Genomic DNA, 72,089 nt, shown 5'->3' with positions numbered 1-72,089 from the left:
TCTCTGGGTAAGGGGAATGAATTATCATGAAATCATTAGCAGCAAAAATATTCAGCTAATACTTAAAGGGACACTGTAGGCACCCAGACCATTTCAACTCATTGAAGTGGTCTGGGTGCCAACTACCATCACCCTTAACATCTAAAAACAGCCAGTAAAAGTTGAAGAGCAAAAAATAGCAATACTGAGTCAATAAGAATGACTTACACGGTCAAAATCAATTATTTATATAGCACATACAGTTAATGTAAACAAAGCTCCAGAGGGATGTTGATAAATTGGGGGACTGGGCAGGAAAGTGGCAGATGAGATTCAAATAATACAGATAAATGTAAAGTCCAGCAATTTGGAGTAAGTAACAAACAAGCCACTTGTACACTAAATGGAGTTGAGTTAGAGATAGCATGGGAACAATTAGAGATAACAAACTACAACGAACAAACCAGTCTGCCATTGCAAAAACTAGTAAGATGCTTTTGTGTATAAAAAGGACAATAATTCACATGATCAAACTATAAATTTGCCTTGTTATAAATCAATGGTAAGACCCCGCCTTAATTATGCGGTTTAATTTTGGGCACTGGTTTAAACATTTTAAATTGTATATCACAACTGTTTCTTGTCCTCTCCCACTCCTCCCCCATGTTGCCACTCCTAGCTGTAAATTCCTTGACATAACTGTTTATCTCTACTCCTCCCCAGGCCCAATCCCCATGCCATCTTTTCAGCAAGCCTCTTCAATTGAACACTACAGCTTTAAGGCCCAATCCCCATACCATCTTTGCAGCAAGCCTCTTCAATTGAATACTACAGCTTTAAAGCCCAATCCCCATACCTCTTCAATTCTACTCGGCTCAAGCTATGCACTTTGTATTAAATAGCTTAGATGGCTAGATCTCAGCTTATGGGCAGGGCCCTCTATACCTTTTGTATTTGTCTGTGTATATTGTATGTTCTCCACTAATTGTACAGCGCTGAGGAATCTGATGGTGCTTTACAAATACCAGTAATAATAATAATTAAGCATATTGTAGAACTAGAAAAAGTGCAGAGGCGAGCTACAAAGTTATAGAAATAGAGAGAAAACCTCGACCCAAGAGCCTTCACTCAAAGCTCATAGGTCGGTGTTTAAGGAAAATGCCCCAGTAACTCTTCCCAACGGGGAATAACCCACAAATTAAATAGTAGAAAAGTATGGAACCAAAGGTCCCTAGTGGAAGAGTTAGTCAGAAATCCCTAACTTTAATAGTCCTAATAATATAGACGATAAAAATAGACAGGAAAAAGGAGACCAGGATGGAGAGGGTGAATGTGGCTGGATACACATAGACCCTAGTATTCCTTTAACAGTACGGTATGTGTGAGCCTAAAAATTAGGTAACATACAAAAACTGTAAGGAGATAAATTAGGTAAAGAGACCTGTAAGTAAATAGGGGAGAACTGAGAAGAGGACCTCTAAACTAGAGGTATATACACACACCTCCCTCCAAAAAACCTTAATCCCCTAAGGGTCCACTCGCTAGGAGAGGATCCTATAACTTAATACCTCGGCACTGTGACTGTCACAAGTACCTACCTATTACCCTGCTCCCTGCCTGTCTAAGTAGCAAAATAATTAAATAAATCAAATTCAATCCATAACGTGCTACCTAATTGTGCAACCAAAATTAAATAAAATAAGATAAAACTCGACGCGCGTTTCGGCGTGCTAACACGCCGTCGTCAGGAGTAATGTACTGCAATGTAACCTTGTTCCTTTTTATACCCGTTGTGATAATGATAGTTAACAGCTGTAAAACCCACGTGTGTGTGCTTCATCACTTTCCCGTCCGCTGATTGGTTCAGGGAGTACCATTGTGCCCTGATTGGTGTCCTTCCCGGACCATGTGACCAGGGGGCGTGGTAATGGGTGAAGTGGAGCCCACGTGGGGAAACCGTCAGCTAAATACGTCAGTTAGTGACGATACTGTCAATCTTCAAAGCCGGCCCACTAGATAGCGCCTGCGTAGAGGAGTTTTACATGTTGAAAGGGAGAGAGAGGGATTTGTTATGATCCGGTTGCCTTGGTGACTGGGAGATCAACCCCCTATACTCTCCCATATTTTCAAGAGCAACATAGATGCTCTGTCTCCTCTAAATTGGTCTAGTGCTGTTCCGATGGTGTTACCATCCGAAGAGTATTATATCCTAATGGGTCATTGAAGATGTACCAAACGTAAAGTCTATGGTATTTTGAAGGAAAAAGGAAAACAAATAAAGGGAAAATTACCAAATTATAAAGTGAGGCTAATGGACCAGTCAGACTAGAGGTATTGGTCCATATCCTTTTAACCTTTGTTATTAATTCTAGAAATATGGACAAAGGGTCTGTCTGTCTGTCCTGCCTTACTGGAATCTTGATACTTAAAGTAACAGGATAAGAGGAAAAACCTCCCTGCAGTGATTAAATAACTATATACAGTGGTGCCTATTAATTATATACAAGAATACAGTGGGGATAACTATATATAACATCAAAAAAGAGAGAATAATCATAAAAATGCGGTAAATGAGAAACCCTCATTGAGACCAGCCGGCGAGAGAGTCTTTAACCTGTAAATCCAGTAAGACTCTCGTTGCCTTAATTTCAAATCCCAGTCACCCTTCCTTTGGGTCTGTGGGATGTGTTCAATACCCATAAATCTCAATTTTTTGGAGGAATTTGAGTGGAATATTTTTAGATGGCGTGATATTGGGGTTTCCAAAGGGCGCCTTACAGAATTCACATGTTCTCTGATCCTCAGTTTGAGGGGTCTGAACGTTTTTCCCACATATTTTAAACCGCACGAACAGGTGAGTAAATAGATTACCCCTTCTGTTCTGCAGTTAAAAAACGATCGGACTGGGAAGGTATCGATATTGTGGCTATCCGTAAATTCCTTGGAGTGTCTCTCCATGAATTCACATGCGGTACAGTGCCCACATTTGTATGAACCCTTTGGTAGGTAATGATTAAGGCTCCTTTTACTAGGTGCCAGATGGCTCTGTACCAAGGTATCACGAAAATTGTTTCCCCTCCTAGTGGCCTCCTAATAGGCACCACTGTATATAGTTATTTAATCACTGCAGGGAGGTTTTTCCTCTTATCCTGTTACTTTAAGTATCAAGATTCCAGTAAGGCAGGACAGACAGACAGACCCTTTGTCCATATTTCTAGAATTAATAACAAAGGTTAAAAGGATATGGACCAATACCTCTAGTCTGACTGGTCCATTAGCCTCACTTTATAATTTGGTAATTTTCCCTTTATCTGTTTTCCTTTTTCCTTCAAAATACCATAGACTTTACGTTTGGTACATCTTCAATGACCCATTAGGATATAATACTCTTCGGATGGTAACACCATCGGAACAGCACTAGACCAATTTAGAGGAGACAGAGCATCTATGTTGCTCTTGAAAATATGGGAGAGTATAGGGGGTTGATCTCCCGGTCACCAAGACAACCGGATCATAACAAATCCCTCTCTCTCCCTTTCAACATGTAAAACTCCTCTACGCAGGCGCTATCTAGTGGGCCGGCTTTGAAGATTGACAGTATCGTCACTAACTGACGTATTTAGCTGACGGTTTCCCCACGTGGGCTCCACTTCACCCATTACCACGCCCCCTGGTCACATGGTCCGGGAAGGACACCAATCAGGGCACAATGGTACTCCCTGAACCAATCAGCGGACGGGAAAGTGATGAAGCACACACACGTGGGTTTTACAGCTGTTAACTATCATTATCACAACGGGTATAAAAAGGAACAAGGTTACATTGCAGTACATTACTCCTGACGACGGCGTGTTAGCACGCCGAAACGTGCGTCGAGTTTTATCTTATTTTATTTAATTTTGGTTGCACAATTAGGTAGCACGTTATGGATTGAATTTGATTTATTTAATTATTTTGCTACTTAGACAGGCAGGGAGCAGGGTAATAGGTAGGTACTTGTGACAGTCACAGTGCCGAGGTATTAAGTTATAGGATCCTCTCCTAGCGAGTGGACCCTTAGGGGATTAAGGTTTTTTGGAGGGAGGTGTGTGTATATACCTCTAGTTTAGAGGTCCTCTTCTCAGTTCTCCCCTATTTACTTACAGGTCTCTTTACCTAATTTATCTCCTTACAGTTTTTGTATGTTACCTAATTTTTAGGCTCACACATACCGTACTGTTAAAGGAATACTAGGAGCTACAAAGTTAGTAAGCGGAATGGAAAACATTAGTTATGATGAAAGGCTTGAAAAACTAAATTTATGTTTGAAAACAAGGTGCCTCAGAGGGGATAAAATAGCACTATAGAAGTATATACGGGTTCAGTACAAACTGCTATGTGCTAACCTGTTCATTAGCTGGAATATGCAACAGACAAGAGATTACCCATTGAGACTGGAAGAAAGGTAATTTTACTTACAGCACAGGAAATGGTTCTTTGCAGTAAGAACAATAAAGATGTAGAATGCTCTGCCTAACGAGGTTGTCATCAGATTCTGTAGATATTTTATTAAAAAGGCTTGAATGTTTTTGTTTTTTTTGCATAATCGATATGTATGTAAACAGATTGTTGATGCAAGGTGAAATCTGATTATAATGGAGTCAAGAAGGATTTTTGCCCTTTTTGTGGCATATTTGGAAAATGGCTCCAGCTGTTTTTTTTTTTTTGCCTTCTTTTGGATCAACAGCATAAAATAATTTTAAAGGTGAATATGATGGGCTTTACTCTTTTTTTTTTACCAGCATTTTCAGTGGATTTGGGGAAAACATTTAAATCATTTGTTATGTTGCGCTATTTCAATTGCTTATGTTTGATTTGTTCGTTGTAAACAGCTGAAGGTCTGTACATTGTGACAATAAACCTGATTTTCAACAGGGGTTGAATAATGTTGATTACAACTGTATATATCAATCACTCTTATATGAGCAAGGACATTCAAATGCTCATTATTTATTGATATAATGGAAGGATGCATTCATATCGCATTGCATCATATGTGTTTTATAAAGTAAATACGTTAGTTCTGACCTTTGACTTGTGAGCATTTTCTACATTCATTTTTGTAACATTCAAGTTTAGTTGATGCGTAAGCTGAACAAATGTGTGACTCTAGCTGCTTTGACCAAAGGTAAAGAACATAATGTAACATTCACATCTTATATATAGATATATAAATATTTTGCTTTTAGAAACAAAGCCAGACTAAGGTAGACTAGATAGCTGCATTTTTCGGATAATAAGATAAGGGATTCTGATTTGGCATCTATTAGTAGGATATGTTTCAATAAAACTACTGAGTGGAAGCAATAAGGCAGTGGTTGCTTTGGTGAAGGTATATAGATCATGACGCATGCAATGTCACTGCTCAAATCTTTGCCATTTAGGAGTTAAATCACTTTGATTATGCACCCTAGTCACCCCTCCCTGCAAGTGACCTACCCATTTCCTGTAAAGAAAGATCTAATGTTTAATCTCCTTGTATTACACGGTCTGCCTAATTTAGAATTTCTTATCTTCTGCTCTGCTAATAGCCTTCTAGACCCTGCAGGAGCATCCTATGTTTGATCAAAGTTCAATTTACAAAAATTAAAGACCGTCAGCGCCTGACCAGCCCCTGATCAGAGAACTGCATCAGGTGGCCCCCAAGTATGAAGACCACCTGTTTGGCCCCTCCAGCTTGCAGGCCCAAGTGTGCCTGCAATGACTGCACCGGTGGTATTTCCACCGCTGTCGCACAGCTCAGCAGAACTGTTCGTTTAAAAAAACTGAGCTATTTATGAATCATTCCATGTGATTATACAAGAACACGTGCTATATAAATCAATATTTGCGGGGAAAAAAAACTGATATGTAGTTTTTATATCTTAATGAATTACCTCGTCTGGTTTTTATTTTCTTTGTCTAGAAAATGCTCAGTTACAAACATTTTCTTTCTTTTTTTGTTAACACTTCTTTAGCCATCTCCTTTTTTAAAAAAACTTTTTTTTATTATATCTTTCTCTTTATTAATAATTTTATACAGGGGCGGACTGACAACTTATAGGGCCCTCGGTCAATAGGAGATCAAGGGCCCCCCTCCCGGTGCAAGGTCTTTGTGCAGCTGTCATACAGATATGTGCGCGCTACCCAGCATGGCTGTGTGAGTCATGGCGTCCCCCAAACAGGGCCAGATATACTTTAAAGCAGATACAAAAAAAAGAGAAGTCCTGCGCTTAAGCTGCAAGGACTACAACACACATCAGCCCCAATATATAGTAAAAACCAAAGAAAAGAAAATGACCTCCATTTGTCTAAATATACATAGGGATTAAGGAAAAAGCGCAGGTAACATTTTCTTTTCTTTGGTTTTTACTATATATTGGGGCTGATGTGTGTTGTAGTCCTTGCAGCTTAAGCGCAGGACTTCTCTTTTTTTTGTATTTGTATTTACTTTGTATCACACAGCCTGGTTACAATGCTGCTATCCATCCCATGTGTTCCCTATTAAGGGTTAATAAGTAAAGGGGTGTATATAAAAAATGCCCCTTTCTGTCTCATTAGAGATATCTTTGCCAGAAGCTCAAGGAAGCAGGCTGAAGGGTCAGTGTTAGGACCCGCTTAGGGGGGGTCTGCCTTGACGTTGGCAGGCGGGCATCCCTCCAATGGCCATTGGAGCAACTAAATGACCTCCATTTGTCTAAATATACATAGGGATTAAGGAAAAAGCGCAGGTAACATTTTCTTTTCTTTGGTTTTTACTATACTTTAAAGCAGAGCTGTCCAACCTGCGGCCCCCCAGATGTTGCTGAACTACAACTCCCAGTATTCTACCAATTAAAAAGATAGCCAGGGAATCACGGGAGTTGTAGTTCAGCAACATCTGGGGGGCCGCAGGTTGGACAGCTCTGCTTTAAGGGTTAATCCAACCAAAAACAGTGTTTTAATAAAACATTGTTTTTGAGTGGAGTACCCCTTAATAACTTGCCTTACGCTCCCCCCCCCCATTAAAATAGACATAAAGCAAATTTAATTAAACACTTCCTCTGTGTTTGTTGGTGACATCACAAGCAGCATCCCCCACATGTTCAACCATACAAGCAACCTCCAAACACGTGTTTGGAGGCTACTTGTGGTTGCATGTGTGAGATGCTGCTTGTGTTCCTGTATGTCAACATGTTGAATTAGAATTAATTGTTTGACTTGTTTTACCTATTGTACTGCGCTGCGCAGAATATGTTGGTGCTATATAAGTAATTGTAATAATTGTGTTTGTATGTATGAGGAGGCTGTATGCAGTATTGCCATGCTGGGGATGCCTCTTGTGATGTTTGTGTAGGGAGGCTGCATGTGGTATTGAATGTGTGGGAATGCTGTTTGTGAGATTACGTGCATACAATGAGGTTCCTTGTGCATTTGTGTGTGTGTATGGAGCTGTTTGCAGTGTTGTATGTTAGTGGAGAGGGCTGGTTGTGTTGCAGAGAGTGTGTGGCTAGGGGCTGTTGTGTGTGGGGGGGGATAGGGGCTATAGTAGGCAGCTGGGGGATACTGGGACTGTAGTGTATGTTTGTATGATACTAGAGGCTCTACTGTGTGGGGGAGATACAGAGGCTACAGTATGTGTGTGGATAGTGACTGCAGTGCATGAAGGGGAATAGGGGCTATAGTAGGTGCAGGGGGCATACGGACGGTGGAGGGGATAGCGGCTGCAGTGCGAGCAGTGAGGGATAGGGGCTGTAGTGAGTGCAGGGAGGGATAGGGATGAGAGTGATGAGGACTGTAGTGGGTGCAGGAAGGCATAGGGGTGAGATGGGTACAGGGAGAGAGAGGCTGAGGAGTGTACAAGAAGGCACAGAGGCTGTGGTGGGTACAGGGAAGGATAGGAATGAGAGTGATAGGGCTGTAGTGCGTGAAGGTGGAGTGGGATCTGGGATGGTAAAGGGGCATAGGGGCTCAGATGGATAAAAAGGGCAGAGGGGCTATGAAAGGGGGCTCAGATGGATAAAGGGGCATAGAGACTGGAATGGGTGAAGGGGGCACAGGTGGTTTTATGGGTGAAGGGGGCACAGGGCCTGGATTGGGTAAAGGGGGCACAGGGCCTGGGATAGGAAAAGGGGGCACAGGGCCTGGGATAGGAAAAGGTGGGCACAGGGGCTGGGATAGGAAAATGTGGGCACAGGGGCTGGGATAAGAAAAGGTGGGTACAGGGGCTGGGATAGGAAAAGGTGGGTACAGGGGCTGGGATGGATAAAGGGGTACATGGGCTGGGATGGGTGAAGGGGGCACAGGGGCTGGGATGGGTAAAGGGGCACAGGGGCTGGGATGGGTGAAGGGGTACAGGGGCTGGGATAGGAAAAGGGGGGCACAGGGCCTGGGATGGGTGAAGGGGTACAGGGGCTGGGATAGGTAAAGGTGGGTACAGGGGCTGAGATGGATAAAGGGGTACAGGGGCTGGGATGGATAAAGGGGTACATGGGCTGGGATGGGTGAAGGGGGCACAGGGGCTGGGATGGGTGAAGGGGGCACAGGGGCTGGGATGGGTAAAGCGGCACAGGGGCTGGGATGGGTGAAGGGGTACAGGGGCTGGGATAGGAAAAGGGGGGCACAGGGCCTGGGATGGGTGAAGGGGTACAGGGGCTGGGATAGGTAAAGGAAGCACAGGTACAGGGCTGGGTGAAGGGGCACATGTACTGGGCTGGGTGAAGGGGCACATGTAATGGGATGGGTGAAGCGGCACAGGTACTGGGATGCATGAAAGGGGCACTGGAGCTGAGATGGGTTAAGGCGGGCACTGAGATGGGTAAAGGGGCACTGGGGTTGGGATGGGTGAAAGGGGCACAGGGACTGGGATGGGTAAAGGGAGCACAAGGGCTGGTATGGATGAAGGGGGCACAGGTGCTGGGCTGGGTGGGAAGGGCACTGGGGCTGGGATGGGTAAAGGGGCACATGGGCTGGGATGGGTAAAGGGGCACATGGGCTGGGATGGGTAAAGGGGCACAGGGACTGGGATGGGTGAAAGGGGCACAGGGGCTGGGATGGGTGAAGGGGCACTGGAGCTGAGATGGGTGGAAGAGGGCACAGGGTCTGGGATGGGTGAAAGGGGGCACAGGGTCTGGGATGGGTGAAATGGGGTACAGGTGCTGGAATGGGTGAAGGGGGTACAGGGGCTGAGATAGGTGAAGGGGTACAGGGGCTGAGATGGGTGAAGGGGCACTGGAGCTGAGATGGGTGAAGGCGGCACTGGAGCTGGGATGGGTGAAAGGGGGCACTGGGGCTAAAATGGGTGAAAGGGGGCACAAGGTCTGGGATGGGTGAAGGGGGAACTAGGGTGGGTTAAGGGGGTACAGGTGCTGAGATGGGTGAAGGGGGCACAGGGCTGGAATGGATGAAGGGGGCACAGGGGATGGGATGGGTGAAAGGGGGCACTGGTGCTGAGATGGGTGAAGGGGGCACTGGTGCTGAGATGGGTGAAGGGGGCACTGGTGCTGAGATGGTGAAGGGGGCACTGGAATGGGTTAAGGGGTACAGGTGCTGGGATGGGTGAAGGGGGCACAGGGCTGGGATGGGTGAAGGGGCACAGGGCTGGGATGGGTGAAGGGGGCACAGGGGATCAGATGGGTGAAGGGGGCACGGGTCTGGGGTGGGTGAAGGGGGCACAGGGTCTGGGATGGGTGAAGGGGCACTGGGGCTGGGATGGGTGAAGGGGGGCACTGGGGCTGGGATGGGTGAAGGAGGGTACAGGGTGTGGGATGGGTGAAAGGGGGCACTGGGGCTGAGATGGGTGAAGGGGGGCACAGGGCTGGGATGGGTGAAGGGGGCACAGGGCTGGGATGGGTGAAGGGGGCACAGGGCTGGGATGGGTGAAGGGGGCACAGGGCTAGGTGAAGGGGGCACAGGGCTAGGTGAAGGGGGCACAGGGTCTAGGATGGGTGAAGGGGGACACAGGGCTGGGATGGGTGAAGGGGCACAGGGGCTGAGATGGGTGAAGGGGCTGGGCAAGGGGGGTATTAGCTTAAAAACATATTTACTTACCTGCTGTTTGCCAGGGTTCAGCAGATTCTGCAGTAGAGGGCAGGACAGGAAGTGAGGTAACTTCACCTCTTTCGCCCCGCCTCTTCCCCTCACACTGAGCTCCGCAGCCATTACATGGAGGAGACCTGGCAGGAGCAGCAGGAGCACTACCAGGTCTCAGAAGGTGGGGGTGGAGGGGGGCAACAGAAAGAGATAGGTTGCGGGAGCAACCTATCCCTAGAATATGTTTGATTCTGGCTGGGGAGAATCTGTGATCTGATCTCCCAGCCAGAGCATGGCTGTGCGTCCGGGCCCCTGACTGCCTCGGGCCCTCGGTCCATGACCGATCTGCCCGAGTGGTCAGTCCGCCCCTGATTTTATATATACAAAACAAAAGCAATACATGTAAGATCAGATAAACAATAATATGTGGTAAGCAAACAGTTCCATAATTAATTGCATTTATATAGAGTATACGAAACACATAACATAATTTTCCTCTCTATCTCTATATTCTATTGATTTAATCTTTTTTCCCAGGTGTAAATTATGACACAATATAAATATTATAGGATTTTACACTTTAGATCTGGGACGAGAAAAGGAAAGAGAGGAAAACAAAAAGGGAAAAAATATACATTAATTCCATAACTTATAATTATTATTATGTGATTCACTGGTGTCTCAGATCGTAGTGTGCTCCGATTATTCTGTTTTTAGAGGTTTCTGGAGTATTTGCATTTTTATGAGATATTGTTTCGCACGGAAGGAAGTTTTAATTTACTTTATATTAAAGACCATTTTGACCAAATCTTATCAAATACACCTTTTGTCGAAGCATCCTTATTATATAAGTATTTCTCTGCAGATGCCTGAAATTTTATTTGAGTTTCAATCTCAAGCCATAATGGAACAATTTGTGTTCTCCAATATCTTGCTGAGCATATCTTGAAGGCCAATAATATATTTATTATGAGAAATATATAGCATGTTTGTGTGAAACAGGGAAATCCAAACGCAGAAGAAAAATCTGAGGAGTTATTGTATAGGGAAACATTTTCAAATTACCCAGATAAAAACACTCCCACCAAATATGGAATTGTGATCCCCTATTTTGTTGTCAACTCCAACATATATCATCGGAGTTTGTTTGAAATGTAGCTAAGCGAGTTGGGACCAAATACCATCTGTCAGCCAGCTTATAAAACTGTGTAGATTAATATAATGAACTGCTTTTCTGGTCCTGTTCCAAACTTGATATCAATTCTTTATCGAAAATGACAAATTTAAATCAGTTTCCCATTTTTGGAAAGTTTTGGGTTTGTCAATTATTTTTGAGTTAGCAAGAACATTTGACATTTTTTAAGTTAAATTTTTGAGGGATATCATGTCAATAATATCGTCTCATATATTTAAGGAAAAAATGTTTGATCCCGATATAGTTAAGTAATTATTATTTAGGTAAACTGAATATTCTCACAACATCAGGAAATAACATCATTTGATCCACGATGAATAAATCTCACAGTCTGTTATAACCTACTGCTTTCCATGTTCCTAGATCTAAATCTGTAATATATAGGGATAAAAGTTTGATAGGAGTATGTTTAGTAAAGATATTATTACAGTTATATCTCTTTCTAATTTTATAAGTTGCTGATATAATGTTCTTTATTAAATGACCCTCAATTTGCATTTTTTTTAATAGATTAGATGAGGACCAGAATAATAAGTATGGCTCACAAATTCCTACTCTAAATTTTTCAATATTGTACCAGCCTAAATTAGTCTCCTTCCTTCTCTTCCAGGCTAACATAAGTTGGAATGAGTCATAATAATGATATGTATATATCCGGATATCCCAAACCATCTTGTAAACTACTTCTCTTAAGGATTCTACTGGGAATCCTAGATTTTTGGGATGCCCAGACAAACCTTGAAAACATCAGATAAAAATTTTTTAGAATAGAATTTGAAACTTGATATGGCATAATTCTAAACAAATAAAGAAGTTTTAGGAGTACATATGATTTCAAAACCCCAAGCCGCCCCAACCATGAGATTTCTAATCTCTTCCATTGAATCAATAATATATCAAGTTCCCCCCACAGGGTTTCATAATTCACTACAAAATAGATATCTACAAAGGGGGAAAATAAAGACAACTCATAGGGTAATAAATTCTAAATAAGTGAATACCTATGGTTCAAGGTTGCACTCACACACATTAGTTGATTGTAGGCATATCAATACCTTATACAAGAATACAAGAATTAAGATCTATTAGTTGGCAAGAGAATTTTATGTGGGTAACCCTAGATGTGACTTCGCTCTACACGGTTATCGAGCATTCCAAGGGAATTGAAGCTGTTAGATTAAATCTTATTCAAGATGAGGAGATTGACCCTAATTTTGGAGAATTTTTATTACAATCTATTGAATTCATTTTAACTCACAACTTTTTTAGTTTTAATGAAAAAACATTTCTCCAACTCAATGGAACCGCCATGGGCACCAAGTTATGCCAATATCTTTATGGATAATTGGGAAAAAAACAACTATATGGGATAACAACCCCTTTGGCGCGAACTTGGTGCTATGGAGAAGGTACATTGACGATATTTTAATTATTTGGCAAGGGTCGGATTCCTTGTTGACAAGTTTTATGGATTTTATTAACACTAACAATATGGCCCTCAAATTCACCCCTAATTTTGGGAAAGAAGCTATTTTGAAGTTTTTAAAATGAATGGCCAGCTGTCTTGTTCCTCCTCACATGTTGTGTACCTAATATCCTGTGGTTGTGGGGCACAATATGTGGGGAGGACGGGCAGAAAAGCGAAAGTTAGATGTCTAGAACACTATAACAATGTACGTAGGAAAATCTCATTCAGTCCCCACACACTGTAATTCTTGTCCATTTTTCGCCAATAGCCTTAATTTTATAGCTATAGAACAGGTAGCTTTAGATGAGAGAGGGGGTGACATTATGCTAAAACTCAGAAAAAGAGAGGGGTTCTGGATCCATAGATTGAAAACTTTGCAACCAAGAGGCCTAAATGTCTAATTCAATTTAATATGTTTTTTAATATAGCTTTTAGTATGGTTTTAAGATTACTCATCAATTCATATAATCATTTTTAAGATCACTCATCAATTTATGGAATCACTTTTTAATATATATGAGATTATATTATATTTTTCATATATATTTTTTATTTTCTTTATATTTTTTATTTTTTATTTTTTATATATTCTTCACATTTTTTAAATATCCTTCTTTATCAAATTAAAATTTAATTTTTATATGGATCATTGTTGGGTTTTTGGAGTTACATGGATTGGTCATTCATCATTCATTATTTATTACCATTCACTATTTTACATGGTATTCTTATTCTTATCTTATTACCGTATATACTCGAGTATAAGCCGAGTTTTTTAGCACATTTTTTGTGCTAAAAAACCCCAACTCGGCTTATACTCGAGTCAATAGTCTGTATTATGGCAATTTGCATTGCCATAATACAGACTGGGGGAGAGGGGGGCTGGCAGAGCTGTAACTTACCTCTCCTGCAGCTCCTGTCAGCTCTCTCCTCCTCCGCGCCGTCCGTTCAGCACCTCTGTCAGCTCCCAGTGTAAGTCTCTCCTTACACTGGGGCTCTCGCGGCTCTCGCGAGACTTACACTGGGAGCTGACAGAGGGAGCTGCACGGACGGCGCGGAGGAGGAGAGAGCTGACAGGAGCTGCAGGAGAGGTAAGTTACATCTCTGCCAGCCCCCCTCTCCCCCCACTGAACTGCCAATGCCACTGGACCACCAGGGAAGGAGAGCCCCCCTCCCTGCCATGTATCAAGCAGGGAGGGGGGACGAAAAAAAAAAATAATTAGTAATAATAATAAAAAAATAATTAAATAATAAATAATAATACAAAAATAATAATAATTACATTAAATAAATAAAAATAATAAATAATAATAATAATAATAATAAAAAAAATAATACAAAAAATTAAATAAAAAATTGCCCACCCCCCACCAAGGCTCTGCAACACACACACCTCATACACACACACTGCACTCATACACACACGCTGCACTCATACACTCACGCTGCACTCATACACTCACGCTGCACTCATACACTCACACTGCACTCATACACTCACACTGCATTCATACACTCACACTGCATTCATACACTCACACTGCATTCATACACACACTGCACTCATACACACACTGCACTCATACACACACTACACTCATACACACGCTGCACTCATACACACACACTGCATTCATACACTCACACTGCATTCATACACACACACTGCATTCATACACACACACTGCATTCATTATACACACACTGTAAATAAATATTCAATTAATATATTTTTTTTAGGATCTAATTTTATTTAGAAATTTACCAGTAGCTGCTGCATTTCTCACCCTAGTCTTATACTCGAGTCAATACGTTTTCCCAGTTTTTTGGGGTAAAATTAGGGGCCTTGGCTTATATTCGGGTCGGCTTATACTCGAGTATATACGGTAATTTGTGTGACATATCACTTTAAGGACTTTATATGTTAAAAATAAACTTTAAAAGGTTAATGCTGAACACATTTTAGAATGTGCTTTTTCTTTTTTCTTTTTCCTTTAATACATTTTTTTTTCTTTTAATAAGTGAAAAGTAGTGCATGTTCCAAAAGAATGTATCAAATATACAGTAACATTCTCTTATGTGTCTAATTTTTTGTTACATTGTTCGTAATCATGAACGTTTGGGAGATGTAAAAACGAAGTTAATATCTGTACGTGCTGTCAGTCCTTTCGTAAATGGAACGGACGATTGGAACGCTCAGGTGGAACGCACACGTTTACGCACTGACGCACACGTGACGTTACCGGAACTTGAAGTAATTATCCACAGCTGCTGTCTATGATGCTGGATTAGTTTGCGGTGGAAAAAGGGCGGCAAGTGAGATTTAAAAGACAGGAACTGCTCAGAAGACATCAGATTGACTCCACTTTGAGACGATACCCTGAGGAAGTCCGGATCACCGGACGAAACGCGTAGGGTTGGGCCCCTGTGGGACTTCTATCATTATTTATTTATGTTTTATTTATTTAATTTATTTTTTTTGTTATACTTAATAAATTTATTTTTACTACCAAAAAGTCATCTTCCATTCTTGGAGCAACTATGTGCCTGAACTACACCTTCAGTGTGTAAGTGTTATCTATACCAGAGCTATTACTGGTCTTTTAAGTCTGCACTTATTGTTGTATTTATTTTTTGTTTCCACATGCCCTTTGGTTTGAAGTCTGAGGATTCCACACTGTTCCATTATCAGCATTATACCTTTTTGATATGCCTACAATCAACTAATGTGTGTGAGTGCAACCTTGAACCATAGATATTCACTTATTTAGAATGTATTACCCTATGAGTTGTCTTTATTTCCCCCCTTTGTAGATATCTATTTTGCATGCATTTTTTGTGAGGACTGGGAGGAGTCCTTTATTTTCTACATTGTGGGAATTACATATAGGTAAAACTATCCTATATATTTTATTCACCAAGCGGTGTATAGAGCTTTCCATTATAAAGGGTATACCTATTTGTTTTTCATAATTCACTGTAATAGTTTCTAATATCTTAGGTCTGATCACAATCCCTAAAAAATCTATAGATTTTTGGTATATATCAAATTAACCAATATCGCCAATATTCTGCTTTTGATTATCGGTCAAATAGAATGTCAATATTTGAGTTTTAGAGAGATTTAATTCGTAATTAGATAGTGTGGAGAATAAATCTATTGCCTCCAAAAGGGCTGGTATTGAGGATTCTGGGGCAGAGAGAGAGAGAAGAACATCATCCGCATATAACGTGGTGGCATGCTCTTGATAGACAATCTTTATACTCTTAATTTAAAGGACCACTATAATGCCAGGAAAACATACTCGTTTTCCTGGCACTATAGTGCCCTGAGGGTGCCCCCACCCTCAGGGACCCCCTCCCGTCGGGCTCTGGGATGAGGAAAGGGTTAAAACTTACCTTTTTTTTCCAGCGTCGGGCGGGGAGCTATCCTCCTCCTCTCTGCCTCCGATCCTCCCTTTCGGCTTAATGCGCATGCGAGGCAAGCTGCGCGCGCATTCAGCCGGTCTTATAGGAAAGCATTATCAATGCTTTCCTATGGACGCTTGCGTGCTCTCACTGTGATTTTCACAGTGAGAATCACGCAAGCGCCTCTAGCGGCTGTCAGTGAGACAGCCACTAGAGGATTTGGAGGCTGGATTAACCCTATTATAAACATAGCAGTTTATTTAAAAAAGGGTTAATCCTAGAGGGACCTGGCACCCAGACCACTTCATTATGCTGAAGTGGTCTCGGTGCCTAGAGTGGTCCTTTAATTATTTTTTCGTATATGCCAACTGTTCGATTGATACGGCATAAATTAGAGGTTCCAAAGGGCAACCCTGCTGAGTGCCATTTTGAATGTTTAATGCGCAATAATCAATATATGGACCTCTGATGTTCGCTGTTAGATTAATATATATAGCCCTAACTTGCTCTAAGAACATACCATCTATACCAAACACCCGCAGAGTCTCAAACATAAACCTCCAATTTACTCTATCAAATGCCTTTTCAGCATCAAGAGCCATTAAAATAGAGGGAGTTTGTTTAAAATGCATCTCCTCTAGAATGTTGAAGACTCTGCGGGTGTTCTCCTCTCCCGATCTACCGGGCATGAATCCAGCCTGGTCAGGATTGATAAGGTCATGAATCACTCATCTAAGTCTTTGGGCTAAAATCTTAGAAAAAAAGCTTTATGTCCAAATTAATGAGTGAAATAGGCATATAGTTGGTAACTTGTGTTGGATCCTTCCCTGGTTTTAAGATAGGAGAGATAGTGGACTCTATCATTTGTAAAGGGAAACCAGTATTTCCTCTTACTGAATTAAACATTCTACTAGAAAGAGGGTTAATAACTGGATCCAGAATTTGAAAAAAATAAAGCGGAGAAACCATCCGGACCCGGAGACTTCCCCTTTTTCATTTCCTTTATTGCTGATGAAATTTCTGATGTTCTAAAAGGATAATTGAAGCTATCTAATTTTTCCAGGGATAAAGAGGGGATATTCACATACTGTATTTATTCGAGTATAACGCGCCAAATTTTTTACCGATTTTTAATCTAAAATTAGGGGTGCGCGTTATACTCGAATAAATATTAGCCCAGCAGAAGAGGGAGGGAGTGGGTGCTCCGATAATACCTCCCAGGACCGCCGGGCTCATTACAAGCCCGGCGGTCCTGGGGTGGCGGGCAGCAAGCGTTTACTCACCTCCCTGCAGCTCCTCCAGCTCCCCAGTGTAAATCTCGCGAGACCCGCGGCCAGCTCTGACGGCCGCGGGTCTTGCGAGATTTACACTGGGGAGCTGGAGGAGCTGCAGGGAGGTGAGTAAACGCTTGCTGCCCGGCGGTCCTGGGAGGTATTATCGGAGCACCCCCTCCCTCTTCTGCTGGGCTAATATTTATTCGAGTATAACGAGCAACCCTAATTTTAGATTAAAAATTGGTACAAAATTTGGCGCGTTATACTCGAATAAATACGGTATGTGAATATCCCCTCTTTATCCCTGGAAAAATTAGATAGCTTCAATTATCCTTTTAGAACATCAGAAATTTCATCAGCAATAAAGGAAATGAAAAAGGGGAAGTCTCCGGGTCCGGATGGTTTCTCCGCTTTATTTTTTTCAAATTCTGGATCCAGTTATTAACCCTCTTTCTAGTAGAATGTTTAATTCAGTAAGAGGAAATATATACTCGAATAAATACGGTACTTCAGGAATTATCTAATTTCAGTGTTTTTAGCCACCGAGTCGGGAAGATTATAAAGTAATTTATAATATTGGCTAAAAGTCTTTCCTATCTCACCTGGTGAGATACAGGTATTACCGTCAAAAATAATTTGTTTTATTCTAGGTTGCTGATTGTATATTTTTAATTTCCTGGTCAATTCATTTCCAGGTCTGTTGTTATTATAATACCAGTTCTGTTTTAGATGGGATAATGATTTCTCTGCATTTTCTTGTCATTTTTTTGTTATTTTACCCTGGATAATCAGAATCTGATCTGCCACCTCCTTAGTGGGGTTGACTTTATTCTGTCTTTCCAGTTTTGCCAAAGAAATATGTAATTCTGCAATATCTCTAGAAACATAGGAACATAGAATGTGACCGCAGATAATAACCATTCGGCCCATCTAAACTGCCCAATTTTCTATCCCCTCCTCTCTTCATCCAAGATCTCTTTTTTATCAGATATCTTCTTAAAAAGCATTTCAAGGTACACTATCGTGAACTATCTTTAACTTCCCCATTATCATTAAACTCTAAGTAATCGTTAAATATTTTCATAGTGTAACATTTTACCTGTATCATATTTGTACTTTGTACCGTGATTGGCATCTTCTAATCTTATCCAGTATACCTTGCTTGAAATGATCATTGTAAAATTTACAGATTGTGAATATACAAGCTATAAAATATGAATTTCATATAAAGGCGCAACTGTAGAAGAAACCTCCAGATTGTGTCCTGTTATACTACATTACAACTGCATACCTGTTTTGTCTTTAACTGATGAAGAATAACTTTGTTTAACTATTTGTATCATGTGCACACATAACGCATGTTTTCTGTTTCTGGGACAATGTCTTGTAGTAACCTCTTGACACCAACTATAAGACCTCAATTTACAGCTTAATGTAGTTGTTCTGGTGAGGATAGTCAGTACCTTCAGGCCTTTTGCTGTAAACACTGTATTTTCAGAATAAAGGCATTGTTTACATTACAACCTAGGAACATCTCTAGTGGCCACTCCTCAGACAGCCACTAGAGGATGGAGACACTTACCTTTCCCCATAGAGGAGGAGATGCTATGAAAAAGCATCATTATTGGCTGAGATCATCAATTCTGATGATGTCAACCAAGGAGGCGGATATATCTTTTGATATTTTGAAATAATTTTAAACATTTATACAAAAATATTCAATTATTTGGAAAGCTGATAATATGAAATTGATTTCACGGGGGGAGGTTTCTAGTGCTAGTTTACAGTATGAGGTAGGCAAGCCAGAGGGGAGCAGCGCCTTGGGGGTGTCCTCCAATCCAAATTCAGTCTAAATATGTAAAAGAAAGTAGGATAATGTGCAAAATATAGTGTAGTATGTAATAGTTCAGGGGGATTAAAGAAAGATCTGCTAAAGTATTTTAAAAGGGTTCTTTAATAGTAAAACGAGAGGTAAGTAAAAAAAAAAAAAAAAAAACACTGTATACCTAAGGGCGTAGACTACCTCATAACATGCGCATCACTGAGAGCCAATAGTGGGCTCATTACATTGTGAGTGTACAACCACATAAAAAAAATTCTGGTGTATTGAAATACTACACTATATTGGTTCTTTATCTCTATGTTCTATGACATCTGGAGTTCACCCACTGGATCAAGACATCAAATAAATCAACAGATGGGGATTGTACCGCCTAGCTGCATACATTTGGAACTAATTATCAGCTCCAGAAAACTGTAAGTGCATTAATTTTATTTAATCCACCTGAAATACTACATACAACCAGTGGTGTATTTTGGTTTTGTGCTGCTCTAGGCATGACAAAACTTGAGAAACCTCCCCCCATCTAAATGTATCTTCCTTTTTAAAACCAACACACTCTTTTCCTGACTGACAGACACACACACTCACATTCACTGACAGACACACATACACTCGCTCACAGACACACATGCACACTTACTAAGGTTCAGAAACACACCAAATAAGAATCAGAAACACCAAATGAGTGTCAGACACACACCCACTCAGTCAAGAAATACAATATGTGTGGGATTCAGCTGATGAATCTAAAATAAAATAAAATAAAACATAGCATAATACAGTTTTAGAAATGCAGTATTTCCTGCTATAGATTGCACTCATTTTGAGAGTATATGCAACCTATTGGTGCCTCCCCCGATGTTTTGGGGGGCTAGTGTCTCTCTCTTAGGATCAAATATCACCCAGTATCAGGAACCATGCAGGACTCCGACAGGTAGATAGGTAAAAGGAGGTTTATTGGTATAAAAATTGTATAAAAAGGATTAGTCTTACGCGTTTCGTCCACCAGAGGACTTCCTCAGAGACCAGTATACAATAAAACACGAGTATAGTAAATAATGCTCCCAAACAAACACACCCACTCAGTGTCAGACACATACGCACTCAGTGTCAGAGACACACACACTGACAGACACACACACACTGACAGACATACAAATTCACTAACGAATATACACAGTCATTGGCAGACACATATACACACTTACTGGCAGACATAATCTCAGTGACAGACACACACACTGACAAACACACATACACTCTTACTGACAAACACACACACTCTTACTGACAAACACATACAAACTCACTAACAGACACACATACAATTCATAATTTTTTTAAAATTTTACTCCACCCAGCCTCCCTACCTTTGGGAGTGGTGGCATGCAGTCTCTAAATCCCTGTGGTCCAGTTGAGCTGCTTGGCTGAGCGGCTTGGCGTGTGGTCCCTGGGATCCAATGGGGCTGCTGAGTGGCTGGGCATGTAGTCAATGCATGAGCGTGAGGGAGCTCTGATCTCCCTGCTCAGCTCCCTCATGCGCCTCTTAGTGATGCCGGGGCCGGAGTGATGTCATATTCTGGCTCCGGCATCACTGTGATGTGTGTGAGGGAGCTGAACAGGGGGGAGCTCAGGGGAGAGTGTTCCCTCGCCGCCCACCTCCATCACAATCAGATGCCAGTCTCAAGGGGCCCTAAGTAGCCAGCCAGCCAGCTCCTGGGCCCCCAGGACAAGAGGCTGACAAGGCATCTGCCAGGGGGGGGGGCTTTTTTTGACGCCCCCCGAAAGTGCAGCCGAAGGTAAATGCCTTGTCAGCCTCGCGCTAAAAACAGCGCTGCATACAACACTATATTTGCATATATACACCCACAAGACTTGTCATTTTGGAGATGCTCTGACCAAGTCATCTAGCCATCACTTAAGTGAAACAAAGTGATCGTAATGTTGTGGCTGATAACTGTATACAACCACTACAAATAACCTCATTGAAAGTGCAGACGTTAACTGCCTTGTTAATAACTGAACAACTTAGCATGCATTTTAAAATAAACAAAACAAATCTCCCCCCCCCCCTCCTTGAGTATAGAGAGCTGGTAGAATTTCAGTTAAGCTACTTGCTACCTTTTCAGCACTCCTAAAATCTGGAGCAAGTGCCAGGTGTATATTATGTAAATCCAGGACCCTGTTCCTTTGTTACTCAGATGAACTCACTCGTAACCTGTAGTCAGGATTTCTGGGTTTGAATGCCCTCACAGTAAACAGAGACTGACAATCAAAGGCCGCTTTTTGGCACAGGTTTTCTACAAACATTTGCAGTCACGCATATCACCTGCACTGAGCACTCCTTTATTTCGCCTTTGACCCAGTAGCTGCTGAGTCAAAATGTACAAAGGTTTCTACAGTCCGCAGATAACAGTAATATAAGTTCATATTTACAAGAGAGGGAACAACCTATAATTGTATCTACACCACTCATGCATCAAATTCATCGTTACAGCTATATGCAAAAAACAAACAAAACATAATCCCCTAAATACACAATAATTCATTTTTTAAGTAGATTTATTGACGTTGAAAACTATGAGTTCTTATGTGGGTAGTTTTATTTTAAAAGATATTACAAGAAGTGGAGCGACATTTAGGTGATCAACCCCGTCCCACATGCAGCAAAGATTTAGGAAATTAAGGAATGGGTATACTTATACTCTTCAATGGATAGTAGTCACACGTTCAGATTCATATGTTTGCATATGTAAAAGAGAAAATGAAAAATAGTAATAGTGCAGATCTGTATATATGATGTATAAATTGCACCTTTCATACACTGTTACACAACACATTTATACACTTAATAATTTTAATCATAAAACAAATAAATCTACACATAAATCATTAAAAGATATAAGGTGCACAACAATCAAATAAGACAAAATTGGTAAACAGATGACTGCTTACTAGATATGGTGGTGAGTGCAACGGTATATATACCCGTGACTCACAAACACGCTTTCCCACACTGGGAGATGTCTCATACGAGTTTAGTCAGGCGAGGTATGAAATGGAGTCCTTATTGCCAGCTGATCCGCTCTATTGCAATCGCCGTTCAAGATTTTTCCCGCCTTCCGCTTGGCTCCTCCCACCTTCCGTGCGTGTTGACATCGTTATTTTAATTGATGTTTTTTTGTCTATTTGTTGCAGTGTTGTCAATTGTCGTTTTTTTTTTACAGATCAGAGCATTTTATGTTAAACAAATGTAGTACAGGTTACAATTATCTTGCAGTTTCCAGTTCCATCTCCCTAGAACAATCATATAGTACAGATATTTCACAGCTTTTTGAGAGGCTTTTATTTAATGGTAGAGACATGGTGATTTGTTTGAAAAATGACTGCAGGGGAAGTTAGAACTAGAGCACTCACCATAGAAACCAGTGGAATTTACCTGCTAAATCATTTGGTTCGCTACTTCTAGAACTTGCCCAACATTTACACTACATATGTTTACATTAAAGGACCACTATAGTCACCCATAACACTTCAGCTCAATGAAGTGGTCTTGGTGCAAGGTCCCCCAGGTTTTAGCCCTGCAACTATAAACATAGCAGTTTCAGGTTTTAACCCCTTCAGCCCAGCGGGAGGGGGGCCCTGAGGGTGGGAGGGACCTAAGGACTATATAGTGCCAGGAAAACAAGTTTGTTTTCCTGGCACTATAGTGCTCCTTTAAATGCACATTTGTTCATCACTCCTATAGTGTGGTATTGGAAAAGCAAAGGGCAATCCAGATGACTACTGGATTACTGGACAAGAAGAAAACAAAGATGGAATTCAGGTGGGTCAAATGGACAAGACATTTAAAATAACAAAAAAAAACATTAGCTATTTTAAGATGAGGGGTGGGATCTTTATCCCGTTATCTCCTCAAACAAAAAAGAGTTAAAACTGAAATAACAAAACCTTACATATATTTGTATATGACATATTTTGAAAATATCAAATTTTTTGCATACACATAAACTTAAGTTTGTATGCAACGTATTACAAGTACTATGTAACATAGATATATTCCAAGCAGGCACAAAGTTCTCAAAAATGTTTAGCAAAACAGTCATGCCATCAAATATTATCAGGGTAACCAACTGCGGAGTGACTGTTTCCAAGTGGTGATCATTGTGTAAATCCCATATATGACGTTTACGTGGAACTATCATGCAGTATCCACCATGAACACGTGATTAACTTCACATAATGCTGTGTCAATGACAGTACTTTGGAGTTATCTTGCTCTCTACGTTTTTGCCATTAGGTCCCCTTCCCCCCAGTGCCACACAAAAATATCTACACTCATCCAGCAGATAATTTCTCAAGCACGTCATTGTTTATTTTGTTTTGCCATCTCTACATCTTGTCTGACATCGGATATGTCCTTCGGGACTCGAACTGTCATTCCATCTAAGGACTTATTCATACAAACTTGGCAACCAAGACGGGACCTGAAATGAAAAGATTTAGTGTAATCATGATTTTAGATATTTCCATGTAATAAGCACACTTACAAACTCTTATATCTTCTTTATCCATATAGATCTTTAGAAAAAAGGTCACAGTTGTGTTATTAGAGAGGATAATGTGAATGACAGACAGGTACAATCTTCTCGTGTTATCAGGTCCGATTTGCTTCTCTGAGTCAGCAGTAGAGATTATGAGAGATTGCAAGATTAAAGGGAAACTCCAGGCACCATATATGCTACAGCGTGCTGTAGTGGTTATAGTTCTAGGAGACTCCTAGCAGTGTAAGAAGTCAAACCGTATATGTTGTGACAACTTCTCTGGCGTCTGCTGGGTGCCACTCACATCCTCTACTGTGAGGCGAAAGATGTCTACTCTGAGCTCGCATGAAGGTGCAAGATTTATCTCATTGGCTAGGAGTGATCAGCTGATATTCTAAGCCAATAAGCTAGCTCTGGATGGCAGAGCTATCAGATAAGTATATCTATCGCTCAATAGAGGAAGTGAATGGCAGACCCCAGTTAAGTCGTCAAACCATTAGCGAACAGTTGAGCACCTTACATTATAAAGGTGCCAAGGCACTACTCCACAATAAAAGCTATGGCATGTTGTGGCGGTTCTAGTGTTGGAGTGTTATTTAAATTTCATGGCATAATATTTTTTTTCCCATTTATAAAACTGGCATACTATTTTTTCCAATTACTTTCCATTAACTAGGAGATTTTGAAAGCCATGGTCTCAAATAAGGCATTTCATGAATAATTAGATATACCACTGCTGTGTTACTCCTAAATGCACTATTGCAAATCATTATATCAGAGATATGTCAAACCATGTGACCTTGAAAACCCTAAATGATTTACTATTTGAACAACAAATTTGGTGATTTCCAAGTGATAATTACAGTAGGCAACATAGTGAAATAAATCCTGGACACTTACATGTCAGTCAAACCAAAGGCCAAATCCAGCATATCCATCTCGTCATTAGAAATTGGGTCCAACTGGTCAAAGACTTTTTGATCAAATATGACATGACAGGTAGAACAGGCTAGTGTCCCCTCACAAGCACCTAGGGGAGTAAGGGGGACATAGGAATGATAAGTTACTATTGAATGCTGTATCTATTGCAACATTATCATACTTATTCTCTTAAGCATTCCTTGGATGTTGCATAGTTACATAGTTACATAGGCTGAAACAAGACTTGCGTCCATCAAGTTCAGCCTTCTTCACATATGTTTTTGCTGTTGATCCAAAAGAACGCCAAAAACCCAGTCTGAAGTGCTTCCAATTTTGCAACAAACTAGGAAAAAATTATTTTTTGACCCCAAAATAGCAGTCAGATATCTCCTTGGATTAAGCAGCTATTTCCCCACTAATAAGAAATGATATCCCTGTATGTTATGTTTTTGCAAGTATTAATCCAATTGCGGTTTAAACATCTGTATGGACGCTGATAAAACCACCTCTTCAGGCAGAGAATTTCATATCCTTATTGCTCTTACTGTAAAAAACAACAACTTTTCTTTGTCTTAGATGAAATCTACTTTATTCCAGCCTAAATGCGTGACTTCGTGTCCTATGTATAGCCCTGTTTATGAATAGATTTCCAGATAATGGTTTGTACTGGCCCTGAATATATTTGTATAATGTTATCATATCCCCTCTCGCCGTTTTTCCAAACTAAAGAGATTTAAATTTGGTAAGCTTTCTTCGTAACTAAAATGCTCCATTCCTTTTGTCAATTTTGTAGCTTGTCTCTGCACTTTTTCTAGTGCCATAATATCCTTCTTTAGAGCAGGTGCCCAAAATTTCACAGCATATTCAATGTGTGGTCTTACCAGTGATTTATAAAGAGTCAAAATTATATTTTCATCCCGAGAATTTATGCCCCTATTTATACGACAAAATCTTACTGGCCTTAGCAACTGCAGATTGACATTGCATATTGCTGCCTAATTTGTTGTCTATAACAATTCCCAAATCCTTCTCGTGTGTGGTTATCCCTAGTTCACTACAATTTAGGGTGTAAATTGCTTGTGCATTCTTAACCCCGAAGTGCATAACTTTGCATTTCTCTACATTAAATTTCATCTGCTATTTTAGTGCCCAGTCCCCCAATCTATCTAAATCACTCTTCAGCAAAGCAATATCCTGCTCACATTTTATTACTTTACAAAGTTTTGTATCATCTGCAAACACTAAAACATGGCTTTTAATGCCTATTTCAAGATCATTTATAAACATGTTAAATAGTAGCGGTCCCAAAACAGAACCCTGAGGGACACAACTTACCACTTTTGTCCAGCCCGAAAATTTACCATTAATGACAACCCATTGTGCTCTATCCTTAAGCCAATGTTCTACCCAGGAACAAGAATATTCATCTAGACCAATTTCTTTTAGTTTGAAGACTAACCTATTGTGAGGAACCGTATCAAATGCCTTGGCAAAATCCAAGTAGATCACATCCACTGCAACACTCTGATCTATACTTTGTAGAATGCATTTAGGTTAGTTTGGCATGACCTATGTTTCATAAAACCATGCTGATTGTTGCTAATAACAAAGTTCTTCCCAATGAATTCCTGAATATTTTCCCAGTCACAGAAGTTAAGCTCACAGGTCTAAAAGTTCCAGACAAGGTTTTTTAACCTTTTTAAATATAGGAACAATATCTGCCTTCCTCCAATCCTCCGGTACAATACCTGAAACAAAAGAATCTTGAAAGATTTAATACAGAGGTTAACTTATTTCCCCACTTAGCTCCTTAACCCCTTAAGGACCAAACTTCTGAAATAAAAGGGAATCATGACATGTCACACATGTCATGTGTCCTTAAGGGGTTAAAGGACCACTATAGGAACCCAGACCACTTCAGCTTAATGAAGTGGTCTGGGTGCCAGGTCCATCTAGGGTTAACCCTGCCTGCTGTAAACATAGCAGTTTCAGAGAAACTGCTATGTTTACATTAGGGTTAATCCAGTCTCCAGTGGCTGTCACATTGACAACCGCTAGAGGCGCTTCTGCGCTTTTGACTGTGATTTTCACAGTGAGAAGACACCAGTAATGCTTTCCTATGGACTGACTGAATGTGCGCGCGGCTCTTGCTGCGCATGCGCATTCAGCGGATGACGTCGGAAGAGGGAGGAAAGTCCTCTGCGAAGAGGGAGACCGGCGCTGGAGAAAGGTAAGAGTTTAACCCCTTCCTCCCCCTAGAGCCCTGCGGGAGGGGGGCCCTGAGGGTGGGTGGGGACCAAAAGACCCTATAGTGCCAGACAAACATGTTTGTTTTCCTGGCACTATAGTGGTCCTTTAACCCCTTAAGGACCGAGGACGGTTCAGGACCGTCATTGGCATTTTTGCCTTGACGACCGCTGACGGTCCTGAACCGTCCTAACGGTCCAATGTACTTACCCGATCGCCGTCGTTCCCCCGGCGGCGATCAGCATTGGTCCCGGTGTGGGGAGACTGCCTGCAGCCCAGACAGTCTCCCCATGGCAGATTAGGACCCCTGTGGCCATGTGATCGCCCAACAGGGCGACCACATGGTCACAGTAGGTGTCCATGTGACTGCCTGCAGGGGGACTGTCTGTGCTGACAGGCAGTCTCCCTGCCAGTGTAAAATCCTAAAAAAAAATTAAAGTTAAAGTTAATAAAAAAAATATTATTATATATGTGTATATATATATGATATATAGACGTATATTATATAAATATAATATACGTCTATATATCATATATATAATGTCATGCTAAGTGTATTTTTATATTAATATGTACATATATTAATATAAAAATACACTTATAATTAAATTACACACATGTATATATATAATATATATAATAACTATATATATTGTATATATATATTATTATAAAATACAAATAATAAGTAATTTAAATTAAATTAAAAAATGTAAAAATAATAAAAAAAATTTAAAAAATATATTTTTCTATATGAAATTTTATTCTAACTGTATTTTGATATTAATATATATATATATATATATATATATATTTATATCAAAATACACTTAGAATGAAATTGTATATATATCTATGTATATATAAATAAATAAAAAGAATACGAAATATACATATGTCCATATACAAAATTACATAAATAATTATATAAATATACACGTAGACTTCAAATATATAAATATGCATATATATTTAAATTCTACATGTGTATTTATGTAATATTTTTACATAATTAAGTAATTTTATTGATTGCAATTTAAGGGACCTGCCTGCCAACCCAGGTCAAAAGTCCAGAGAATTTAATTTGTTAGCACTGTATTTTACCCTGTAACATTCTACGACACCCTAAAACCTGTACATGGGGGGTACTGTTTTACTCGGGAGACTTCGCTGAACACAAATATTAGTGATTCAAAACAGTAAATCATATCACAGCGATGATATTGTCAGTGAAAGTGACTTTCTTTTACTTTTTCACACACAAACAGCACTTTTACTGATGATATAATTGTTGTGATACATTTTCCAGTTTTGAAACACTAATATTTGTGTTCAGCAAAGTCTCCTGAGTATAACAGTACCCCCCATGTACAGGTTTTATAGCGTTTTTGAAAGTTACAGGGTCAAATATATGGGTCAAATATTTTTACATTGAAAATGGCCAGGTTGGTTACGTTGCCTTTGAGAGCTTATGGTAGCCGAGGAATGAGAATTACCCCCATGATGGCATACCATTTGCAAAAGAAGACAACCCAATGTATTGCAAATGGTGTATGTCCAGTCTTTTTAGTAGCCACTTAGTCACAAACACTGGCCAAAATTAGCGTTCAATTTAGTTTTTTACTTTTTTCACACACAAACAAATATGAACGCTAACTTTGGCCAGTGTTTGCGACTAAGTGGCTACTAAAAAAGTCTGGACATACCCCATATTGAATACCTTGGGTTGTCTACTTTAAAAAAAATATGTACATGTGGGGTGGTATTCAGAGATTTATGACAGATAATAGTGTTACAATGTCATTATTGATACATTTTAAAAATGTATGTTTTGAAACCCAATATCCTACTTGTACTTATAGCCCTATAACATGCAAAAAAATAGCAAAAAGCATGTAAACACTGGGTATTTTTAAACTCAGGACAACATTTTGAATCTATTTAGCAGTTTTTTTCATTCGCTTTTGTAGATGAGTAAAAGATTTTTCACATAAGTCAAAAAACATGTATTTGTTTAAATTTTTCCGCAATTTTTTTTAATTTTTTTTAAATTAAATTACATGAGATTATATAAATAATGGTATGTAAAGAAAGCCCCTTTTGTCCTGAAAAAAACAATATATAATTTGTATGGGAACAGTAAATGAGAGAGCGGAAAACTACAGCTAAACACAAACACCACAAAAGTGTCAAAAAGATGCCTGGTCGCAAATGTACAACATCGCAAAAACAGTCCGGTCCTTAAGGGGTTAAGTACTCGTGGGTGGATACGGTCAGGCCCCAGAGCTTTATTTACATAAATTTTCTTTAACTGCTGTAGCACCTTGCCTCGAGCCATCCAATCAAAAGCTATATGCAAGGTTTTTGCAGCAATCATTTGCTTATCTCTTGCCATAGGATCCTCATTAATATATATTGAAGAAAATTGTTATTTAAAATGTCTGCCTTTTCCTGGTCTTCCTTAACTAACACACACATCTCTGTTTCCAGTGTACCTACACTTTCATTTTTTGTTTTTTTAAAGAAGTGATGTACTTGAAAAATAATCTGGGGTTGGTTTTGCATTCATTGGCTATCAATTTCTCATTTTCTATGTTAGCCACTTTAATTGCCTTTTTCAAATATTATTGGCTTCCTTACATCTTATATAGGATTCCTCTGATTTGTCCGATTTAAATGCTTTAAATGCCCTTTTATTATTTTTAATCTCTTGTTTTACTTCTCTACTAAGCCACATTGGTTTTAATGTTTATTTTATATTTATTACCCAATGGCACATACTGAGAAATGTACCTTTCTAATATTTGTTTGAATAGTTTCCATTTATCCTCAGTGTTTTGTTTCACTACGGAGTTAATGCCAGTTGATTTGTAGTAGAGCTGTCCTCATCTTATTGAAATTGGCTTTTATAAAATTATATGTTTTAGGATACCCCACGTGCTTTTGCTTTTTTGAGTTTGTTTTAAAAATTACCATATTGTGATCACTATTTCCCAAATGCTCCCCTACTTGAATGTTGGTCAAAAGATCAACATTGTTTGTTATAACGAGATTCAGATAACCATCTTTTCTAGCTGGTGCTTGTAACAGTTGTTCTTTAGTGATAGATCCTCATTGACACATAAATGTGTTATGAGAACATTATGATCTCTCATACAGTATGAGATCATAATAACAGTCTCATACAGTCTCATATAGAGACTGTTATAGACCATTAGACTTGAATAGCTTGTGTTCTCCTTGTGTCTGAGTGGAGTGAATTTTCACTTTCGTAAATAACCATGAGTGATAGGGGAACCTAAAACAAAGAGAATAAGTTGCCAAGTTGCCTTGAACATGTGTTTCAGTAATTTTACAATGTGTTAGCATTCTACATGCCCACAATGCACATTCTCTAAATCAGCTATGTTTTTAGATGAGCTATTCTGTCCTTTTATTTGAAATTCAATTTTTTTATATTTTTTTTGCAGTGCATATAAACGGTACAAGCAGGTGTGAGGTGCCCCAAAAGCAGTCCTCAGGCTTTTCCTCGCTTAACATGCGGGGCAAGTGGGTAATAAGCACAGTTTTATAATATAATCAAGCTCGGTTAGAATGTCAGCAGGTAGACAGTGTCGAGTATGAGAGACATTCATGTAAGCCAATAATGCTATGAAATCCGCAGTGTATATACCAACATTTTGATTAGACAGTGACATGGTAACGTAGCATGTTCGTATTCTAAAAACAGGTTTAAACTTTCTACTGTGTCACAAAGCCTTATCAAGTCAAGTCATACCAACAACGAGCATTGTGAAAGCGTTTAGCTGCCATTCTCAGCCAATCACAGCCTCCATTGCTGCTCAGGTCTCCTGAACAGCACAGAGATGATGGGCTGATGAGGACTCTTGTTTAGCATTAAAACATTTAAAAAAAAAAAAAGTATGGTGCCATGCGACTCCAGACTCAATAACTACTTTACTTGTGAAGCAGTTATGGTACAGAGCCTAAAGTGTCCCTTTAAGAAACACAGTACAACACTATGCATGGCTGCCTAACTGAAAAATATTATCAGTGTATCCGATTTTAAAGTAGTCAGTTAGACCCAAGCATTGCACATTATAAAATGCTGAATACAAAAGATTATTGCCATTTTTTTAAAAAATATCTCATATATTTATGTATTTAATGATTTTCAATATAGGCCGAACTTGTATCTGTTTACAGATAAACTCACCAAAGCCATCAATGTTCAGGCGGTGGCGGATCACCACTTCCAAAAGACTTTCTCCCTCTTTGGTCGTGGCGGTCAATGTCTCACCATCACGGTTAAGGAAATTAACTGTAAGAGTGTCTTCTGAAGATCTGTCAACGAAAGAAGGAAAATTGTAAATTCGTTGTCATGCTTAGCAAGTCTACACGTACATTGTAGTTAATAAAAACAACTGGAGATCCACCTGGTGAACACCATCCAACATTTCATTGAAAAGTTGTTATTTTTTACCATTTAGTAGAAATAATCCCAAAGGAAACATATACGGCAGACATACTCAAGCTTAGCGTGTCTGCTGCTTCTTTTTGCTCTGTGAACCTAACAGAAGCAGAGGAAACCCTCCCTTGCTATCTAAGTGGGTCTGATGCAAATTATAAAAGTGTTGATTTCTATTGAAATTGGAACTTGCACAAACTGCCAGGAATATGACAGATTCCAGACATATAAAGCACTTCAGCACTGTGAGCAGGGTCCTCATCAACCTATTAAACACTATAATTAATTGTATAACTTAATGTTAAAGTTCCCCCCTTCATTATATTGTAAAGCGCTGCAGAATAAGCTGGCACTATATAAACGCTAATAATAATATTATTAATAATGTGTGTAGAGTGTTCCTTTAACCAATTATTTAGTTCTAATTACCGAGCAATGCATGTCAAGGTGTGGTTCCACACAACTAGTCAACCAGCAATTAATTCAACCTTAATATGGATGTGCATTTATCTCTAGTTAAATAGCCTGCAGGCATTTGGCAAAGTAAAAACACTACAATAGATTCACAAAAATGAGAATTCAAAGTGAATTTAAAGTGAAATTCAGATTCAAGGCCAGAGTTCACAAATACCACTTTAGTGGATAACTTTAGTGAATAGCTCGGCATGTCTCAAAATGGATATTTGTCTGGAACACAAAGGGTCAAAGGGTGACACTTTATTACAATATCAGATAAGATGCTAAAGGGACACTATAGTCACGAAAACAAATATAGCTTAATTAAGCCATTTTGGTGTATAGATCATGCTCCTGCAGTCTCACTGCTCAATTCTCTGCCATTTAGGCGTAAAATCACTTTGTTTATGCAGCCCTAGTCACACCTCCCAGCATGTGACTTACACAGCCTTCCTAAACAATTCCTGAAAATAGTCATCTAATGTTTGCACTTCCTTTATTGCACTTTCTGTTTAATGTAGAATTTATGATCTCCTGCTCTGTTAATAGCTTGCAGGAGTTAAAAAAAACCGTTGAAATTAATTTACATCTGATTGAAAATTAGACTATTTTGTTTTCATGCAGGCTGTGTCAGTCAGTGGTTCGGGCTGCATAAACAGACACAAAAGTGATGTAACTCCTTAATGGCAGTAAATAGAGCAGTGAGACTTTAGAGACATGATCTATACACAAAAACTGCTTCATTAAGCTAAAGTTGTGTTTGTGCCTATAGTGTCACTTTAATTTGTTTTATTGAGATTTGTAAAGGGTGGAGTAAAAAAATGTTAACCTTTTTTTGACTGATGTTTGAACAAATTGTCATTCATAGAGCCTTTGTGTGCTGGTCAATGTAGCATTTCTATTATAGAAATGACTAGATTTCTATATATGTCTATGGATATATATTGCAAAGAACCGTTACATATAGCAGCAGACCTCTTAACATCCGACTTGTGTTATAACAACAATGCTTTAAGAGACCAAAGCTCACATCAGGTTTATGGCAATATAAAACCTTCTATTTTTAAGAAATTTGACATACCAGCAATCTTGCACTTGAGAACTGTAATTCTTGTTATATGGTTAAAACAAACAGGACTGATAGAGCTTTCCAATGCAGATATTGTTGATACAAACAGACTCAAGGCCCAAAATGGCACCTTATACCAATGACTTCCCAGCCTGTGTGGATTAAGAGAAGAACCCTTGTGTAGTGCACATGAACAACCTACCGGGCCAGATACTGGGGATTAAGCTCCTGTCACTGTGGCAATGCTTATGAGCCTCTTGGCAGACCCACACAATAAAATGCCAGTGGACTTCTCACAGTTCAAAGACAAAATAGCTGGGCCCAGAATCAGACCAAGACAGATGAGGAGAATGTGGGCCTACATGATACATGATTAATGATCATTGAACAAAACCTCCCTTAAGCTCAACAAGCAGTAAAATATACATTTGGCTTATGGGGGATCAAAGGAGGTGTAACAACAGTGGTAACAGGTGTAACAGCCCCTACATTGGCTTCCTGTAAGATATAGAGCTCAATTTAAAATTCTGGTTCTTGCTTTCAAATCTCTACATAATGCTGCTCCCACCTATCTATCCTCCCTAACACACAAGTATGTCCCATCTAGGCCCTTACGCTCTGCTGAAGATTTAGGTTTATCTTCTGTCCGTACTCCCACCTCTGATGCTCGCCTTCAAGACTTCTCAAGGGCTGCACCGTTCCTGTGGAAATCACTTCTCTCCTCTGTTAGATGCTCACCCAGTCTCCACTCCTTACAAAAGTCATTAAAAACCCACTTCTTCATAAAAGCGTATCAATTAAACTGTTAATAGCTCCTGACTGATTCCTCTCTTGCAACTGTCATTAGTCTAATACTATCCTTAACTTTTGTGTCACTTTACCCCACCCCCCTCTGTTCCTGTGTGTCCAACGCAAAGATTAGTAGTATATTAAATTAAATAAATGTAGTGGAACCACCCCATTTACTCTGTAGGCTGTTTGCTGCTATGTTGCTACCCAAACATATTAAGTCTTAAACACAGAAGGAAATAGACTCTGTCCTTTTGAGAGCACACTTTCTATTCGGACTTATATTGATATACCTGGACATGGAGACAATTGTTCGGATCCATCCCTTACTATTTCACCTTTATTAAGGACCAGTGGCGTCCAACTTGTTTTATAGTCATTAAGCATTATGAAACAGAGCTCTGAATAACAGATGTAATGGCAATAGTTTAAATACTGAGAAGTTGGGACGAAAAATAGCCAGGTCCAAACGCATATCAGCAGCAGCTCCATTATAAAAAAGGTGCCCCATTGGACCCATCTGAAACTGACCTGAATATTCTGAGGACATTGTCACAATGTGACCCCTCATCTTTACTCACCTGAAACCTCAGGGCATACTGGGCCTTCCATGGCTGGCAATCATTACTTCTGAATGACTTGTTGGCTGTTACTTTTTCAGAATGGACCGCACAGTTTAGCTTTAGTGGGGCACTTTCTGGTACTTTCTGGCTATATTACGTTTTATTTTAAAATAGACATAGCGAACATATGAGGTATAACTCTCTCTTTCTAGGGTTCACTTATTTGACCTCTTTATATGTTACATTGATATGATGTGGGTCTTTCCTCTGAGAGACATTGGCGAATGAAAATTATATATATGCTTCTATAGCACTATGCATCATTAACTAGTGTTACAATCTACAATTCCGCATGTGCAAGAAATAAAGCAGAATTGTCACTTCTCCGGAAAGGACAGTACCATGTTCTTCTGGTCCAGTAAATGCCATTGAAGTGTTCACTGAGGTGAATAATACAGAGGTGCTGTGTTCTGGCTACTTCTGGGCTACTTAACCCCACATAATGCCTTGGTTGTGCTAGGACATATGAAATGCCGTAAGAACACATTCATGCCTGGGCGTACCTTCTGTAGTGCTGTATGCATGCCCTGAATTGCAAGAGCTAATTTCAGTTACATGTGGTGGCCGGCATAGCCAGCAAATAAAAAAATATAAAAAATAGTATGATTTTCTTTTTTTTTTAAATAAAAGATGCAATGCATATTAATATTTAGTTTCCCATTTGACAGTTTTACTTTAAGCAGACGATAATACAGTTTAAAGTTTAAATATTGCGTACTGCTGGAAAATGTAAAGTTGTGACATAATTGTGCTCCCTGTTAATAAAATCTGTTTCTCTTTTTGCATCATTTGCAATTTCATAATGTTCTAATTTGCACTTAGCTGTTGATAATTTTTATCTCTAACAAGAACCTTGAAAGTCATGGTATCTACAACTTTTGCCGTATATGACAGGACTTAAGCCTTATAAATTATGTTAACCTTGAATTTTCTTGAATTCTGAGTAAGGCCCCAGTCCAAGGATACAATAATGATAATTAACGCAGATGCAACATGTTCTATGAGTCTTATACATTTATTACAATTAAAGTAATAATAGAAAATGTTGAATAGAATATTGTACACTGTTAAAAAAAATCAGTTGATAAAGTATAAAACCTAATAATTAATTATAAACAACTTCCCTATTTGTTTTTAGGTGCCAGTTTGCTGAATTGAGCAAAAAGATTGATTTAGGCAGATCTGGTTGGATAAGCTGACGTGAATTCTCACAGTGGCAGTTTGGTCAATGTAAAAAAAATCAAGTATGGAAAAAAAGAGAAATAGAATGTGAAGGCAGGTAAGAACCATTTGGCCCATCTAGTCTGCCCAATTTTCTAAATACTTTAGTATACATTATACATTAGTCCCTGGCCTTACCTTATAGCTAGGATAGCCTTATGCCTATCCCACTGTGTTAACCTCTACCACTTTAGCTACCACTTACGTCTATCTTCTGTCCGTACTCCCACCTCTAATGCTCCCCTTCAAGATTTCTCGAGGGCTGCACCATTCCTGTGGAACTCGCTTCCCTCCTCCGTCACATGCTCACCCAGTCTCCACTCCTTCAAAAAATCGTTAAAAACCCACTTCTTCATAAAAGCGTATCAATTAAACTGTTAATAGCTCCTGACTGATTCCTCTTTTGCAACTGTCACTAGTCTAATACTATCCTTACCTTTTCGGGTCATTTTACCCCACTCCCTCTAGCATGTAAGCTCATTGAGCAGGGCCCTCAATCCCTATGTTCATGTGTGCCCAACTTGTCTGGTTACAACTACATGTCTGTTCGTTCACCCATTGTAAAGCGCTGCGGAATTTGATGGCGCTATATAAATATCATAATAATAATAATAGCTGGAAGGCTATTCCATGCATCCACTACCCTCTCAGTAAAGTTATACTTCCTAATATTATTTTTAAACCTTTGCCCTTCCAATACTCCAAGTGAGGTCTCAATAGCACTTCCCTATTTCTGCTGCTAATACCTCTCCCTATACAACCAAGCATTCTGCTAGCATTTCCTGCTGCTCTATTACATTGTCTGCCTACCTTTAAGTCATCTTAAATAATCTCCCCTAAATCCCTTTCCTCAGATGTTGAGGTTAGGACTGTATCAAATATTCTGTACTCTGCCTTTGGGTTTTTACGTCCAAGATGCATTATCTTGCACTTATCCACATTAAATGTCAGCTGCCACAACTCTGACCATTTTTCTTGTTTACCTAAATCATTTGCCATTTGGCTTATCCCTCCTGGAACATCAACCCTGTTACATATCTTAGTATCATCAGCAAAAATACACAACTTACCATCAAGACCTGAAATGAAAAACAAATAAATAAAACAGCAAAAATATCTTATGGACATTGATCAAAAATGGTCTGTGTAAAGCAGGTCTGTCACTTTTGAGCAGTGCAATGATACAATCTTAATAAAATAATATAAGGAACTATGGTGTCTTATGGGTAAAGCAGAAGTTGACAAAAGACAGACATTCTGCTATCACCTTTTTCAATTGAAAGAAATGGTTCCTTCTGGTGCATTGCTGCAGATGTTCCATTAAGTAACCCACTTTCTCCCAATCTTCTATAAAAAAAAAAAAGTATTTTGCACTCTAGCCCATGATGCAGGCTCCTGAAGTGACAGTATCATAAATCGATTCTATAGTGTTAGGAATACAAATTTGTATTGCCAATACTATAGTGCCTTCTGGTCCCTCCTCCAATAAAGGGTTAAAAAAACTTTATTTACTCACCCAATTCCTGTGCTTATGTCTCCTGGTGCTGGGTCGGTACTCCGCCTCCTTCGTCATGATCTGATGCTAGCGCCACAAGTGCATTAGGCCTTCCCCACAGGAAAGCATTACCTAAATGCTTTACAAGGGCATTTCACTGATGCTATATGTCCTCATGCAGACCGTGAGGATGTCCAGCGTCATTTAGGGGACCTCTAGTCTGTTAGACAGCCACTAGAGTTTCTAAAAAAAACTGCAATGATTTACATTGCAAGACTAAGGTTGACAGAGACGTTGCACCCAGGTCACTTCAACGAGCTGATGTGGTCTGGATGCCTATAGAGTCACTTTAAGAATTTTTCAAGAGTAAAGATAGTGGTATCTGCGTAAGAGAACTTCAGGTAAGTTTATCATCCTTTAGCTTCTTCCAAAACACATCAATTGGACACGTTATCATCTGGGGTCTTCGCAAAAAAACTCCAAATGTAACACTGCTGCTTCTGTGTATTTTTTTTTTTCAGTACTTTAAACACATTTAACAAGGGTGAAAACGAAATTAAAATTCCAATGGCAGAATTGGTACAAATAATATGTCATCAAGTATTTTAATCACAAGTACTCACAGTATACCTGGAGTTAGAAAAAAATAACACATCAGGACGGACAGACAGAGACACAAATATGTAAAAGACAGAACGTATCAGCTAATTGGCATTGAAGAGTAAGATAACCTTTAGCATAATTACAAGCTGATGTTAATGTAGTAACGCTCTAAGCCCCTCTAAATATGAGTAAAAAAAACTGTATTGCAGATTAAAGGTAAATATAATACATAACTTTATTAGAATTAAAACATTACAAGTAATAAAAATTCAAAAAGAATCAAAATGTTAATGTGACAAGCTGACATGACAAACTTAAATAACCACAATTTACAAGTGCAACAAAATATCAAATGTAATGCTTCAGAATATAGCACATAGGGCCCTAATGATACCTGGTCATAATTATTTATATACCTCTTAGACATTAATTTTAAATTCCCTTGGAGACAAGGCCCACCATATTTCAGCACAAGTCTTTCCTGGACTTTCTTGGACTTGATCTGTTCTGAATGACTGTTTTAATTAAAGGTCTCACAGGGGGTGTAACTACACCTGATCCCCAAAACTATAGAGTTGCATCACAGCTGCACTTCCCTATGTCCCCTACATGTATGTTGCTATAACCCCTGCTTCTAGTTTGTTCAGTCTGCTCTAGCATCATAGACTAGAATGTAATAAGACATTTTAAAACCTTGTACAAAAGATAAATGTTTTCATTAACATATTATAGCTATAAATAAAGCCAATGCTACATATAATATTAAAGGTCTAGATGTGAAACCAATGTAAAGATATAATTGTATAGCATGCTCCGTGATAGCAATGCAGAAGCATTACATCACCATTAAATGGACACTATAGACTCATTGAAGTGGTTTGGGTGCAGTGTCCATGCCTCCCTTAGTCCTGTAATGTAAATCATTGCAGTTTTAAAGAAACTGCAATGATTGCATTGCAGGACTACGCCTATCTCTAGTGGCTGTCAATCAGACAGCCACTAGAGATACTTCCTGTTTGCTAGGCAACTTCTGGCTGCCTGACACTGGATGTCCTTAATCTGCATGAGGATATCCAGCGTTAGTTAAAATCCCATAGTAACGCATTGCAGGAATGCTTTTCTATTGGGATGGCCCAATGTGCTCGCTGTGCTTTCCGTTGTGCGACTTCAGACGAGGCCAAGCGCCGACCCAGCACCAAGGGACATCGGTGCTGGAATCGGATAAGTACAGTAAGGGTTTATTAATTAGATTTGTATTCCTAAAACAATAGTATCCTTTTAACATTGATGATATTAATAGCAACACTAAGGGTAAGTTTAGGTAAATGGAAGTTGAAGAGGGTCTTTATCATTATCATGATTCTCATGATGAGGCAAGAACTAAACTCTCCCAACCCTAATTACACTAAACCTAGTGCACAGGTACAGAAAAGACGTGTTCTTCGTCATTAGAGCACCAAGTACAGAAATGTACACAGCCCTGTAACATAGCTAAGGAAGAAAGGGCTGAAGGTCATGTGGTAGTAAATAACTCAGATATGGAGCAGCTGGGAATAAAGGGAGGGAGGATTTGATGTGTGTTAAACCTCTAACAACTCTTCTGTTTAAAAAGAGGCTTTCTTTTACTAGAGAACGTCGGGCTGTGATCATGTACCACAGCAGTAGCCAGTACCCAGACTAGGCCTCCGTCTCTTTACATGAACAGATACCTGCAGCATGAAACATGTATATAGAGAACTCTGGGCTTGAAACATCATCAGTAAACACCTGATTAAACAGACTCCCGCATAGGTATATAATGTACTTTTTAGTCCAGCCTGTGTAAGGGTTGGACCACTTAAATGTTTGTCTAATGTGTTGAAGAGACACCCTTTTGGCCCGAAGAGAACCAGGACATAGCAAGGACATGGGACTCCTATTTCCTGTCAACCCGCTATCACAAGCATGTGAAGATGGCGATGTGACCTAAGTATTGCAATAAGTAATAAGTATTGCAATTTTGGCTATGGCCCCATCTCCTCTTACAGCATACATGAAACTATGGTGTTAGGAATATAAACATTTTAATCCTAACACTATAGTGTTGGACTACCTGTTTATGTCCCTGGCCCCCCTCAGAATTTAGTAAAAAGGCTGATTACTTGCCGTGGCTGGCCCCACTTCCATGCCTGAGATCATGAAGTATATCCAATGCTTACCCATAAGGAATCTTTGGCAGGCTATTACAACGCACCAATCAGCATCTCATCAGAGAGGTACATTGAATCAGTTAATCTTTATGGGGAGAGTGGAGATGCTGAACGTAGGCCCTGCATACAGTACAGCACTGATATAGGAAGCACCTCTAGTGGCCCTTTGAGTGACTGCCACAAGAGGTCTTACTAGACAGCAATGTAAATGTGAATAATTGTTATGGGGTGTTGGGGGGATGAGGGGAGCCTGACCTGAGTGATAGATGGCAGTGGGGCACACAGTAGAGTCCTTTTTGCTGACGTGCCTGGCTGCGGGTAGCGAGTGGGCTGCTGTGATCACTCTCTATTGATATCCCAGTTCCCATGCGGGCCCTGTATTGATGATGGAGCCGGGATTTTACGTCACGCTTCGGAATCAATACAGAGCTGCAGGGAGCTGGATAGCAATTAATAAAGAGATATCCCAGCAGAATACCACTGGACCCCATGGATAAGATTTAACTCTATCTCTCCTGTTTAAGGTAAGAAAAGAGAGGCTGTGTGGATCTGACTAAAAAGCCTCCCCCCCCCCCCACCCCTTAAATTAGAAAAGTAAAAATTTAAGGAACACTCCATACACCTAAAGCACTTTAGCTTACTTAAAAATGCTGATTTCAATAGAAATTGTGACTTTTATCAATGCTCCCTGTTACATCTCCCCTGGGTGTCAGTCAGAGAGGTAGTCGGAATCTATTTCGAGACCAGGTGACATGCAACCTAGGCATGGCTCTGAGTTTGTGTGTGTTTTTCTATGTCAGTATGTGATTGCTCACACATGACTAGATTAGTTGTGATAATATTATAAAGTTATTGACCTGGAGAAGTGGAAGGTTTGTGAACAAATCACTGATCGGTATAAATTACTGTAAGAAGGCAGTTTGGTGACAGTGAGTGCTTTGCTATCAGCTACTCACCCACGTGCCAATAAGCATGTTTTGTATCAATATTATATAGCATAATACAGTATGCGGGCTAATTAATAAAAAAAAAAATTGCATTCATGAGTAATTAATTATTATATTTTTCATAATTCAAACAGTGAGTTGTTAGTGAATTTCATAACTGCACAAATAAATAAAGTATTTTCTGCAATGGCTGATCTCACATTAAAAATGTAAATGAGCAAAGCAGTTATGAGAGGCTGCTGACACGTAATAATGAATAGTGTATGTTAAGCTCTAGTAGTAATTTACTAATACAATAGTAAGCTGTTATTAATTGTATTACCTGTGTATAGTGATGCACAAATTGGAACTATTTTACGTTTACTGATCTCATGTTAAATCCACGTGGTAAAGTGTTTTTTTTTTATTTATTAAGCAAGTGCAATTTCCAATATAATATTTATAAAGCGCCGACCAATTCTGCAGCGCTGTACAATGGGTTTATATTCTCCATGTATAACAATAGCATAATAATATTCGCTATGCTGGTTTTTGACAGCTAAAAATGAAATAAGGAAAATAAGAAAGAAAGTTCATCATTTAAATTTTTTATTTTTCAAACATTGTTCGTTTTTACAATTATTTTTATCATTTGAGGCTGGTTAGTAAATGCTTATCTATATCCCTTATTATTTTCAGTTGAAGTGCAAATATCAAAAATAGATCAGACAATCGTAATTGCAACACTATTTACATGCTTTTCCTTTTCAATATTATTTTATTCATTTGCAGTCGGTATTTATACACGAAAACACACTAATGCGATATAATAAACGTAATTACAGGCATATTATATTTCAGTGTAAAGAAAAATCCAGAAATTATGAAGCAAAGCTACACTGTTTAAGCTATTTTACATAATAGAAAGCTAATAATCATATTATTTAATACATTATATAAACATTACAGCAACATTACAGCACTATAAATTGACCTTTTTATGATAGCGATACAATAGCCTTTTTGCAAAAGTAATTTGATAAGCACTTGCAACGTGATTTAATAATTTGAATGAGATCTAAATAGTCATGATTTTAAGCTTACAGGGCTGTGGAAAATGCTAGTTCTGCATAAATAATAATAATAATAATAATAATAATAATAATAATAATAATAATAATAATAATAAATAGGAATCCTTCACATAATGAAATAAATCTAACTAGCCTTGATGTTTGACTTCAGTCCCAGTCTTGGGGAATATGTGTGTGCTATGTAAATCCAGCTAATAATGAATCCCACTACATTTGATTTTCAACTTACTGCGCTATGGAATATGTTGGCACTATATAAATAACAATAAGTATTAATTATTCTAATCTATGAGACCTAGTTAGTCACAATATTGAATGGAGGTTCTGTAGAATATGCTGGTGATAGGTAAATAATGAAAGTATTATTCATTTTAAAAACTGAAAAGTAAAATCCTCATTAGCTGTGTAACGGGGCATACCCCAGGAATGATCAGGTTGAGACTTACCCAGAGTTTGCTTTGCTGTCCTGGCACCTTGCAGTGGAAGTGAAACTCCTCTGATGGCAGATTGGCATTGCCCGAGTTATGGCATAGTAGAGAGGAGATAGCGAGCCCTTATTTCCACTGGCAAATTTTCGTACAAGGCCTGCAACACGACAAGCCATTTTCAGAGAGAAAATATTCTGACTACAGGTTGTCTAATGATTGTCTGTAGTGCACTAAATCCTGCAATATAAGGAGAGCAGGGTGTAACCTTCACATTACACACCCCTTCCCTGGCATATGCACCAACCTTTTAAAGTGAACTTGTTACTTTATTTTAACATTGCGTAAATTGTCCCCAAATGCATTGAATACATCATATATCATCAAAGGTAAATTTAAAAGGAGCACCACATAAAAAATGTAACACAAGTTATAAGTGAAATTTAATATTTTAAACAAAGGTGTAAAGGATCCTCATTAGGAAACGTTTAAAAATGTAACCTAATTACTACTAAGTTATTTTTTAAGCTATGCCAAACTGGGAAGCACTCCCTTCCTCTGTGCCACTCTTCCAGACCTCAAGATCCAATCTTACCCCTCGGGTGTCCATATTTAGGAGGGACAGTGATACAAATTATATAGGTGGCGCTAAAAGAAAGAAAAAACAAGGTGCTGCTAGATTACCCAAGTATATTGTCACCACATATACTTAAAAAAACAAAATATAGTGTAAAGATATAAGGTAAAAGCGCACACAAAAATGTTACCTGGGATATATATACAATTGTGGTAACTGATGGTAGATTTTCCTGATGTATACGTAAAGGATATCATATATAACAGATAGTACAGATTACCTACACAAAAATATAAACAAACAACAGAACATAGTGTAATCTGTATATATGATAAAATAAAGTGGATATTTTGAGCTGAAACCACTCACAATTTTTTGAGCCGATTCAAAGTTGGCTCGGAATTTATACAGCATATATGCCTTTTCCAAGGACATAGATGATCTTCTCCTTTTAATGGATTCTCCAATTGATGGTTATTCCATATAATGGGAATTCAAATCAGGAGCCATGAGTTGGAGATATGGTCAAACAAATGTAATACTTTATAAAAACAAAATTAAGTGCACAACGCGTTTCAACCATTGACATATGGTCTTCCTCAGGTGCTGATGAACTTTCAAATGTACACAAAGCTGTTTATATAGGCTTTGATATCTAAACATAACAACATAATTGATTACATATGTAACATAAAACATCGCCTCCTTCCTTATATGGTCCTAACCGGATGTGTGTTGCCACCTCCAATATGGCCACACATTCGGTCCAGATATCTCCCGGATGCCATCTTAGTTAACCCGAAAACATTTACATTCTAAAACAGGGGCGGAATTACAAATAGATGTTAAAACAAATAAAGACAAAAAAGACAACTATTCCTTCTCAGCAGAGACAACAACAACGAGATAGATAGCTCGTTGGTGTCTCTGCTTTCCGAAGGATATATGAATCATGAGTGTCAGTCCACGACGTCACTTCCTGTGACGTGTCGGTCCGTTTCTCCAGTCTGTTGCGTCATTTCCGGTTTTGCTGGATCGCCGCATGATGGTCACGGACAAAGAGTTTCCTTTGTTAACAATATGGCACGTTGCCATGTTGTCGGAAAAACAACGTACCGTATTACTTGACCAGCATGTGCCCCATATGACTGCGGAGGTCACTATCGGAAAAAGTTAAAATAAGGCTGAGGTGGTAGTGAACACTGGGACATCCTTAATTTCATCTGGCCAATTTCCCCACATCCACATGTTACCGATTATGGCAGCAAAACAGGATGTGGCCGCGGCATCCATCCAGAAAAGTCAGTTAAAACCGGAATAAATATACTATTCCAATTCCAATTAGGAATTCCCTCCACATGCATAAATCAGCGGTGGCATGCCAATCCAGCGCGATGCATGAGGAATCCAACTGGAATTGTGGGAAAAGACAAAGTAATCTTGATATGAATGCACACCTCTGTGGTATGATCTTCATTGCAAAATTGAGGGAACCCAACAATGATTGGAGTTCCTTCCTATTGCAGGAACCTGCTTCGATGTACTGGTAAATACACGCCAGGGTGCAGTCGATTTTTCCGTGGGAAGGCTGGCTTGCATAAGAACCAAGTCCAGCTCAGTTTTAGTTGGTAAAATTAATTGTATAGTAGCATGGAGGCTACCGGGTGGAAATAAGTTGCCTTCTACAGTCAGAAAGTCATCAAGATAGTGAATTACTGTAGGGCATTTATAAATGTTAAGCAGCATGCAACACAATGTCTCAGCGAACATATCAAAGATCCTTGGACTGCTTTTTGAACCGAACGTGAGAAGTTTGAAGAAATAATATGATCCCTCCACTTAACACCATGTAGATGCCACATGGAAGGGTGAATAGGGAGGAGTTTGAAAGCGTTGACTATGTCTGTCTTGCTAAGCCAGGCTCCCACTCCTGCTGACAGGATGGCCACTATAGCGTTGTCGATGGTAGCGTTTTGTAGCGAAAATTCCTCAGACAGAATGAGCGAGTTAAGACTGGGTGTTGTTGTAGCGTGAGGAGCAGAGAGGTCAATGATGAGCCTTTGTTTATTAGAGGACTTACCAGTAACTAAACCTATGGGATTGGTCCTCCATACCGAGAAAGGTGGAGAGCTGAAAGGACCGAATACAAAACCTTGATCTACTTCCTTCTGTAGCAACTCATTGACAGTGTTAGTGTTAGCAAGATTCTAACCGTGTGAGTCATGCTGGGGCTGCCGGGAGTGGACAAGGGGGAGATATGTGGCGGGACATCGCCACTAAGTGCCATGTCCCCTGAGTATTCAGAGGTTTGGTTTCATATTTTGTGTCTCCAATATGTACTGTGATGGTTTTCCCTTGTTAAATATGTGTTTCCCTTTGTATTTGGCAATCACTTTCCCCTGTTCCCTGTGGCAAACCTAGCCACTTACAGAATGTCCTTGTATATATCTTGCTATTACTGCATTGCTATTCCTATCTGTGGCAAAACCAGCCACTTAAAGTGTAACCACCCCCTGAATGTAATATGACGTAAAGTGTATCCCTGTGTACTGCTTGGTATCTCCTAAGGCAGGAGATGGCTATCTGTAACCCAACCCCCTCCTGCCTGGGACTAAGGGAAGTGTATTGTGTGGAATGGAGACCCCCTGCGGGGGTCTGTGCTTAAAGGAAGCTGTAATCAAAAAAGAGTGTGACTCAGCCTGGTGAGATGCCAGTGTGTAAACCTCCAAACTGTGTGTCGTCCTTTTACTGGAGGGGCAGAAGATTTTAACCCTTGCATCTGCTGTTCCAGCTTGAAAGGAGAATAAAATAGGTGAAAAGTCCTGGTAAAGACAGAGAGCCTCCAGGGCTGAGTGTTGTCTCAGCCTGGGAACAGGACACAAGGAACAGGGCCGGCTACAGGCACATAGTCTTGGCATGGTCCCGGAAACACTGTGAGCATACGTGTAACAGTCTGCAGGCCCTGAAACCGCAGGTGCTGCATTAAAATTGTTACAAATTTGAGACTTGCCTAAAAACACGATATTCCGTACTAACTTGTCTTTGAGAACCTTGTCTTGTATTCTTGTATAAATGTCGTAGTCGGGATGGGGTTGGGGTAGAAGGCACTCACTGTGTTTGGGCATAAGTTTGCTGTGTGGGAAGCAGATGAGCAAATAGAACAAGCTGGGGTCTTGAGGCCCGCAAAGTGTCTGCAAAACAGTTTCGTATCCAGCATGCTCCAGTCTGCCTGGTAGTTGAACTGTGCCAGTGATGCAGATTCCCTTTGCGGAGAAAGAACTGTGGTAGCCATAGAATGACGTGCCACTGTACTTGTGCCCCAAGTCTACCAGCTTGTGGAGGTAAAGGTCAAATTCTTCCCTTCTGTCAGGGTAGACTGAACCCACGACACCCCTATAAATCCCAACTGCTAGCACAAACTCAGGGATAGACAATTTATGATTCAGTCAGGGATCCCTAGATTTTAAAACTACCGACACGTCGCCATATGCGTATGTCTTGTTTTCCAGGACATCTTGTGAGGAAATAAAAAACGAGACCAAGTTCACGTCCTTTCCCTCCAAGATGTCCTTTTTAATATTGGCCGGCACCATGTGTGTTGGATTATTAATGTGTATGTTTTTCGGTTCAATTTGGGTATTACCAGATAGGGTGCTGGGGAGAATGGCCGAGTCAGTGGTAACTGGAGCTGATGGAGAACTTGTTTAGTGTCCTGAGTCCATTCTATCCAGTTTTTCATTAATCCAACCTAAAGAGGATAGAACTGATGACAAAACAGCCTGTAGGTCGGAAGACTGGCCCCATCATTGTCGGTCTGGGTATTTAATAGTTTGTACAATTCTGATTTCCTGGCTGTAGCCGGATACATGATTTTTCTCTTGAGTAGCTTTGCAGTGATCCTTGGGATGGTCCCGCAGTGTCACCCACTTGGGACGGGGTCACCAATCTGGCTGGTGTACAGGGGAATGATAGTTTTTCCCCGCCCTCAGGTAGTTGTGACATACTATAATAAAAATGAGGTGGCTATGCCGGGCTTCTCTTACACCGGCTGGCTAGCTAGTGCCAAGCGGCAAAACATTACCTAAGAAGAAATGACAGGTGACACCCTGCTAATTGCCAAGCGGCTTGAGAGGCTCTATCTATGAGTTGGCATGATTGGCATAGGGGCCATGGAACATTGTGGTGGGGTGATGGCCTCTCTGTGACTTGAAGAACATAAGATAGACTGGGAGTGACAAGTGAGGCCCTCTATGCCACTAAGCGAGACGACTGACTATGATTTGGCCGGATGGATAAACATACCTCAGAGTGAGGATGGGTTCTGGCCTCACGGGACCACTATGCTTAGGCATAGAAGGCCTAGGAATAAATTTAACTAGTGGCCTCCTATTCTTAATCAGGCAATATGAACCTATCTACACAAAAACCAGCAAGGAGTCGGAGGGTAAGATCAGAAATGGGGACTGACATACCTGATGAACTTATAGAAGGGAGTGAGTTCTGTTGAAGCAGCCCTCTGTAAAATCTATTAGAGAAGTGATAGGCTTGATGTGTTCATATCGTATTGTACCCTATACATATTATTACTACAAAGATACCTACCGGTTTATCACTTGAGCAAACATTTTACCGGCACTAATGGACTTGGCAGAAGACTTGAATGGTCTAGTTCTAGTACCTAGTAATGTAGAAAATATAACATAAGTACCGGAAAACTAATGAGACTGTATGTGGACCAGAATAACAGTAACCACTAACCTGTGGGAAACGGTGAATCGAGTAGATAAGAGTAATGTTGCTCAAATGCTGAGCCATTCGTGGGACTGAAACATAAAATGCATCTACATGATTGATTGCATACCTGTAACACCCACCTAACCGCCCCCCCAGAGAGTAAACCAAGTATGGTAGGGAGATAACCGTACCTATAGTATGAACAAAAGAGATCTGGATGAACTTGAGTAGTACTATAGAAATACCTAGACAAAGAAACGCAATTTCAGGTTTATCAATGAGTCCTAAGCACAAGTAATCAGTACTGTGTTGTATGACTTTAACCAATTTAACATAGTTACAAAACTTAACTTTATCTGTACATTATCAAAATTAACCAACAGATGACGACAATGCATAAACTTTATGGAGAAACAACCATTTGTATGAAAATTGTGTGTATTAATGCTAACATTGGCTGTTCGGTTACAACATATAAGAACGGCCCTTGTGATGGCTTGAGAATAGCGTTCATGCGCATGCTCCCGGCAGTATGTAACCTGACTGTTCGTATGGCCATGGAAGACCCGACATCAAACCGAACATAGAAGCACGAAATGGGAGGAAGTATAGGGCCATCCCAGGATGACGCTGGGCATCTGCGACTACTGACTTATGTTTTTTACGACACGGGTCGCAACGTGATTGCCGCGGTAACAGAAGTTCTGGGACTGGAGTAGGGGCAGATATCTCGGTATCGAGGCAGATCCTGGATGAAGCTCTGGTGGGTCAGGAAGCAACAAGATGGACGACCAGAAGCTGCAGACCAGGTACACGTTCCCACGAGGTGAAAGGTATGTAAATGGCAGTTTGCACAGACTGGAAGTGACGGTATGCAAATCGCCAGACCTGAGACTGGCGCTCCTTAAGAAGGGAAATCAGGCCCCTCCCACAACTTCAGGCCCAGCCTTCCATATATGTGTGTTTGTGTATATTTATGATCCAAAAACTTTTATATGCACATACACATACACACTATCATTGTAAGTGGATTTTAGTATATATATATATATATATAAATATATATATATATATATATATATATATATGTATACTAAAATCCACTTACAATGATATTTATATATATATATATATATATATATATATATATATAAATAATTATATATATTAATATTAAAATACACTTAGAATGACATTAAATATATATATTTTAATTATATATGTGTAATTTTGTTTATATATTGATATCAAAATACATTTAGAATGATGTTATAAATATATATATGTATAAATAAAAATGATAAAAAATATATATCTATCTCTATATATATATATACATCTCTCTCTCTCTCTCTCTCGCTATATATATATATATATATGCAATGTATGATGTACAATGTATGCAATGTACAATGTATGATCATATAATGTAACTAAATCCCCATTATTTATTTTTTTTTGCCTAGATTAGGTGTTTTTAAAAAAAACTTTTAAAAACTAATAAAATCTGTCAACATTGAAGTTGCTGTTTAGTAGATAGGAGAGTGCGCTGGATCTTGTGTATTGTTTATTGTATAATATGGCCCCCAGCAGCACCCCATTTAAGCATTTTCAGGTGAGTGCAACCATCCCCCATGTTTCATATATATATATTTGGGAGTCTAGCCAACTCCTTGGTTTTGCACCCCTCCCTGTTACAGGTGCCTCATCTCAGGTCCCTATTTAGCCTTGTACTGCAGAGAGCCTCAGATGGAATTTTTCCCCAAGTAAGTGGGTTAACCTCATAAGAGCAGACAGACTGTGAGAGTAGGACCTGCCAAAGATGGGGTACATTGACGTTGTGGCAGGCTTATGCAATGTATGATCATATAATGTAACTAAATCCCCATTATTATTTTTTTGCCTAGATTAGGTGTTTTTAAAAAAACTTATAAAAACTAATAAAATCTGTCAACATTGAAGTTGCTGTTTAGTAGATAGGAGAGTGCGCTGGATCTTGTGTATTGTTTATTGTATAATATGGCCCCCAGCAGCACCCCATTTAAGCATGTTCAGGTGAGTGCAACCATCCCCCATGTTTTATATATATATATATATATATATATATATATATATATATATATATATATATATATATACACACACATGTATTTTTACATAAATAAGTAATTTTATTGATTACTATTTGAAGGTCCTGCCTGACAACCCAGGCAGAAAGTCCAGAGAATTTCATTTGAAAGTCCTATATTTAAAGGACCACTATAGTGCCAGGAAAACAAACTCTGGAGGGCTTGCAGAGGAGGGCTTGCAAAAGCTGCAGACAAGAGAACTGCAAGAGAGCTTTTGCAACCTGATTTTAGATATACCCCAATTTAAAAAAAACCATCATTAAATGCATGCAAGTTTTAATTTCGGGTAGATCTCTACTAACCAGTGATTTTTATTTATTTTGTATTTGGGCAGTGGAGTGTTCCTTAAATTCAACCTTCAAATTTGTATCATCACACATTGTTTAAATCCGCTACATATCTGTATCATCACACATTCACTTTATATACACAAAATGAACACATAAAGATACATGCTATAAACATTTAGCTCTGTTGACTGTTAGCCAATTGTATTGCACAGTTATCATGGCATGTTGTAAACCGTACATTTAATGTTGTAATTGGTGTAAGTAGCTGTGAGAGACAAATCTGCCAAATAAATGAAAGACTGTTTATAACAGAAATAAAGAGCTTATGTTGTGCGGTTCTCTAGGCCTTGAGTTTGACAAGGAAGATATACTTTGAGTGGCTCTGCCTTTCAAGGGCATCTAGTGTTTTTAAATTCCAACCTTCCCGGATACAGTTCAGTGTCATATTACAATGACCTCCAACCAGACAGAGGAATGCTCCGGAGTCCAATGCATCATTCTGGAAGAAAAGGATAGCTTTACTGCTCATTGTTGGATACAGCTGGGCCATTTACCTATAGTATTAATTATTATTATTATTATTATTATTATTATTATTATTATTATTTATTTATAACAATTAATACTTTTTAAACAATCTTGAAAAAAAATTAACAATTTCTGTGGAGAAAACAAAAGAGAGTTTATATTGTCTGTCAAGGGATAATACAAGAATATTTTTTATTTATTTATAAAAGCAGCAATATATTCAGTCTCTCTCTGTAGCGGGTTAATGCTCTGTAAAGTATACCTTCAGTACTCCAGATGTTTTAGAGTACAACCCCCATGATGCTTTGCCAGCATCATGGGCATAAGAGCATTCTGGGGGATGCAGTCTACAACATCTGGAGTGCCGAAGGTTGCCTATCCCTGCGCTACACCATGGTTAGGCAAGCTTCAGAACTCAAGACTTTCCTCTGTATTTTCCCCACGTGGAAATGGGGTAATGTTACTTGTTCGTATCCAACATTTGTGGAGATCTTGACCAGCAATTCAGCTTTGGAGGGTAGGAGGGTAGCAGCAGCTGTCAAGGTTAAAAATATGAATTTATGAACTGGTTTAGGACAAGTTGTTGGTATAATAAGGAGTATGCAACCTGTGATGGAGTGTGGGAATTGTGTTTTGGTACTATCTTTAATTACTTCCGCCACCATTCCCCAAAACTGCGCACCAGTGGGCATGTCCACCAAAAGTGTAAAGTGTTCCCTACCTCCGTTTGGCATTTCCAGCATTTGTTATCCCTTATTTGCCACTTTGTCTGGCGTTAAGTACCACTGATACAAAAGTTTCCTCGATATTTCAAGGTGAGCTGCACAGGAGGACATACCTTTAAACGCTAAGAACACCTGTTCCCATGTTTTTGGTGACAGTTTTTCCGCTATGTCTTTGTGCCACTCCCTTTGGAACATCCATAATTGATTTGTGGGTGGTGTCATGAGTGCTGAGTAGCAGTATGATAGCATTTTCTTTTGTTTGAGTTTGTTTAAGAACATATTTTCAAATTGGGTCAAGTGTGTTTGTTGGTCCTCTGTGTCTGTTTGGGATGATCCATCTTTCAATATTTGTTTTAATTGGTGGTACGAAAATTGGGCCGAAGTTGGTAGGAGGAATTCTGTTTGTAAGGTTTGGAAGCTCTTAATAGTCCATGCCATGAACACTTGATGTAAATGTGTTACCTTATGTTTAGCTAATTTTTTTAAGTCAAATGTTTGGTTTAGAGTATGTATCGCTTTTAGCGGGGTCACTAAAGTCCATGGAACCCTTGAGCACACCTTATGTTTATTTGTGTCCCATAATGCTAGCAATAATTTGGTCGTGGGCAATATCATGTTCGATGTGGGTTGAAGCCCTTTCGGTATCCATATGTAGTTTGCTAAATGCATGCCCTCTAATTTCTGCAATTCAAGGTCTACCCATTGCGGTATTTATGTGCTAGTGTGACTAGTAAGTACATTTGCCAAGTGCATTGCTCTATAGTATTCTCTCAGGTTGGGGAAGCCTAGCCCTCCATCCTTAACCCTGAGGGTCAAGAGTCTCCACGGAACCTTGGGCGTCCTGTTATTCCACCCAAAATTCACCAGTGTTGCTTGAAGGACTTAGAGGTGGAGAATTTTTGGTAATATAACCATTTTAATCGCCACGCACCTTCCCACCCACAAGATTAATTTTACTTCCCATTTCTTGAGCGTTTCCTCTATATCTGTTTTGAGTTTGTGGTAGTTCATTTTAAATAGGGATCGTGGGGATTTTGGAAGTCTTATTCCTAAAAATGTAAGGTAGTCCTATCTCCAATCAAAATTAAATGCTTGTTTAAGCCTTTCCAGGGTGTGATCTGCAATGCATATTTCCATAGCCTATGTTTTGGTCATATTAAGCTTGTAGTATGATTGAGTGCTGTACCGGTTTAGTTCCTATTGTAGGTTTGGCAGGGATATTAAAGGTTGCAATAGTGTTAAGAGAACGTCATCGGTGAACAAGTTTAGTTTGTATTCCCTGTCTCCTATTTGTATGCTATGTATATTCGTTTTGTGTCATCGTTTCCGCTGATTTGTTTCGAGGTACTGTGTCAGATCTCGATCTAGTTGAGAGCAGAGCTCTGCATCTTCTGGTAGACTTTCGTTTAGGTGCCAAGGATTTCCATTTCTATATTCATAGTTATTTTTAAGTGTTAATGTGACCGACTTATGGTCTGACCACTCTGTGGGGTCGATTGTGCATTCTAACACCAGGGAAAGTGTGGAGTTGTGCATGAGAAAGCCATCAATTCGCGAGTAGTTGTGTACTGTCAAGTGATGTATAAAATCTTTTTCTCCTGGGTGTAGCACCCACCAGACATCATTAAGGCTTTGCATTGCCTTTTCAGCGAAGCATAGTTTGGGGTTTTAGGTGATCTGGCAGTGTCCAAGGTGGGATCAAAAATGTGGTTAAAATCCTTGCATATTATGAGCACCCCCTTACTCAGTTTGTCCACCTTAGCTAATATACTATGCAAAAAATTCCTCTGGCTGGCGTTTGGGGAGTATATGTTAACTATGGTAAAGTCTGGCTCATTGATGGTGCATTGCCAGATAGTGTAACGTCCCCCTGGGTCAGTAGTTTGAGTGTGGGACTGTTAGGTCTTTGCTAAGTAATATCGAGACCCCTTCGGACTTATGTTGTGTTGTGGCATGCAATTGGTGCGGGTAGGATTCTAACACCATCGCTGGATGGGTATGCGTGCGAAAATGTGTATAACAATTAAACTATGTAACTATTTAAAGGGACACTATAGTCACCTGAACAACTTCAGCTTAATGAGGTTGTTCAGGTGAGTGCTACAGCTCCCTGCAGCCTTTTTCTTGTAAGCATTACATTGGAAGCTTGGAACACCTCTTGTTGCAGTCAATCAGACGGCCACTGTCGTCCGTCCGAGTTCAGAAGCCCTAAAAAGACCTCATTCACGTCTGACGTATTCACGCATGGGTGAATACTTCAGACGTGCTATCAGCACACAAAGTACTGTGAACGCGCTTTGTGTGCTGAGGCTGTCAGCACTGCGTGGGAGTGGTTTGAGCTGACAGGCTGAAGACCGAAGAGGAGGAGGGAAGGATTCAAACAGTAAGTAAACTTATTTGGTGAGGATGGATGATGTGGATGGATGGATGGATGGATGATGGGAGTGGATGGATGATGGGGATGGATTATGGGGATGGATATGGATGATGGGAGTGGATGGATTTGGATGTTGGGAGTGGATGGATGATATGGATGATGGGAGTGGATGGATGATATGGATGATGGGAGTGGATGATTTGGGGATGGATTTGGATGATGGGAGGGGATGGATTTGGATGATGGGAGTGGATGGATTTGGATGATGGGAGTGGATGGATTTGGATGATGGGAGTGGATGGATGATATGGTTGCTGGGGATGGATGGATGATGTGAGTGGATGGGGATGGATGGATGATGGGAGTGGATGGATATGGATGATGGGAGTGGATGGATGATATGGATGATGGGAGTGGATGGATGATATGGATGATGGGAGTGGATGGATGATATGGATGATGGGAGTGGATGATTTGGGGATGGATATGGATGATGGGAGTGGATGGATTTGGATGATGGGAGTGGATGGATTTGGATGATGGGAGTGGATGGATTTGGATGATGGGAGTGGATGGATGATATGGTTGCTGGGGATGGATGGATGATGTGAGTGGATGGGGATGGATGGATGATGGGAGTGGATGGATATGGATGATGGGAGTGGATGGATGATATGGATGATGGGAGTGGATGGATGATATGGATGATGGGAGTGGATGGATGATATGGATGATGGGAGTGGATGATTTGGGGATGGATATGGATGATGGGAGTGGATGGATTTGGATGATGGGAGTGGATGGATTTGGATGATGGGAGTGGATGGATTTGGATGATGGGAGTGGATGGATTTGGATGATGGGAGTGGATGGATTTGGATGATGGGAGTGGATGGATGATATGGTTGCTGGGGATGGATGGATGATGTGAGTGGATGGGGATGGATGGATGATGGGAGTGGATGGATATGGATGATGGGAGTGGATGGATGATATGGATGATGGGAGTGGATGGATGATATGGATGATGGGAGTGGATGGATGATATGGATGATGGGAGTGGATGATTTGGGGATGGATATGGATGATGGGAGTGGATGGATTTGGATGATGGGAGTGGATGGATTTGGATGATGGGAGTGGATGGATTTGGATGATGGGAGTGGATGGATGATATGGTTGCTGGGGATGGATGGATGATGGGAGTGGATGGATTTGGATGATGGGAGTGGATGGATTTGGATGATGGGAGTGGATAGATTTGGATGATGGGAGTGGATGGATGATATGGTTGCTGGGGATGGATGGATGATATGGTTGCTGGGGATGGATGGATTATATGGTTGCTGGGGATGCATGGATGATATGGTTGCTGGGGATGCATGGATGATGGGAGTGGATGGATTTGGATGATGGGAGTGGATGGGGATGGATGGATGATGGGAGTGGATGGATATGAATGATGGGAGTGGGTGGATTTGGGTATGTATGATGGGAGTGGATGGATGATATGGATGATGGGAGTGGATGGATTTGGATGATGGGAGTGGATGGATGATGGGGATGGATATGGATGATGGGGATGGATATGGATGATGGGGATGGATATGGATGATGGGAATGGATATGGATGATGGGAATGGATAAGGATGATGGGGATGGATGATGGGAATGGATGGATGGAAGGGGATGGATATGGATGATGGGAATGGATGGATGATGGGAGTGGATGGATGGATATGGATTGGGATGGATGGAGAGAGAGAGAGTGTGTGTATGTCTTTATTTTTTACTACTTGTGTGTTTGCATGGAAACACTATATATAGAGAGATCTCTATATATAGTGTTTCTATGCAAACACACATTTTGAGGAGGGGGGCTGCTATAGAAGCGAGCTGAGCTGTCAGTCAGACAGCTCAGCTTGCGAACGCGCATTCCGCGCACATGCGCGGTTGAACGCTGAGTTTCTTCATAGGGTGGCATTCAATGCCGCTCTATAAAGAACGCAATTGGTGCAGCGTGAAGTCGCGCATGCGCACCACATCGCGATGACGCTTCTCAAGGAGAAGCGTCCTATTGGCCCCGCGATTTCGTCATTTTGACGAAAAAGGGGGTGCGGCATGGCTGGGAGCTCGGCGCTGGAACGGAGGTAGGTTTTTATTATGAAAAAGCTTCGAAAATGATTTTTAATTACTGGAAGTTCATATAAAATCAAGAAGGAAAGCTGGGGGACCTGTCTTTCTTGCTTTTATATGTAGACTATAGAGTCCCTTTAACTATGTAGCTAATAATTTATGTAGCATCCACTGTCTCTTTAAAAGAATCTCAGGAGCAAACATACTAAGGAAAGTGTCAGTGTGGAGACCATGTCAAGGGTAAACCCTGTGGCAGTCACAGTTCAATGGTATAGGGAGGTGGAGAAAATAAAGTAGTCAGTACATGAGGAGGGGGTGGGCCTAGACCATAAGTGTGTATTGTGTAACCTTGTCATTATAAAGCCACCAAATGTCAGTGAGACTAAGCTGTTTTTGATGAAGTGGATTGGTAGTCTGGTGGTCCACAAGGAATAAGAGGTCAGAGAACCTTATCTACTAACCAAGCTGTCCAAAACATTGCTAAAATCACCATTTAAGATTATATTGGAAGATGGAAAATAACTAATTCATAAAGAAGAACTATACTATATCTACCTTCCTTAGCGATAATTTGGAAGGGGGTCTCTGGGGATAAGCCACTTCTCTGGCATTGGATCTATATGGGGCCAGTATACAGTGAAAGACCAATGTCAAAATTAATGATTTTTACCACGAGTTTCCTGTAAAATGGTAACATTGGGTTTAAACCTACAAAGATATGATAGACCTAATTTATGTTATATTCGGAGTTAAGCCCAGCAACATTCAATAGCAGGATAGTACATTATTTTGGTTTTGAGGAGGAATAGAATTCAGATTGAGGATCTAGGATGATGCAAATAACTATGTTTAAAGAGACCTCATGTCCCAGCAAATGGGAGTCTGAAAAATAATAGGAGCAAATATAATGTACAATTGCATAGAGAGGATGGTAGGAACCAACTTTAATGGAAAAGCCAAAACCCTTAAAGGAGAACTGTAGGGTCAGGAACACAAACATGAAAATACAGTGTTTACAGAAAAAAGGCTGAAGGTAATGATTCTATTCACCAGAACAAATTCAATAAGCTTTAGTTGTTCTGGTGACTATAGTGTATTCTGTGATTAGAGAGCCATGGAATGTGTAGGCTGGGTTAGAAGAGCTTACTAAGACTTCAGGCAAGAGATCTGCAAATTCATCAAGCTGTTTTTAGATATACTTCTAATGAAAAAAATCCATAATTGCATATTTTGCATACATAGTTTCATTGGGGGGTATAACTAGTATTATCTATTATAGTAGTGGATTGTCCCTTTAAATAATTTTAAAAAAGAGATGTTGAAAATACAAATAAATACAATAGGTTGTCCAACAACTTCATTGCTTGGCCACATAATTAACAAATAATAATTTAAGGAACAGAAGTAGATCTTGATGGCCTTACTCTAAGATTAGTTAGATCAGGAACCAGAGGTTATCAAGTTCTGAGCAGTGTAATGAGTAACTCTTCAGCTAATTCCCACTTCAGCTAATTTTCACCTTGTGTCTTCTGGAGTCCTAGAAGTAGGATTGATTCTTGTCAGTTATCTTTAATTTTGCAGAACATTGCATATTGGAGAAAACCTTCGCTATGACTGATGCAGAACAAATTTGAAAGAGAAGAATTGGGTCTTGATTTTTAAGGTCACAATTCCTCCTGTAGGTTTGCAAAATTGATACTTTGTCTTTGAACTTTGTCTGCAGAGGTCAGGACTTGAAGTATGATTTTTGGAGGCTGTGAGGATGTGGCGGTACTTACTCTCTCCAGGGGCCGGACAAGGTCCTCCTTCTCCGCCGCACGCCATCCTGCATCTGAAGGGGAGGCATGCACGGACCGCGAGAAGCGGCCACGTGACGCGTCTGGTACTGGGAGCACGCCGCGCATAGCAGGCGCGCATTTAAAGGGACAGTGGGAGCAAAAAATAAAAAGGTCTCCACATTCCCCATACTCTCACGTTTTGGGGGCATGGATATGACAAGGGCCAATCAAATCAATCTAATAGGTATTTATACTCACCTTTCCCTTAGCTCCCTGCCCTATCGTGGTTTCTAGTTCAGTTCCCTTTAGTGCTTGTATCGTTCAGTTGTGGTTTTTGGTGCTTGACCGTGGCTTTGTTCCTGACTCCGTTTTCTCTTTATCCCTGCTTTGTCTTGTTTGCCGGTTTCCTCTCCTGTGTACCAGTCCTTGGCTAGTTCTAGTTTACGCTGTCTCTCTGTCCCCTTCACCTCGGCTCGTTCTAGACTCTGTCTTTTCCTGTCCTTGTCAAGTCTGGCCATTCTAAGGCCCGGTAAAACGTATCTTGTTTTCTTACCTCTAGACTATCTGGACTATTCTTGCGCGTATATTACCGTGACAGAGGATAAAGCAAACGTTTTTTTTCACCAGTCTGTGAGCCCGTTCAATAACGAGTGGGTGTTTGGAGTCAAAATGCAAATGTAGAGTCAAAGAAAGCCAATATTGCAGAACAGTCAACAGATGCTTCGATTTGACTGACTCCAGTAGACTAAGATGGTGAAGGTTATTCCTCTGGTTACGTTTTTCCAAGTCATCTTTTTTTTTCTTTAAAGAAATATTTGTGTGGTTTATGTCTGCAGTTGAAATTGTATTTCTGAAATAGAATCTTCATGGGTATTCTATTTCTGTTCCAGCTCATTTATATGAGCAGTGTTGGAAGAGACTATAGTGAGGACTTCAGAGATAGAGTGTTATATTTCCTCCAAGTTTGCATTGAATATTGTCCATAAAGTCGCTGACATCTCAGTTAATTGTGAAGCTCATATAGATACGGGGGACAGAGGAGTGGTCATTGGAGATGGGTCATTCTCAATGAATGTAGATGATTGATGTTGAGGAATGAGGAATGATGTTGATATCATGAACTATGAACAATGGTTTGTAAATAGATTTGCAAGATTATGGAGCAGATGTAGAAGGTTTTGCCTTTTTTAACACTCAGTGTGCCCTCCCCTCCTGCCGTTCACCCTGCGACCACAAGCCCGGGCGGTGCTGCCGTGCACAAGTCTTGAAGTAATGGCGGCCCACAGTCGCAGCTGTGGCTTGGTCCCCCAGAGTGATGGATAAAGTCTCAGCTTTGACCCCTGCAATCGTAGTAGTTATGCCACTGAATACTGCTATGCATGAATACTGGGCATTGAGGACCACTTTAAATAACATAGTCAGAGTCAATGTATATGGACCTGGGTCAGAGAATATATGCATTATGCCCTCCTAGGAAACAAATAACATCTACTATACTCTGTAGAGCACCACTAGGAGTGTTATATGGCACATGCAACCAGGTACACAAGTGTACAGTCCACAGCACCCACTAAAAAGTGCAATTCACTGTGTAACGAGAACCTGTCATGCCCATTGTGACATTAGCTCTTTTAAAAGAGCTTCAAATTCCATCTATACATTGTGCAAGCACTTTTGATAGCAAATGTATAGGTTGGGGGTAAAACCTATTTAAAAGTAGGTTTTTCTCCCTTATGTCTCTTTGTTCCTCAGGAGACACTCAATGACAAGGAATTTAGAGACAGGGATAGCTGAATAGACAGCCTACACAGGTCCTTCTGCTCTCCATCCATACCTTATTGGTAACCTTGTAGCTGGCGTTGCTAATGCTGGCTAGGGAGTACAGGAACAGAGAGTCATGACATCTCTCCATTCAGATGCCTACTTGTGGCAATGAAGCCAGAGTGTTGGTGTCATGGAGGAAGTTTGCCATCAAAGTCAACAAAGAACTGAGTAGGAGCGCGGGCAGACATGCAGTGATTCCTACACCCACCTCTGTAAGAAGATCATGGCGGATGGGCAGAGGGACAGTTTCCCTTTAAATACGAATGAGCTGGAAATCCCACTACTTATCATGTTAATAATCTAAATACCAAAACAGTATATTGTATTCAGGGCTACATGGGTGATCTGGACAAGTACAGCAAGACAAACTGTGTAATATTTTGACCTTGGATCCATGGCTATTAGCACCAAACTACATCAAACTACATATTTATTATTGTCCCTCGGCAGTGATGTTCTCTGCATATAATGGAATGCAGCTTCAAATTGCTGCTTTGCTGACCCAAGAGTTATAGAAGGCTGCTTGCTGTACTTTTCCAGTAAGTTATTCCAGACAAATATTTTAAAAGAAGCCAGAGTCTTGTCCCATTCTGAACATACCACAGCAACAGACAGCACACTGTCCTGGAAGACAGACCTTGGCCATGCAGGTAGTGGTTCCAAGGGGTACTAACCTTACTCAAGAAATAGAAAAGTCTGTCTTACCCCTTAAGGAACAAAGCTTCAGTTTACTTGTTTTGAACTAAAGAATACAATTTTGACAATTTTGCTTCCACCTTTCTCATTTATTGCACCAACACATATTATATATAAACATGTTAAAAGACAAAAAGGGCTTCCCATTGATTATAAAAAGAAATCCAAAGCTTATGCAAAAAATTAAATAAAACAACAAACTTTTTCACAATTTTGGCAATAATAATGTTTACCTAATTAGTGCAGCTAAAAGAACGTAATTTAAACATTACTTACAGAGTACATCATGTGTCTTGGATTTTAGTTTACTTTTAGTAGTTACAGGTCACATAGAAGGAATAAAGTAAAATTGTGCTGTGATTTTAGAATTTGGTATGTTTGTCCTCTAAGTTTAATAGCCATTAGCCATCACAAAAATCCGAACTTCCATTCCACTCAAAAGTATAATTTTATATAAAGTAGACATCACAGGTTATTCATCCCAGGGTACTGTGACACTATTTACAGTTATTTAGTTGGTAATCTTTGTAAAAAATTTTTAGTAAAATTAAAGATTATGCTAGCGTATTTAGTGTACTAATAATCTTAATGTTAGTAATGACAGGAGGTGAATATTTTCCATAAACTTTCTTTACTTACTCCATACCAGCAAAGAATAAAAAAAAAAATCAGATGTGGGGATAAGGTATAATAAGCAGTAAATAAAATACACTCTAGAGTGGGATATTATTAGACTGGTATATTAAAGAAATTGAAAAATGAAATAAGCAAATTAATACATTATTTACAGCTAAGTGAATTGTCTCTGCAGCTCTGGTAAAATCTTATTTTTTCAGCTCCAAAAAAGGCCAAATAAAAATCCTTGGGGACCCGGCTCTAAACGCCGGCGGGCGGCATAGCACGTCCACACCGTCCTATTCACTTACCTGAGATGGGGGGACTTACCTGACATCCCAGGGAGTCAATCTGCAGCCTATCCGGCCCCTCGGTGCTTGCAAGGACCTCACGATAACATGGACAGAATAGCTGTCCATAGCAGTGCCAGCAGGGGGAATGCCTGGAATGACTGTCTGCTGCCTGTATTAACCCCTTAAGGACACATGATATGTCATGATTCCCTTTTATTCCAGAAGATTGGCCCTTAAGGGGTTAAAGGACCACTCTAGGCACCCAGACTACTTCAGCTTAATAAAGTGGTCTGGGTGCCAGGTCCAGCTAGGGTTAACCCATTTTTTTTATAAGCATAGCAGTTTCAGAGAGACTGCTATGTTTATAAATGGGTTAATCCAGCCCTCAAAGCCTCTAGTGGCTGTCTCATTGACAGCTGCTAGAGGCGCTTGCGTGATTCTCACTGTGAAAATCACAGTGAGAGCACGCAAGCGTCCATAGGAAAGCATTGATAATGCTTTCCTATGAGATCGGCTGAATGTGCGCGCAGCTCTTGCCGCGCGTGCGCATTCATCCGAATGGGAGGAGAGGAGGAGGATCGGAGGAGAAGAGCTCCCCGCCCGGCGCTGGAGAAAGGTAAGTTTTAACCCCTTTCCTCTCCCCAGAACCCGGCGGGAAAACGAGAATGTTTTCCTGGCACTATAGTGGTCCTTTAAAGTAAAATAAAGTTTTAAAATTAAATAATATATACTTAGATCATATATATACATAGAGAGAGCAAAAAACAAGGCGCAAGAGTGTACTGAGAACGGACATCAGCTGAAATAGCCTGCCCTTTGGTGGGTCCCCGCTCACATCTCAAGCTGGTTTTAGCTCATCTTGTGCCATTACAGAGATAACATCTCTGAAGCATATCAGACTGGTCCCACCCATACGGGCAGTCCAGATCCAAAATGCCCGTTCAGATTAGTTTTTTGCATTTTTCACACACAAACAAAATATTAACGTTAACTTTGGCCAGTGTTTGTGACTAAGTGGCTACTAAAAAAGACTGGACATACCCCACTTGCAATACCTTGGGTTGTCTACTATTGCAAATGGTATGCCATCATGGGGGTAATTCTCATTCCTGGGCTACCATACGCAGGGCCGGCGCGTCCATAAGGCGGCACAGGCGGCCGCCTTAGGGCGCACCGGCTCCGGGGGCGCAAGATTTCAGTGACCGGCAGGAGGGAAGCTCTCCCTCCTGCCGGCCACCATCTCCGCCCCCGGCGCGGCATTCCTGCGATCAGGCGCGGCGAGGGAGCTCTAACCTCTCTGCTCCCTCGCGCGCTGTCTAGTGATGCCGCAGGAGCCGGAATATGACGTCATATTCCGGCTCCCGCGGTATCAGCAGACAGGCAGCGCGCGAGGGAGCAGAGCAGAGAGGTTAGAGCTCCCTCGCCGCGCCTGATCGCAGGACTGCCGCATGCCGACCAGCAGCCCCACTGGACCCCAGGGAATGATCCACACCAGCTCTCCAGGTAGGGAGGCTGGGTGGATATTATTTATTTATTAAAATAATTTGTGAATGTATGTGATGTGTCTGTGTGTGAGAGTGTCTGTCTGTGTGTGTGTGTCTGTGTTAGAGTGTGTGTGTGTGTGTGTGAGTGTCTGTGTGAGTGTGTGTGAGTGAGTGTCTGTGTGTATGTGTCTGTGAGTGAGTATGTGTCTCTGTGTGAGTGTCTGTGAGTGAGTGTGTCTGTGAGTATGTGTGTGTGTGAGAGTGTCTGTCTGTGTGTGTGAGTGTCTGTGTTAGAGTGTGTGTGTGTGAGTGTCTGTGTGTATGTGTCTGTGAGTGAGTGAGTGTGTGTCTGTGTGTGTGTCTGTGTGAGTGAGTGAGTGAGTGTGTGAGTGAGTGTCTGTGTGTGAGTGTCTGTGAGTATGTGTCTGCGTGAGTGAGTGACTGTGTGTCTGCGTGAGTGAGTGACTGTGTGTCTGTGAGTGAGTGTGTGTCTGTGAGTGACTGAGTGTGTGCGTGAGTGAGTGTATGTGTGTCTGTGAGTGATTGTATGAGTGTTGCATGTGTGTGTCTGTCAGTGTGTGTTTGTGAGTGTGTCAAATCAGTGAGAGTATCTTTGTCATTAAGTCTGTGTGTGACTATCAGTGTGTCTGTCAATGAGTGTCAATCAGTGTGTGTGTGTGTCAGATCAGTGAGTCTCTGTGTTTGTCATTGAGTGTGTGTGACTGTCAGAAGAACACTAAGGGACAGGGAAGGGAGGGGACCAATAATGGACGGGGAGAGGGGCTGGTTAAGAGGCACATAGGTGAAGATGTTATTTTTGAAGGGGGGGGGGGCGGAAAAATACATCTTCGCCTATGTACCCAAAAATCCTTGCACCGGCCCTGACCATACGGTCTCAAAGGCAACGTAACCAATATGGCGAAGTTCAATGTGAAAAAACTGAAAAATGTAACATGCTATATTTGACCCTATAACTATGGAAAATACCATAAAACCTGTTCATAGAGGGTACTTTTTTTACATGTGAGACATCGCTGAATACAAATATATGTATTTTATTGCTGTAAAAGCAAACAGTATTATGACATTCACAGTTAAAATGTCATGCAGAACTAAAAAAATCCACCAATCTGAGTGCTCTGTGTCATTTTACACAGCGTGGGAAAGTTCTTTGGAATTTTTTTTGTTTCTTTATTCTTTGCTGCTTGGAGTAAGTAAAGAACGTTTATGCAAAATATGAAGCCTCCTGTCACGTGGTAAAATTGTGTTTTGTCATATACGCATAAAACAAGGTTTATTCATGTATTTCTTAAATATGATATTTGCTACTTTCTAGTAAAATTGTGTTTTGTCACATACAAAGTTTTTTTTTTTTTTTTTATTTGTTTCTCAAACATGACACATGCTAATACTTTACAAACCCCATTCCCTGGCTTATCGATGTTAGCATCACCTAAGGGTTAAGCCCCTCCCTCACTGCTGATAGGACAGGAATCTAAAATTCTAATAATAAGCTGCAGTGCCCTACAAGAGAGCTAGCCATATTAGTTTTTACAGTTTACAAAATTTGAGAGATGAATTTGATGAAAAGCGCAATGATGGGCTGATGTCTCAGTTGTGGCAGAGTGGCAGTTCAAATTGACCTACGAAGGCCTACCATTTGTAAAAGTAGACACGTGGTATCTCATATGGTGTATGTGTATTAACGTGAATACATTTTTTTCACCAATCTTTAAAAAACTTTGTGGAGTTTTATTTTTTTTGCATTGTTTACATACATTTTTGTAAATTGGATATGTGACACTATGATAAAACACTTGAAAGTATGTTAGGCTACATCTTCTGAGTAAAACAATTTCCCAATGTATGAATTTGACACTGTTTTGTGAAGTTACAGTGCCATATAAGATGTGACAATTTCAGCTCTTTTTTTTTTTTTTTAATTCTTTATTTTTGCAGGTAAGCATAAACAGTGCGGTACATCGTGTGAAGAAATGGGATCAGTCAACAGGTATACATATTAGCATGAACCACAACACAGGTAATGTATAGAACCAGTTTTAAATTTTGATCGCGTGTCAATCCCTCTGAGCCATAGTGTAGACAGATTAGGAGCTAGAGGTTGCTATCCATGAACTTAAAACGCCTGCATTGATAACAATATAGGGCATGTCATAAAATATCTTTGTTTAACCCCTTAAGGACACATGACATGTGTGACATGTCATGATTCCCTTTTATTCCAGAAGTTTGGTCTTTAAGGGGTTAAGGCGCGGGTAAATTAAAAAATAAAACTTGGTCAGAAGGGCTGTCTATAACCTAGGACCCTCTAAATAGATAGCTGGTGAACAATGTGGCCAACTAGGTCAGCTTCTGATCCTGTAGTATATTGCTTGAGGACTTGAAAGGAAATAGTGCACGTACCAATAGTGAGGGGGGGGGAGGTAGAGGGGTTATTAAGTAGGCAATGTGTCTTGCTCCAGCTTATAGAGCCAGGCACAAGGGTGCATGCTATGTTAAAATAAAATGAAGTATAAACTAAGCATACGTGTAAATTTAAAACCAAACAAAGGTAAATAAAACATTGAGTTACAGCAAAAATATCAACAGCCGTGGATTCAGGTAAGTGAGATGGATGTACTCGGCCCCAGTCCCCTAGGTACGAAGGGGTTGATGTTGGCAACAGTCCATGATGGTCCAGCTTCTGTGGGGATAGCTTCCGCTGGTAGGCCCAGAGACCTGAAGAAGGTTTGAACCTTTGACAGGTGTACCAAAGGGTGCGTTTCGCCAACCTTATCCGCCAATAATCGGAGTGGACCACATTTAAAGTTGATAGAGTGCTCTTGGAGCTGCTGTGTGACCTGTCAAAAAGAACTCCTCAAAGTCAGGGTGTGCGTGGAGAAGTGTCTGAAGAATGCCGGGTGTGCCCCCTTTAAAGGGTATTGTGGGAGAGCCCCAGGCGGCTCCCATAAGGACTCCACGGTCAGAGTCCCGAACAAACTTGATGAGCACATCACAAGGAGCATCTTTGGGTGTCTTGGTGGCCCCGGTGAGGCAAAAAAACAGAATCGACTCCCAGCTGCTTCACCTGTTTTGGTAATAGAGTGGCTAAGAGCCTCCAGCAATAATGGGGCAATTCAGTATTGGTGACGGATTACAGCAGCCCTCGAATCCTCATGTTTCTTGCCTTGGCCCTACCCTCCATATTTGCTAGTTGTGCCATCAGGGAACTGCATTGTTTCTGTAGCAAATTCAGGGCAGCAGCTGTGGCCGTTTGAGCCACCCCTGCACCCTTGATGTGTTCCTCGACTGTCGCCACCCGGCCGGCGAGCGTGGATACTTCTCGGAGGAGTGCCATGTCGGGATGGAACATGGCTTGGATGTCTTTCATCAGTGCCTTTATGTTGACTTTCGTGGAAGGAGCAGTGTATCCTAGCTCCAAGAGTGCCATAGACTTCGCCTGTACCTGTGAGGTTGCAGGTACGCTGGTTGGCAGGTTGTCATCGTCCAACGAGGGAGATGTATAGGCCTCAGCCGGCGCCATCTTTAAGGGATCAGGCCGCATAGCAAAGCGCATGAAAGCCCTTATATCTCTGGTTCCCAGGCTGGCATCTGCTTGGTATTTCTTCGTCTCCTTCCCCATGGCGTTGACTACTCTGGGAATTGGGGCTTAGTAAGTGTTCCTTTTTTTGCCAGAAAATAGCAGTTTGTGGATTAGTCTTGCGGAGCTGCTGCAAGACGTGTCTGGCTCACTCAGGCACTGGCAACGCCCCCCACCTCCCTATTTCAGCTATTAAATTGTGAATTTCCATAGATGGTTTTGATAAATGTATGACTCATTTTGGTACATTTTAGCAGTTTGCTAGTTCAAACACACCACACCACAAACGCCTACCATTTCTAGAAGCAGATACCTCGAGGTATTTCAAATGGTGTATTTTTCACTTGTTTGTAACAAGTGTAGTGGTAATGAGGTTTTCTTTTCTGAGTTTTTCTCAAATACATTGGGATTTACTGCATGTTTGTAATCCGTATTTGTGCTATGGCAGTGTAGCACTTAATATGTTGCTAAACTATGTCATCAGAGTACAGCAATACCCCCGAAGTGTATACTTGCCACCAGGGGTATGTGGATTTAGAAAGGGCAAGTTTGAGACATCGCCATTTCATATTTTCCCAAAGTTTACATTTTCTTGATGGGCCTGTCCTTTTAGCAGCTCATAATTGTAATTTGCCCCACAAAGGGCACATTAAAAACAAATAAAAAATATAAACAGTATTTCAATTATGAACAAGGCCATTCCCAGAGAATGCATGTTTTTTTTTTTTTTTAAATCATTATTTAGAATTGTCATTGAATTGTAGTGGCATTATTTCTATTCCTGTGGTTTTTGCAGACACATTGTTTTATTCTGAATTACAAAAGCCTGGTGATATATCATATACCTGGCTTCTTTATAATCCCTATAAGCATTGTGATTGCCCATATATATATATATATATATATATATTAGTTCAGGTACACTGCTGGAATAACAAAATAAAATTCACCTATCCACAATGAACTCTCAACCCTGGGAGAGAGAATTGTGGGAAAGTGAGTCCCTGCACCCTTAATCCCAAGATCGACCTTTACCTGAAAAACTGTACATAGGAAAACTTAGGAACTAAACAGATATCCCTGAACCAAAAATATTAAAGGAAAATATTTCAAAATAATACTATTGGCCTTAATCAAAAATGTAGAAAAAGAAAGAGGGCACATACATATGTCTACATAGGATAAGTGAAAACAAAAACGTGTGAGTGTTTTTTTTTGGTTTTTTTTAAACTAAGTGGCCAAATCGTATCTACTAGGTAGGATATAAAAAAGTGCCTAATATAATTATATAGGGAGAAGTGGTAAACAAACCACTAATTGGAAGTCAAGCAAATGATAACATGCTTTCTGTGTTCCTAATTTTACAAAATATCTAAACTGGACCACAAAAGATAGGAACACATGGTAGCAAATGGAGGTCAACTACAGTGATACACATGGAATTCTGGTGTAAGGGGGAAAAGCCAGTCAACCTACAGAAGGATGTACCATTCGTTTCGGTCCAAATATGAATTTGGACGAATTTCGGACATTCGGGTACTTCCGAATGTCCGAATAGCCGAGGTCCCGAAGTTCTGAAAATACCGAATTTCCAAAGTACAGTATTGCCCAAGTACTAATATACTTACCCAGTGGAAAAAGAAGAATGTTATACTGTATACAAGTTTAAACAAAAAGTATACAAACATAGCCAGGATTCAGCTGTAAGCATTTGCAACACTTACAACAATCAAGTAACATACATTCATATGAAATGTTAGTTACTTAGCCAGTCAATGTAATGACAGGAATGAATAAGTAGATAACTCCCTAATTCCCACGGTATTAGGGAGCTAACTACTAAAATGCTGAAAGATTACTTAGTATTTGTAAATTATGCCCCTACTCGCTATACCGCGAGTAGGGGCATGTCTATTAAACAGTGAGCAGCATATGGACGCTCACTGTAAAAAAAAAACACACGTCCCCCCCCCCCTCCCAAGACCCCACCCTTACCGTGCGAGTGGGGGCTTCTAACCTGAAGGGGGGACCTATTGCCCCCCCCCCCAAACGGCGGGTGGGGGCCCTAAAGTAAAATAAGGGGGGAACCTATTGTCCTTCCCCGGGCCCCCTCCCATGAGTGGTGGGTGGGGGCCCTGAAGTAAAATAATTGGGGGGTACCTATTGTTCTCGCCCCCGGTCTCCACCCCTGAGCGGCGGGTGGGGACCCTAAATACCAATTGGTGGGGGACCTAATGTTCTTTCCCCTGGCCCCCACACCAGAGCGGTGGGTGGGGGCCCTAAATTAGAATGGGGGGGACCCTAAATACTAATAAGGGGGGGGACCTAATGTCCTCCCCCTGGCCGGCGGCTGGGGCCCTAAATAAAAAAAATAACCCCCCTCCCCCAGGTGACTAGGGGTCCCCAAACCCCTAGTTAACCCCTCCCCCCAAAAAATAACCCCTGCCTACCCCCCTCACCCTAAAAAATAATGAGGGGGGACCATTTAACTAAGTACCTATAAAAAAAATAAAATAAAACTTACCATTAGATGTTTTCTTTCTTCTAAAATCTTTTTTCAGCCCCCAAAAAGGCCAAATAAAAAGCCATAATAACCGATGCACTTAAAAAAAAAAAAAAAGTAAGTCTCTGCATTTACCTGTCACCGCACTCTGATTGGTTGGCTTGAAATCCACCAGAGCGCTCTGTGTCATTTTACACAGCGTGGGAAAGTTCTTTGGAATTTTCCCACCCTGTGTAATTTGACTCATAACTCTGATTGGTTACTTAATCCACCAATCAGAGCGTTATGAATAAAATTACACAGTGTGGGAAAATTCCAAAGAACTTTCCCACGCTGTGTAAAATGACACAGAGCACTCAGATTGGTGGATTTCAAGCCAACCAGAGTGCTGTGACAGGTAAATGTAGAGACTTAAACCCACCAATCAGAGTTCTCTGAGCCTAATTGCAGGGCGGGGCAAGGCTTTTTCCCCCACCCTGCAGAGCTCAGTCTGCGCGGAGCCCTCCATGGGTGAAAATGGATTATTTTTTTGGGCGCTTTTTTTTTGTTTTTTTAAGTGCAGCGGTTATTATGGCTTTTGATTTGGCCTTTTGGGGGGATGAAAAAAGAAGATTTTAGAAGAAAGAAAACATCTAATGATAAGTTTGATTTTAATTTTTTACAGGTACTTAAATGGCCCCCCTCGTTTTTAGGGTGAGGGGGGTAGGTAGGGGTTTATTTTTTTGGGGTAGGGGGGTGACTAGGGGACTGGGGGTTAATTTTTTTATTTAGGGCCCCCACCCGCCGCTGAACCAATCTACAGCACTGATATTGCAAATTATCATTCACTTGCTATTTGCAAGTGAATACAACTTTGAATAACTATTTGCCAGCTAACAGATGGAGGTACACACACACACATATATATACATACATACACACACATATAGTAGAATACAAGGGTTTGGCTGCACTCACCTAAACATACTTAAATGGGGTGCTGCTGGGGGCCAATAAGTACATTGAGTGCGCTGGATTTTAATTTTTACTGTACTTATTGGCCCCCAGCAGCACCTTATTGGCCCCCAGCAGCACCCCATTTAAGTATGTTAAGGTGAGTGCAGCCAAACCCTTGTTTTCTTCTATATGTATATATTTAGGAGTCTAGCCAGCTCCTTGGTTTTGCACCCCTCCCTGTTACAGGTGCCTCCTCTCAGGACCCTATTTAAGCCTTGTACTGCAGAGAACTCAAGATGGAAGGATTTCCCCAAGCGAGTAGCTCATTTAGCAGACAGAGTAGGAACCGCCGAAGATGGGGTACATTGGCGTTGTGGCAGGCTTATGCAATGTAGGATCATATAATGTAACTAAACCCCCATTATTTTTTGCCTAGTTAAGGTGTTTTTAATAAAACTAACAAAATTGTTCAGCACTGAAAAAACGGTTTGTTTGGTAGATAAGTGAGTGCACTGGATTTTCATTTTTACTATTATATATATATATACATATATATATATATACATATATATATATATATATATATATATATATATATATATATATATATATATATATTCCTATTCTGTCTGCTAAATGAGCTACTCGCTTGGGGAAATCCTTCCATCTCGAGTTCTCTGCAGTACAAGGCTTAAATAGGGTCCTGAGAGGAGGCACCTGTAACAGGGAGGGGTGCAAAACCAAGGAGCTGGCTAGACTCCTAAATATATACATATAGAAGAAAACAAGGGTTTGGCTGCACTCACCTAAACATACTTAAATGGGGTGCTGCTGGGGGCCAGTAAGTACAGTAAAAATTAAAATCCAGCGCACTCAATGTACTTATTGGCCCCCAGCAGCACCCCATTTAAAGTATGTTTAGGTGAGTGCAGCCAAACCCTTGTATTCTACTATATGTGTGTGTGTATATGTGTGTGTGTGTGTGTATGTATATATATATATATATATATATATATATATATTTATTAATTATGGTGGTCAATAAGTGGTCATATTGATACAACTGAGTCTTTCATACCTCCATATACCCCCATCTGCTAGCACTGTTAGCTGGCAAATAGTTATTCAAAGTTGTATTCACTTGCAAATAGCAAGTGAATGATAATTTGCAATATCAGTGCTGTAGATTGGTTCAGCGGCGGGTGGGGGCCCTAAATAAAAAAAATTAACCCCCTAGTCACCCCCTACCCCAAAAAAATAAACCCCTACCTACACACACACACACACACACATATACACACACACACATATACACACACACACACATACACACACATATACACACACACACACACATATACACATATATACACACACACACACATATACACATATATACACACACACATATATACACACATATACACACACATACACATATATACACACACACACATACACACACATACACATATATACACACACATACACACACACATATATACACACACACACATACACACACATACACATACACATATATACACACACATACACACACACATACACATACACATATATATACACACACATACACACATATATATACACACACATATACATATATATACACATATATACACACACATATACATATATATACACATATATACACACACATATACATATATATACACATAGACGAGAAAGGAGACAGGAGCACTCACTTAGATTTTCAAAAAAAAAAAATTGTATTTCAATCAATCACCTCTACATCAACGTTTCGACCCTTCAGGGTCTTTATCAAGATAATCATAGTGCCCCAACATATCATTTATATACAGTGTCAATAAATAAGTAACTTACCCCATCTGTGTAAATTGATTTCTGTTCGATTCCGTGTTGGGTGTCAGTGCGCATGTGCAAAAACGTGGTCCGGTGCGTGATGACGTAATCGTAGTGCGCCCGGTGAACGTGCTGACGTGATAATTGTGCGTCCCAAAACCAATCGTTGCCATAGCAACACCCACACCTCCGTGTCTGCTCTACATGGAGAACCCCTAGTTATTGGAAATAGGGCCAAATGTTCGTTATACAAAGCGGACCAACAGGATAGGACCATCTTAAACCAGTGTTACTCAATGAACCTAATTAATGGATCTGATAGTTACCCCATCTGTCCTGTAATAAATAAGGATATAAGTAAGCAAAGTGCATAAAGAAAATAAATCCCAATATGTGAAGTGAAGAAAATATATGTGGAGTGAAGAAATATATATAAAGCCTAAATATCAAAAATATATATAAAGTCTAAAAATAGAAATAAAAATAAAATAAAAAATAAATAATAAAAAATAAAAAAGAATAAAAAATGAAACATAAATAAATAAAAAAATATAATAAAAAAATAATAAATAAAAAATAATAAATAATAAAAAATAAAATAAAAAATAATAAATAATAAATCAAACAATTAATAAATCAAAGAAATAATAAAAGGATACTAAAAATAAATATGAACGTGATGCCTAACCCCGTTGTGTAAATCCTAAAGGTAAAAAACAAACAGTGCTCATAAACAACAAAAAAATAAATAG

The 72,089-nt window shown here is 40.1% G+C and overlaps 1 protein-coding gene across 1 annotated transcript; it reads right to left on the bottom strand.

Annotated features, from left to right (window-relative positions):
- Positions 1 to 23,138: 23,138 nt before the first annotated feature.
- On the bottom strand, positions 23,139 to 42,494 carry LOC134573763 (adrenodoxin-like). The gene is made up of 4 exons (XM_063433542.1): positions 42,288 to 42,494; positions 31,125 to 31,252; positions 24,641 to 24,770; positions 23,139 to 23,683 (listed from the first exon to the last, which is right to left on the bottom strand). The coding sequence occupies exons 1-4, from the start codon at positions 42,443 to 42,445 to the stop codon at positions 23,563 to 23,565; spliced, it is 537 nt and encodes a 178-aa protein (XP_063289612.1). The 5' UTR covers positions 42,446 to 42,494; the 3' UTR covers positions 23,139 to 23,562.
- Between the last annotated feature and the right edge of the window lie 29,595 nt (positions 42,495 to 72,089).

The sequence above is a fragment of the Pelobates fuscus genome, chromosome 9 (assembly GCF_036172605.1).
Source record: "Pelobates fuscus isolate aPelFus1 chromosome 9, aPelFus1.pri, whole genome shotgun sequence".
NCBI lineage: Eukaryota > Metazoa > Chordata > Amphibia > Anura > Pelobatidae > Pelobates > Pelobates fuscus.
This window is presented reverse-complemented; position numbering and strand designations above follow the sequence as displayed.

What these genes read in the sequence shown, in the direction of transcription:
- LOC134573763 (XM_063433542.1), bottom strand. Translation starts at nt 42,445, where the DNA reads ATGGCTTGTCGTGTTGCAGGCCTTGTACGAAAATTTGCCAGTGGAAAT. An exon ending in GACAGCAAAGCAAACTCTGG is followed by an intron (nt 31,253 to 42,287) that starts GTAAGTCTCAAC and finishes TTTCGTTGACAG; the next exon opens with ATCTTCAGAAGACACTCTTA. An exon ending in CCTGAACATTGATGGCTTTG is followed by an intron (nt 24,771 to 31,124) that starts GTGAGTTTATCT and finishes TTACTCCCCTAG; the next exon opens with GTGCTTGTGAGGGGACACTA.